This window comes from Platalea leucorodia (genome assembly GCF_965183815.1).
Source record: "Platalea leucorodia genome assembly, chromosome: 11".
NCBI lineage: Eukaryota > Metazoa > Chordata > Aves > Pelecaniformes > Threskiornithidae > Platalea > Platalea leucorodia.
The window spans coordinates 13,537,929-13,608,975 of record NC_138833.1 but is presented as its reverse complement, the minus strand read 5'-3'; the positions used below and the strand labels follow the sequence as shown (position 1 = coordinate 13,608,975).

Here is a 71,047-nt window from a genome sequence, read left to right as displayed (position 1 = left end):
CTTCTATCCTGAACTGCTCCCAGAAAGCCCTCCTACCTGCCTGGCTTTTCCAAACCCACCCTGACCTTGGTGTCTGCTCGACTTCATACCTGGCTCCTTGGGGTTGGCAATGCCAACATAAAAAAAGCATTGTCTAATTCCACCAAGCTTTTGGAGAACTTTAGAGCCTGGGGCTTGTCAAATCGCACTGACTGCATCCAGGTCTGGCACTTGTTTCTTCTCAGCAGATCCTAAAATGCCTCCGCGATGCAGTGCCTCATGCCTGGTTTTCCAGTGGCAGTGCTGGGGGAGCTGAGAGCAGCTCTCGATGGCATTTGGGCCAGCGAGCTCCTCGTGAGCCATCAGACTGAAGCCCTGTTCCTGAGGAAGGAAGAAGAAAGCAAGAACTGCTTTCAGAGCTTTCTGGAAGGCCAAGAAAAAGCTTTTCTGCCAGGAAACAGTAGCCATCGCTAACAAACAGGGAGCAACTTGTCATTAGGCTCTTGTCAATGACTGACACGTTTGTGGCTCTGCACATCTGGAAGGGATTTAGCAGAAAGGTCTGGTTCCTGTGACACTGCTAATCTCCCTGGCTGATGGATTCTAAAGCAATGAGGTAGAAGGAGAAAAGAAAACTGAAGATCGAAGGGCTGATTCTTGCCACGTGTGAAATAAATAAAGGACCTGCTCAGGAAAGAGGGTAAACAACCCAGCTCTGCAGTATCAACTGCCTTCTCTTGCTTTTCCCTTCTGCTGTTATTTATCAGAGGTGACTACAATGCACTGAAAGCAAAATGTGCTCAGCCCCGCAGGGTCCAGGTTTCTGCAGTGTAGCAGGGGCTCGGTGCTGGCTGCCCCGCCACCTTCCCCTCTTGGACTGAGCATTTGGGGCTCAGTGATGCTCGTCCTGGGGAGGTGGTGAGCAGAGCTTTAACTAAACCCCAAACCACCACCTGGTGCAAACTCTCATCCAGATTTTGAGTACATTTGAGGCTCAACCTGTGAGCCTGCCTTTGGCCCAGCAACCTTGTGCTCAATGGCATGACCCAATTAGACCCCATTGCTGATCAGAGATGAATGTGGGAGTCCTGCCACAGATGTGGGGGAGAGACATGGAAATCTGGCGGGTTTAATTGTTGTTTTTCTTTTGGTGTGACATGAACCCTAAGATTTCTGGAAAAAACTGAGCAGAGAAAGAGACACATTTTCCGAAGCCAAGTCTGGTGCTTGGTGGTTGGGGCTCACCTGGACTGTGGGAGACCCGAGCTCCGCTCTCTGGAAGTGCTTGGCTGCAGGTAAACAGGCTGCTCTGAGTTAGTCACACTCAGAAATTACTCAATCTTACATGAAATTGCAGAGCCAAAGGCTGGTTCAAAATAAGAGACACGACCTGACTTTCCAACCTCCTTGATTACTTGGCTGTCAGGTTTTTCTGGGAGTGACCCAAATTTCATCTTGTCCAAGGTTTGGGAAACCTTCCAGCCGTAAATGCAACACAGAATACATTGGTTGTGCTCTTTCCATTGGTTCAGTCCTGCTCAAGATAATCTCGTCCCTAGACACAGTGCTGCTATACATTGCGTACTGATGAGTGACATATTTTGAGTTGTTTTACTTATCACACAATATTTGAATTATTATCATATGCATGGCACGCCTCTCTTAATGTGAGGAGAAAATTGAAGGAATATAGCTGGTCTGTGTGTTTAACTTGCAGTCCTAAAACATGCTGTTGGATGTCTCGTGTTTTTGAGATGGGCTTTTTTTAGTACCATCTGGGCTAAAATAATAAGGGTCTGTCCGGGAGTCATGAGCCAGTCTGTTAGCTCTGCAGGATTCAGATACAATTCCTAATTTGGATAATTCCTGATCCAAACAGTCCCTGTAGGAAAATGGTCAGGGAATTCCCTGGTTCTTCAGTTTAAAGTGTAAATCACCAAAGTCCAGTGAAAGGCTAAAGAGCAAACCAAAGATGCAAACCACCTAAAAAAGTATTCCCAGCAGTAGTCAGCTGGGAGAATCTTCTGATGACCTTTAAAAAAATGTTTTATCTTATTCTTTTTTTCACTTTTGAGAATGTCTTTTGTTTAAAGGAGCTTTCGGGGAGCCTGATAATTGGATTTTGACAAGTTCTGAAAACTCAGAGCAATGGGTAGGCAGTGCTGGTGCTGGAAATTTAATGTTGCACCCTGGCAGCCCCGTTGTGCTCTGAAGCAAGTCTTTGTGCGTGTTTGTGGGTGTGTATTTGCACATCACTGTGTCCCTCGAACCCTGGGGTTTGCTCTCAGAGAGCCCCAGGCAGGGAAAAGAGTGCTCCATCTCCTACCTACCTGATCTGGCCTCTAGAAAAAAAGTACAGTTTGGGTTTAAACAACCATGACCTCATCCTGGGAGTTTCACATTGCTGCGAGGATTAGGACCATATGACTGGAAAGCCTGTCTGATAAATATTTGTTCCTGCTCATGGATGAAATGTCTCCCCTGCAGCAGCTGGAGCGAGGGAGTGTTGCCTTCCCGCTTCTCCCAGGGCTCCACAGGAGCTTCGCAGGCACGCCGGACTCCTGGTGTAAATTAGCCCATCCCTCCGCTATAATAAAAGAAGAAAGTAAATGGGTCCACTTGCCAGCTTCAGAGTCTGAGAGTGATGAGGGTGGACGGTGCCAAACCATTGTGAAAAGCAGACTTAGAAGAATGAAAAACTAGTAATGAAGAAATTAGTCTGTCTTGATTGTGCTACAACTGCCAGACTAATCCTACTGGAATCCTCCCAGGCCAGAGCATCACTTACTCACTTTCTCAGTAGCTGGCAACTCTGCTTTTTAAAAGTAGTGGTGGAAACAACTTTTGTTTTAAGGCCCTCTTTATTTGTAGTGAGGTTTTGCTTCATTTGAATTCCAGATTTCCAGGCACTTGGGGCTAATGCTATACAAAGTCCTGTTGTACAACACTTCTCTGATTCTTCCCATAAATGCCCAAAGCTGACTTTCTGCTTACCTTGCCTGAGTGAGAAGCACCACTGAAATCAAGAAGTCAGTTTGCCTGAACAAGAGGAACGGGATTTGGCCCAAGATATCTTGCTTTACAATGTGCTATGTCTCCTATAAAAATGCATGTCTCCACTTTCTCTCTGCTTTGGATATACCGAAGTCCTGGTGCATGTTCAAACATCCTCTGTGAGACCTGTTCCCACACCTGCATCTCTTGTAAAAAGCAATAAACCTACGTGCATGTGAACCTCAGAAATGTGCGTATGCTTTGCTGCATAAACCAGCGCATGCCTGTTTCAGATACTTGACTGAAACCTGTAGAAAATGCTGCTCCTTATATTTTATGGAAAATAAGCTACGTGGACCTGGCTAGTTGTAGAAGTGGTTTATCCAGGAACATATGTCTGTACATTGAACTTACATAATGAAGGCAATAATTTTCCATTCAACCCTCCTAACACATATTGCAACATTGGTTCTCAGCAGCGGTGAGGAAATGGATCCAAACTGTTCCAGCTCTGCCTGGCCCTTTATCAAGGAGCCTTTACAAGCGCTGTAGATTATATTACTAAATCATTCCCTCTTAGAAACGATTACTAGCCTTGTCATGTTATCTACTCAGCTGTAACTACAAAACCACTGCAACTAAATTAAGCCATATGTCCCCTATAATTCCTCCTAGTGAACTTGCAATACCTAATAGAGAAGTATGTGTCCGTATGGTTTTTGTGTTTGTATGTGTGCATGTGTGCAGACAGAAATGGTCCAGAATCACAGGCTTGGGTGAAGCTCTGCTTGGCATACAGCCCCCCAAAGCAGACAGTGGTGAATGGGAAGCCTCTGTCTGAGTTTTCTAGCCATGAGGAAGCAGAAGGAAAAGGTAAAATCCAGACATGAAGGAGCTGATGAGGTATATAATCACCTTCAGTCCGCAGTCTCAAAGCTGAAGGAAAGCCTGAGAAGGTCTTTTGCCGCTGCCAGAGTGATGCTAGGCAGGAGGACATGTCAAGTGGGATTGCTTTGCTCTTGTACCTACCACGGTCCAGCCCCATGGGGATGGGTGTGGAGGTGGCCAGCCCGGGAAAGCTGGGACAGGCAGAGCCCGTGCACGAGTCCCTGCTATGGCTGGTATCGCTCACTTCCCAGTGCCTGCTCCTGCCCATCCTGCCTGCTGCCTCCAGAAACGGTCTTACTGCTGGGGAGCCGGTTCAGTCCACAAATCCAGCAGGAAGCTGGACATGCAAAGTGGGTCCCACTGTGCTGAGGGAAAGGAGCTGCCTGTGACCGCTGTGCTGGGCTGATGGGGGCAGGAGAAGAGCTGGTGTGTGGGAGAGGGAGAAACATCCTTTTTGGAGCAAGTCAGCCGTAATATCGAACTTTACCCAGGAGAAACTGGTCCAGGAGTGTTTAAATAGATCTAATCCACACTGACAGCTCAGGTCATCTAGTCCATCTCCCCATCCCAAGGCTGGCTTGGCGCTAGCTTTCCCCTCCCAGTAGATGTCTGTCTGAGCTGTTACTGGAAGCAAGAGGGCAGGTTGCTCAGCTTCCTCCTACCCAGCTGTACAGGCCCTCTCTGATGTCAGGTCTGTGATCACGCAGAAGGAGGGAGGTTGCTGGCTCTGAGCGCTTGGTCTGATGCCCGGTGGGAGAGGGCTGTGCCTCCTTGGTGGTGGCCTGGCGTGAGATGACTGGGTGTGTTGTGAGATGTCCCTCTAGCGTCAATGAAGTTTGTTCTTTCTTCATTAAAAAGGGAGACTTTTCTTCATTAGGACCTAGTTTTCATAAAGTTTATTACTGATCGCTTGGTTTTCTGTCCTGTGTTTTGTTATGTACCTGCTTCACCTTGGCGCTTGAGGAGGCTGTTCTCTGAAGAACGGAGTAACCAGAAAAAAACACGCAGCACTTGTATAACTTTGCAGAACTGGGATATCAGTGATGTGCAAATGCTACGTGAAACAGCTACTGATTAGGTATTATTATTATTATTATTATTATTATTATTATTATTATTATTATTATTATTATTATTATTATTATTATTATTATTATATCTCTCTCTTTCTTCTCTTAGATGCAGCATCTTCCCGCTGATGAGGGTGTGAATCAAACAAGGCATTGCAGCCTTGAGAAATACTCTGCTGTTCTCCAAAGTTTCTTGACTTCCCAGCAATTTGTGATTCTAAATATTTGTAATATGCTCCTAACAGCAAGAGCCCACAGGGTTTGTATAAACCCTTGGATCTACTTCAGAAATATGGATAGTGTGCTGGAAAATGTACGGTAGGGAACATGCTTGCACTTTCATGCTTTAATGTCTCTTTTCCTTTGCTTCATTAACACCACATGAAAAGTATTGAGAGATGATTGTGCAGAGGCCCTGTGATCAGTAGGTAATGACCACCGGCTTATGTCGGATGTAGCATATTGTTATGATAGAGAGAAGATAGAGAAGAAAATGGCTCCTTAAATCTTGCTGAAGAAATTATTGTACTGGGCTACGGAAGGATGTTTTGAGGTTGGTCTCGAAGTCAGAGTTTTGCCATGCTTTCAGTGAGCTGAATTTCATCGAAAGTCTATAGGCTAACAGGAGCAGCCTGAGATGGCCTATTGACATAATGTAGTTTGTGTATCTTTTTGGCAGGGAATGGTTTCTTCTGCCTGTTCTATTTAACTGAAGTTAATGAGTATCTTTTTTTTTTTTTTCTAGGAAGTTCCAATATATCATAATAAACTAAATGAATTCAGATTTCAAAGCTTAGCATCCCAAAATAACAGTCTGTTGTAATTTGGCTCAGTATGCTCAAACGTTTGCTCTCTTCCTGCGTTACAAAATGGCCTACAGCCAACCTCAGCAGATTACTGCACTGACATTGGGTGTCTATCAGACCTTTAAATCAGTTGAAGCAGGCCAGAAAAAACTTGCTTTTATCCATTTTAAGATCTGTAGACTCTGCTCATCAAGCGGTTTGCTCTCCAGTGATGGCACAGGCTTTTCCATGGCTTATGTAGCTATGCATGGAAATGAATACTCCCCAGAAAGATATGTTAGACTAAGATTTCTTAGGGTTTTTCTACTTCATTGCTGGCTTGCTGAAAACAAGAAGATAAATTGCAGGATAAGGAATAAAATGAGAACATGTGAGAGCTAGAAACGCCTTGTGGGAGCTGTTTTCTCTCTCTCTTTTTTTCTTTTTCATATATGGATGATATGACTAAGTGACACTGAATTATTCCCTGAAAGTTGAATTGCTACTTCTTGTGACTTCCTGCTCTATAATTTTACTGTATCGTGTATCTGCAATATGGGGCAGGGGGAAGGAGGGGAAAATAGGAAACAGATGAGGGGATATCAGCTTGGCCCCATAGCACTACTCATGAGCTTCAATGGGTTTATTTTGTGTGCGTGCCTGTCGGCGTATGAGAGAGAGACAGCAACGGAGAGGCGTTCTTAAAAAGATTTATCTCAAAGTATCTAATGTGGGAAGACAATTACAAGCTTATACGATGAGGTAAGAGAATCGTTTTGTTTATACCAGAAAAGATAAAGCACGTATTTCTTCCATCACAGTGATATATTAAAAGGAAGCAGAATATTGTGTGTAATTGCCTTTTTGGCTTGCGCTCCCTGAGGCCCCTAAGGACAGGATGATGGGGCGCCTTTTAAAGCTCGCGAGCTAACTCAGGGCAGCTACCCTGCTTAAATGCTTGTGGGGAGGCAGTTTAGCGTTGCTCAGAGTAGATTAATTTGGCCAGACCTAACAAGACATTCAGCGGTAACTTCGCCCTTAATCAGAAAGGAGAGAAAACAAACAGTAACTGTACCCGATTTCCTTCAAGCAGCTTTTTGGGGGATGCGTCAGAATTGGGCTTGCACTGCCTTTGCCACGGAGCATCGCGGCTCCTCCCAGGCAAACGCGTGGTCTGGGAACTCCTGGGTACCCAAGTTGTCTGTAGCTCGCGATGAAGGCCCCGTGTGGATGCTGTGGACTGAGGAATTGGCAGAGTTTCATGTCTTTTGATAGGGATAAGTTCGCTGTGCCACCACAGCAGCAAGCAGGAGGCTTTCACTTTCTCAGGTGCTAACAAAGCTCTGGTCCCTCGCACTAGATTTGATACCCAAAGCATGTTTCATTTTTGCTTCTTTCTGTTCTTCCCCACTCTTTCTCCCCCAAACACTACTCTGATTTTTATTTTATTCTGCATTTCCACCGTATGTCACATCTCTAAAGGGACAGACAGGCTCTTCTGAGGGTTCAAAGCCAGCTCATGCTGCCTGCCGCTATTCCAATTGCTGACCTAGATGATAGTGTACATTATAATAACACTTTACACATACAGAGGACCTTTTGGACACAGTTTTGAGCAAAGCTGGAACATAAATCCCATGAATTCCCCACCATGTACAGCGGAGGCAAGCGGGATTAGTTCTCTTCCTTTTTCAGCAGGCTCTGGACACATCAAATGGAGCTGTCTACAAAGGGAAACGAAGAGGATTATGTGATCTTTATCGGGATCTCTTTACAAGACTGATGTGTGAAAGCAAGAGTATGGTATGAAGGAGCATCTGCCACGTCGTTAACACATGGGATATGGAAAGAAGACCCAAAAGGCGAGTACAGGAGCATTTGGGGCAAAGAAGTTGTTCAAAAAAGACCTAAAAAGACAAAGAAGGGAAATATTTTCCCTCAATATTAGTATTGATAGTGAAAACATAACAAAGTGGGAGTGTGGTATGAGATGAGATATATTTTATAGCAATATATTAACAGGCTCATGGTTAAGGTCACTTCTCACCAGTTAACCAACCCCTCCACTGAACTCCCGACCCAAGCCAGGCACAAACCGCTGGCCGTCAGTGCCGCTATTGCCAGGGAATATTTTTCTGTGATATTCTGATTCCATCTCTCTGGATCATTTTGTCTTTGTTTCAGCCCCTTTTGTGCTGGATCTGCTCAGGTCCTGCCGCGTCCTGCATAGGGTGCACCTCCAGCTGCAGCAGTGATCTGTCGGCGGGGCATTTCACAAATGCCCCGAGAGTGAAATGAATGAACGATCATCTATTTATTCTTCTGAATAAATTCTGCTGAGTTTAAAACAAAAGCACAACAAACACGCTCAGAGTTCTTTCCAGTGCTTTTGCTCAGAGTCTGTGAAAACAAGAGTGGAGGCTAGTCTGGGAAAAAAAAAATCCGACCTGAAATCACCATTAACCAGGGATCAAAATGAAATGGAGACTCAGCTTGTTGCAGGGACGTGGGTTTTACCAAATGTCACTATAACTTTTTATTATGGGAATTATTGCTTATACTATTATGAGGATAGTAGAAATTTAATATGGCAGGCAAATACAAAAACCCTTTTAATTCTATGCTGTTGATAATTTCTCCTAAAACCGTTACTAGAGCGAGAGGTGGAAAGGTGGTTTTTCTTTACAAGCTCTCCTTCCGGCCTTTCTGTGCAGTTCACAGAAGAAAGTAAAAAATATTTACTGTCTTAATGATTCAGTAATTTCAGCCTTCAGATTTGTTTATACAGGAAAATCTTTTTAAATAATAGATGTTTATTATTGCTGAAGATTTCTTCATTTTGGCTTAGGGTACATCTTGCAATTCCTCCCTTTTGGTGGAGCAGCTGTTATTTCTGCTTATTGCTTACTCTGAAATGTGTATAGAAGAGTCTATTTGTGTAAGTGCTATTTTCTACATGATTGATTTTAGAGTATTTGTATGAGTGTGCAGAGAGTCCACTGCACATGGATTTCATTTCAAACTAAACATCTGTCTGAAAGCAGAGGTTAAAACAAGTGCAAACCAAAGTAATGGTCATTCACAAATAGGTTCGTCACAGTCTGATAGCCTAGTATATTTGAATACTTCTTTGCAACAGTTGAACCGCTCTCAAACAGATTCACAGAAGCTAATTGAGGGCTTAGTCAGTACAGAGAGTCCTGCTGGAGAGGAATAATGAATAAGGATGCACTGAAGAAGAACGAGGAGGCGGCAGGACCGGGAGGGAGGGATGGGGAGGGAGGAAAACAGTAGTGGTAGATAAAAACAGTGAATTTGCCAGTGGGGTTTGCGGGAGATGCTTTTCCACCTAAGCTCTCTGCTGCCCAAATGGCAAATGCACCAGCTCTGCCCACCTGCCTCCGCACCAAGTGTTTTCCCATCCTGCCTTTGCCTTGCTCTCTATACCCCGGCACAACCAATCCAGGCTTTTTGGGGCAGGAAAAGCAGCATGGCACTCAGGGGACCCAGGGCACATGCCCGTGCTGGGCACAGGAAGGCAGCGAGGCCGCTCCATCCCTCCCCACGCTCAGCCCTGACCCCTCGCAGCCGCTTGTCCCTCCTCACCCACTGTTTGCTTAGTTTCCAGGAAAACACTTCACTGGGAAAAATCTTTGCCAAATTAATTTCCAATATTCTGGGTTCAACAAACTTCTGCTGACTACAGCGTAGGCTTTGGTGTCTCAAGGACATCAACCCTCGTTTTGGAAGGTCATAAAAGGAACATGGTGATCCTGGTGAGCTCATCCCAGGACAGGCAGCCCTGTGCTCCTGGGGGAAGATGCTCTTCTGAGGATCTGGGGTTCCTGCTCCTTGGGGGTGCCCAGGAGAGGAGCTCAGGTCTATAAACCAGCTGTGAGAATGAGAGGAACCTTGCCATTCCCGAAACGGCCATCTAGCATGGGGGAGACAAGGCAGGAGCTGAAGTCCGGGTGCTTGGCCCTGCCACCACGTGGGAGCTTCGCTGTTGTTCTTCACAGAGAAATTGCAACCGGCTGCTGTTTTCCGAGGACTCAGCGGTTGGTAATGCCTTTGCTGTGATCTCCCTCCTCTTTTCATTTCACTTTTTAGGAGCTTTAAGCCTTTCCCTGGCAATGAAGTACTATAGCTGGTAGAGGAGGAGTGAATTTTAAGGCTTGTTCCCTTCTGGGGCCACGGGGTGTAACTCTGGCCTGGAAAAATGCACATCCATCAGTTGAGGCTTCGCAGCCTTAAATCTTTTCCCAGAGCCAGGGAACCAAGTCACCCCTTTCTGGGGAGAGCGTAGATCACTTCTCCGTTTTAAAGAGCGTGCTGGAGGCACTCATAAAATACCTCCATTTTACAGAGGTGCAGCTGAGAAAGGCTCAGGTTAGGCAACACCTAAGAGGGTTCAAAACTTCACCTTTTTCTCAGGAAGACCTGAAACCTTTATTTCTTGTTTTTTAGGCTGGAGTCATGAGCCTTTGCAGGTAAGACTCTATGATTTATCTACCGAGATGGAGGCAGCAGTGAGGCACTCCCCGGGGAGAGGAAACCCGACTGAGGAATGGTTTTGTGTATTTTATCCAAGAAGCGTTAATGCTGTTTACACTAATCAGATTTATTTACTGTGGGGAAAAAAATCTTTGTAAATACAAAGTGTTTATTATTACTAAAGAGTTGTTCTGTTTGGCTCAGTGGCTCCTCACTGGATACGTTTCAATTCCCCTCCTTTGCTGAGCAGCTGCCCTTCCTACCCACTGCCCAGTCTGCAAATCCATATGAGGGTTTTGCAGAAAGCTGTCCCTAAAGGCAAGTTGCCACAAAGGACCCCTTCTGCTTCCCAGGAGGATTGAGGGAGGAAAGACCCCTTCAACTTTGGTGTCAGTCCAATCAGACCGAATTCATTACAAACACTGGGATTCTGCGGTGAGTCAGGTTGGATAAGCTGGGGGCCAGGTGACTTGAGCCTTCCCCCTTTGTGCATGGCATTGCACAAGGAACCTCAGTTGTTTGTCATTTGTCCATGTTTTGGCCTCTTCAGGGCTTCTGCACAGCCTCTCTCCCGGGAATCCCGTGGTGATGAGCACAGCGACAGCCTCAGGTGCGGGTTTGACTTCTCTGCTGCCGTTACCTTTACAAGCACTGACCACTGCTCTGCCCTGGGCTGGAACGGCGGTTTCCCATGTGAGCTGTTAGGCTGCCTGTGACGGCAGGGCTGGCTGCTGGGGGCCTGTCCCGCTGGCCAGGGCGGGCCAGCACCTTTGTGTCTGTGACCCTCCAGAGCAATGGGGTGGCAAGTGGCTCGCTGCAAAACTCATCCCTGGGCTTCACCCCAGAGCCATACAAGCAACCTGGCCAAGGGGGCATGCCGATGGCAGCCTTATTGCTCCTGCATCGGTTTAAAAGAAACCAGAAACCTTTCACCGGGGGTGACCTCCGACAGCGCTGGAAGGCCCCTGGGGAGGGGGGGTGATACCAGCAGGCACTGGGAGGGGGCCGGGCGAGGCAGCTGGGGGGGCACTCAAACAGGCTGTGGGGCAGGGCAGGGCTGGCCGGGGGGCAGCCAGGAAAGCTCCCTGGGGTGGGGGGGTCGCAGAGGGGCTGAGATCGGTGGGACCCCCGGAGCGCGTCCGTTCAACCGCCCCGCTCGGAGACCCGGCTCGGTGGGGGATGGAGGAACAAAAGTCCAGAAGAAGAAAAAAGCGATTGTGGATGAAACCCTGAGCTGGAAGGGAGGATGGAGGACGCCCCTGGCCGCTTTCTGCTCCCGCGGCGGCGGGGCACGGACGGACCGGCGGACGGACAGACGGATGGACGGGTGGGTGGGCGGATGGATGGATGGATGGATGCCCTTCCCGGGGGGCGGCCCCCTCTCCCCTCCCCTCCCCTCCCCTCCCGCCGGGCCGGGCCGGGCCGGGCGGCGGCTCCGCTCCCCCCCCGCCGCCGCTCCCCGCCCCCGCCCCGCCGCCGCATTTAACGGGGTGCGCGGCCGCCGCCGGCCCGTCCCGGTCCCGGTCCCGGCCCGTCGCCTCCCGGCCATGGCGCCCCCGCCGCTGCCGCTGCTGCTGCTGCTGGCGCTGGGCCTCGCCGCCGCCGCCAAGTCCCCGTACCAGCAGGTCCTGCAGCACAGCCGGCTCCGCGGCCGGCAGCACGGGTAAGCGCGGCGCCGGGCGGATCTCGCCCCCACCCCGGGAAAAAAGAAAGAGGGGTAGGGGGGGAACTTTTTTTTTCCTCCGTTTGCACAAATCCCGGTGGGAAAGGGCGGCCCGGGGGCCGTCTCGCCGGTCGCGGTCCACCGCCGCGCTCCGGCCGGCCGGCTCTTCGTGCGGGGGCGGGAGCCGCCGGGGCCGGGGCCGCTGCGGGGCCCCCGGCGGCTCGGCCCGGCCCTGCCCTCGGGAGAGGCTCGGGATGCTTCCTTCCCCGGACAGCGACTTTTTCTTTCTTCCTCGGATAACGACTTTTTCTTTCACACTCGAGGAACTTTTTTTCTTTCTTCTTTGGATAACTTCCTTTCTTTCAGGATGCTTAATATTGCAGATGTCATTTGAGAGCCCTCAATGATTCTTTATCGGTCTATCCCCATTAAGAAAAAAGGGGGAAAAAAATCCCCAGATTTAGAACGGTTAAACATTTTGTGGAAGGTATTCTCGTTTTCATGAATTTATAGAAAAATAAAGTAAATTGGTTCAATGGTAGAGGGGTGTCTCTGTGGACTGGGCTCCATCTCACACTTTGACTGGAACCCTAGTAAGTCTTGAAACTTTTCTTGCCAAAAGTAATCACTTATTTACTCATAAACTTTCCGAGATAAGGAATATCCAAAAAATGCATGTAGACCTCTCTTGCTAGATGGACAATATGTTATGGACTGAGTAGTTTGAGTCTTCGTTGATAGGTAGAAAACTAACCCAATGTTAATAGTTGTTCCCATGTTTTTTTAAATTTATTGGGAAATAGGAAGGGTGAAAGGATGACAGACGTTTCAGCTGGCTTTTGTCTCTCAGGGTGGTGACATTGATTGAACTGTAGCTTCCATTTAAATGGATTGGTGAAGGCAGGGTCATGGAATGCTTTTAAAAAAACCCCAAGACTTAAATATTGCAATTTGATACATTATCTGGCAGGGATCCAGGTCAGTATTTATGAAAAGGGGTATGCTGTTTATGTGTTTCATCAGGTACAGAATCCAACAGAGAAATTCTGAGCTGATGTCTATTTGTAAAATCTCAATAATGAAAGAATTACAGTGATTTACTTACAAATACAGTGAGTCTGTTTTTTCATCTCTACATGATCTGAACCTAAGTAAATATCCATTTCTGCCTATAGCCCTGAGGCAGAAGTTTGCTCAGACTCAGTAAGTTAGTGCAGTCCTGGTGTAAATCAGTGCACTCATCTCTGCAGAAAGAAGCCTGTTGTTACTCCCTGTACAATCAATAGAGGCACAGGCTAAGGTGTGATTGAGGTCCATGCTGGTGCCTGAGATCTTTGGGAGATGCAAGGAATTAGTATGCCAGGGTTTCCAGCTGAAGTGAAGTTACGCTGAGATAAATCCAGCCATAGCACTTTCCTCAGTGGTCCCTTTCTGATGGAGAGAGCAATTTATACCAAGCTAATTTTTAAAAATCAGCTGAATTTTGAACATTGATTAATGATGTGCCAAAGAGATACAGCAACACAAAACCAGGCAACAAGTTTTTGGATGTGAGGCATGTTGTTTTGCTTGCAGGAGGGAGCTCAGGAGGGATGTGCAGCTAGGGCTGCCACCCTTTCTGCTGTGAGCATCCCCCCACACCATCAATGCTCCTATTGAGCTGAGAGCGAGTTGGGTGGCAGAGCTTGGCTCTGCAGCAAAACTTGTACATCTTCATTAACTTTTTTCATTAAGTGAATCAGCTTAAGTCTGGGAGAGAAGCATAAAAGGAGCATTTACATCTGAAGACGAAAATCTAGGAGCGCTCTCCCCAAACTCACCTGGCTTTGTGGGCACTACATGATGTTGGGGATCTTCGTGGGCGCCGTCACGGCAGGTAGCTGGGACCGTACGGTAGGTCCTGCTCTTCTCTGCCTCTTCCCAAAGGGCAACCCCTGCCCCAGCAGCTCCCAGCTGCTGCCTGCCAAGTGGAAGGCTTCAGCTGAAGGGGAACAATAGGCAGTTTTATTCTCAAGTCAGCGCGGCTGGCTGGGAACGGCATGGCAGAGGTGATGAACTCCAACGAGGAGAGGGGAGAGTGTTGACAAATTCATTTTAAGCCAGACTGGGCAAAGGACCAGAACATGCACCGCGGGGAGCCGCTACTACAGCCTGCCTGTGGGAATCATTGATAACACGGCCCTGGGGACGGATTTTTCTGCACTGAGGAAAAACTGGGAAGAAATTTTCCCCGATAAGTCAGGGAGGGAGCAGCAGCCCTGCTGAGCTGCGGTCCCAGGCAGGAGGAGGGAGCAAGGCAGCGCCGGGTTTGATGCTGTCCTGAAGGCACAAGGGTTTTCTTGGCAGGCTGCTCCCGGGGATACGAGGGAAGTGATCAAACAAGTCTTTCAGTAGCCAGGCTTGTCAAGACGAATATTAGAGGGATTGTCCACTGCCGTCAGCCAGACGCTGAAATCGAGGCAAGGTTTGGAATTTCGATGTAATTGGAACCATATTTCGGTGCGGCGGGGCCAGGGTAGCCGAGGTGGGCTGAGTCAGAGAGCACAGACGTCTCTCTAAGCGATGATTTGGCGTGGAAATTACTGAGCCTGGGCCAGTTTGCACCAGCTGAAGGTTTGGCTTTGTGATTTCTAACTTTTTTTCAGTAGATTGTTTCTCCTTGTCCCTTGCCCTATATATATAAAGGGAATTAAATGCTTTCATGCAGAAATAAACTACCATTACTGGGTATGGCAGTAACGAGAGAAATGGTGAGCCTAATTCCCCCAGGTCCCATGGGCCCTCACTTTCCCCTCGGGGCAGGATGAAGGTGCCAGGGCCTCGCAGGGTCAGATCCTGCCTCCGAAGGGCCCTGCAGCAGGCACATCAACAAAGGCTCATTGAAGGCAAGCCAAGCTCCCACTGAGACTGGCGCTGGAGTTAGCCAACATATAGGAGACCCTCACGTTAATTCATGCTAATGATGGGCACGCTGGCCCGTTTTGGAGAGAGTCGAATTTGGGACGCCAGTGAAAAGCAGGCACAGCCACAAGGGAGACTTGGTGGTTGGACTGCAAACTCTGCTTTTGTTAATTTTCGTAGGCAAATGGGCAGTGTCTTGGTCGAACCCAGCATGAAACAGGCTGCTGTCTTTTTTGCTAAACAGATCAACAAGACTTTTACAACAGCACCTCCAGGCCCCATCTGGAGTTTCATTTGTGCAAATGAAAACTCTGCCTTGGACGGTGCAGAGCACTTCTGATGGGCTGAAGTGATGATTTATGTATTTTGCTTAATTATTTGTTTTCCCTCCATCTGCCTGGCAGCCAATACTGCACATACTTTTGGTGCCGCTGCCGCAACTGGGGCATGGTGTTGGTGTTGGGAATCCAGTCTCAGCTGGACTGAGCATCCTCAGCTTGCTTGGGTGTTTGCTACACCTCTGGCTCAAGCCCAGAGGTAGTTGATCGCCTTGCAACCCAGATCCGTAAATTATATCTCATGCACTGACCATGTGTTGCCCACATCCGTGGCCAGGGCTGCTGGCCACAATCCATGGAGATGGTGAGCCAGGCTGAGTGGGGAAATGCTGTGCTGGCCAAACCAGCAGCAAGTGAACTCCCAACTCCTGTTTGACCACATCTTTGCTCACAGTGATACCACTTCTTAGAAAGCTGAAAGGCTGCAGTCAGCTCTCAGTGGGGTTAGTCACACATGTAACACCGACCATCTGCTTTTCTGGTTGAGAAAGAGTTCTTGGTACCTTATGGGCTGATACAGCCACTCTCAATCTGTGCCTACATACCTGGTGTGTTGAAACTGGAGTGGGCAGTGCCACTGCTCATTTTGCCCATCAGCAGCTCAGCATCCGTGTCGAGAATCGGCTGAGTTTATCATACAGCAAAAGTACCCAGTCTGGTTTTGGTGCAAGTTGGTCCATGGGCTGATAATTATATGTCCTTCTTTATGTCCTAAACAATAAAATAATGGTTTTGTTTGGAAGGATTTGAATTATTGCATAACTTTTTCAGGTTTTAGCTGGGATCCCAAATTGTAAGTAGCTGTTCACCATGGAAATACTGACCAAAGTATTATTTTTAACTTCATTTCTTTATATTTTGGGGAGAGGTGGAACATGGGAAAAAGTCAAGATTTTTGCACTCGGTGAAGAAAAAGATGCCCTGGCAGAGTGAAGATAGATCTCTCTCACTGCTTCCTCCACTTCATGATAGTCATTATACACTCAGATCGAGCAAGTTGACTTGCACCTCTCAAAGTTTCCTGCCCTGCAGCCCCAGCAGGGCTTTTCGGGTGCTGTCAGGTGGGGTCTGGCTCCACGTTGGGGGGCAGCACCGAGAGGAGGGAGGCTTACAGGACCCTCTTCTGCTTTGTCGTTACCTGTAGCCCCAACGTGTGCGCGGTGCAGAAGCTGATCGGCACGAACAGGAAATACTTCACCAACTGCAAGCAGTGGTACCAAAGGAAGATCTGCGGGAAGTCAACGTAAGTACCCGAGTGCCGGCCAGGGTCTCCCCGAAGACCCTGTTGTGGAGGTGGGTGCTGGGTGGGAGAAGCAGACGGTGTGACAGACGTGGGATGTCAGAGTCCCCAGTGTGGGCTTAATGCATATATGTGCTAAGAATTGTTTCAGCCTTTTACTCCCAAAGAAATACTTGTGCCTTGTTTTTTCTCAAATGGCAAGCATGATCCTAAAACACTCAGATGTTAAGAATGGAAAGTACCATGTAAATACAAATCCTGATGGTTTATTCTAATTGCATTTCTCTATATACTTATATGGCTCTCAATGCTGTAATGAAGTGTGTACCAGATGTTTTCTAGTACTTAGCTGTGTCTCTCTCCATGCTAGGCTCAATGCTGCCTAGCTGAAAAAAAAAAAAAAAAAAAAAAAAAAAGGCAACCCAGAGCTGATGGATATTGGAGAGAATGTAAAATTCATCTACACATGTTTGCTTTGGAAGGGAAAACAGAAATAAGGGGAAAGAGGTGTCAGTTTTAGCCAACACTCTCTGATGACTCCACCAGGAAAGTTATTTAGACTTCCAGGCCAATTCCACGTTTAAAATTGCAAACAATAATATTCAAGTAGCTGTTGCATAAAGTGTCTGTGTAAGCAGCCTCGAGGCATACTTTTGAAAGATGTAGTCAGCAGATAATTAAGGATACGCGTGTTTGACTATCTGCCAGGCAGATCAGGAGCGGGGAATCTTTTTCCTTGGTGTAGGCCAAAGTGGGCTTTCAGACACGTTTGCTGGCCCACACTTTAGCACGCACCACGTTACCCAATATCAGTGCAAAGGTGCTGGCTGTGGGAGCAAAGCTGTGGGCCAGGTCTGGTCCTGGATCTGCAAGGTCAAGAAGAACAAACAGCAGAAAATCATCTCATGTGTTTCTGATATGGTCCAATGTAAATTGTGATTAGATCTATAGGAACATGCTGTTCTTTACTGCATATTAAATAAACTCTGTTTCTGTAGTAAACAGCAGACTTTGAGATCTTTAACTGTGGTAAGCTATACTGCTTTTATTTTGATTGCCTTCATTGGTTTAGCTGTGATGGCTGGCCATCAGGATTCATTTCATGTGTCTGGTGTTGGTATCGTGAGGAGGGAGGCAAAACAGGAATCGTCACTGTGCATGGCTTTTGGCTTTTCATGGTGCTACCCAGGAATTCGTCTAAAAGAGGAAAATTCTGTACTTCACGAGGATGTCTTGCAGGATGTACCATACAGTGAGCATGTATAGTGGTTTCCCTTATGTCCAATTGTCTTTACAGGAAAAAAAAAAAAAGGAGAGGCGATATTGTAAAAACAAACAAACACCACCACCCCCAACCCCACCCCCCCACCCCACCCCCCTTAATTCTACAAAATCCCCAAATCTCGGAAGACTTTATTTGGGTGATTGGAGTTCAGGCTCTCATCTTGGCTGAATGGTGGCTTTTTTGATGTAAAATGGACAAGATTATGGCATAGCAATATGGTATCATCATTGCCTCTTCTGATAACAGAGTAGCTTAATAGGTCTCCAAAGAAAACATGACTCAGCTGTGGATGTGGGATAGCTTTGCTCTTATAGTCACTGAAAGGCAAAACAATCCGGCCACGGATTTCTTCAGCTCTGAAGCAAATGAGAAACTAACCTCAAGTAACCCAAGTGTGCAGCTGTATTTGGCAAACTCATCTGCTTATCTCCAGAACGAGGTGGAACAACTGGCATCTGGCAGTGTTTCATGATTTCATTTGAGGAGATGGGGTGATCTCTTCTAACCTCATTTTCTCTGCTTTTACCCAAGTGTCTAATCCAGTGATACATTGCTGAGAGAAAAGCATACACAGCATTAACCTGCCTGTTAACCTATGAGATAATGTTCCCATTATACATGGAATTTGCTCACTATTCTTCACTTTGCATCATCTTGACAATGGGTGTTATTGTCTTCTTCTCTCTTCCAAGTCATTCTTGAGCCTGGGCCCTACTTTGCCCTTTAGCAGTGCTTGTGCAGAACAAAAGACATGTGCCTTGACTCACATTTTCCAGAGGACCCTGGGACAGCTCTGATTACAAATGTTTGCTGGTGATGGCTCCCACTGGATGTGGTGTTCCTGGCATATGGAAGCAATCAGGAGTCATTTGGGCCATGAAGGACATGATGTGTTACGCTGCAGCAGTCAAATTCTTAAACCAGTGTCAGGGCCTGATGCTGTGCTGTGCTCAGTGCATCAGCACCCAAGAGAGTGCGTGGGCACAGTTAATGGTGCTCAGCATGAACCCTCAACGCTGGCCCATTGCGTGGGACCGAGCTGGTCCATGAGAGGTTTTGAGAATACTAGATGCCTTTAAATCCCAGAAAGAGTCAGGATTTGGCATGTTTGTCAGCATAACTGGGTGGATCCAGCCTTTGCTTGGGATCCGTAGTCAGAAGCCCTCTCCTGAAGCTGTGTGCTTGGTCCTCCCATTGGCAGGGGGATCCACTCCATCAGCCCAGGGGTGGTGGTGGAGCTGGATAAGCATGGTCATTTCTCTTCTCCTCCTAAAAAGCTTTTCCCACCTGTGAGAAGAGCAGTCCTGGGATAGGAGACACTTGATCCACCTTGCCTACTTCACATTTGACCTGGCTGTTATCCTCCTTATTTGCTTAAAGGGTCAGTGGTGCCACAAGTTGGATGTGTGTTGCAGGTGCAAATACCTGGCTCTAGGAAGACAATTTTGACTGCTTTGATTTCTTTTCTTTTCCTGCTCTGAGCACTGTTTCAAACAGGTAGTAGAGAGAGAGGTCAGTGAGAGACCAGGTACTGCAGAGAAGCAAAGCTGAGCTCCTTCAGAGCTGGCTCAGAGCAGAGAAGTTCAACTCTGAGTGAAGAAGGCAGAAAAGCTGCTGCAAGCCTGTAGCAGTAAGTCATAACTTCACTCCTTCTTGGATGATCACATCCTGCACAGGGAGACACAGAGTGACTGGAGCAGCAAGGAAAGCCAGCTCAAAAGACGTGGATGTGCCTGGTCTTTAGTCTTGTCTCCAGGTGCATCACCTTTTGGTTGCTGCTCCAGGCTCACAGCTGAGAGTGCTCACAGTCACCCTGGGCTGCAGCAGGCGCAGTGCTGCGTTGCTCCATAGCTCTTACCAGAAACAAATAGGTTATGGCTGTAAGGCAGAAGCTTGGTGGGGAGGCTTTGCAGGCTTGCTTCTTGAGCAGCATCTTTTGGTCCGTGGGGGTGGAGTGCTCTACTGGAGCTGGATGTGCACGATGGAAATTTCAACTCATGCATCAGAAGAGGACTCTTACCTCTTTATCCGCCTTTTTTTTTTTTTCTTTGTTTTTCTTCTCTTTGCTGAAGTATTGGCTCATGGAGTTAGGGAGAAATTAGATAGAGGATTTATGTACATTTTTTATCATTGCATTACTTGCTGATGAAGTGAGATAAGACAGTTGGCAAGAAGTCTGACAGTGCTTTGATTTTAACGAGCACTGAAACAAGATTGTTTTGGTAATTAGGTAATTTTCCACTGTTGGTTATTCCAAGCCAAAGAAATAGTTTATTTAGAGTATATTCGCATAGTTGTGCCTGTGCTTTTTCTATTTTTCTACCTCCCTTATGCACTGGACTCATTCTTCCAGAATTGGGTTGCAATTGAATGCGTCCCCACACACTTTTTTGTCTTGAGAATGAAAAGACAACTTACATAAATTTGGGTTTTTTTATTATTTTTTGAGGAATAACTAGTGGCAGTAAGTTGCCCCTTAATATGTTCCTTTTTTTCCTTTAAATTAACTTTCCTTTTCTTGTCTCATGTACTTTCCTCAGTTCAGGAAAAAAAATTACTCTCTGGCACTTATTTTACAAAAACAAAACATATGGGTTTTATTACAGGAAATTATTACAAATGGATCTTTATTCACTAATATATGCCTAAGCTTATTTTTATTACCTTGAAAAATGCACTTAAAATTTAATTTCAGATCCTAAGAATGCAACAGCAGTGAAACAATGACTAATAAAAGCCAGGGAGCTTGCTTCTGCAGTCAGACACAGATAGACGTTTAAGAAATACAGTGTTTCAAAACCAGAGGCTGAAAAACTACAGATTTGACTTGAAATTATTCAATGAGGAGGTCAGGAAATTGTGGTCAGAGGCGTTGCGGAGTAGATGACAAATGCTCTTTATACAAGGGCATTGCTTATTTAACCCACATTGCTGGCATCTGCCATGTCATGGTGTAGCGATCTGTAGCTGCTGAGCAGACACCAGAAACAGGGATGGACTTGGCAACTCCAAAGGCGTTTGTGCAGAACCCACCACGCGGTGCGGTAGTTGGGAGTGTTCAGTGTTTTCTCCCATGAGCTGTTTGCCCCTGGCCATGTAAGAGAAATACTCCTCTCCGGGCAGCAAACTGTGGCTTCAACCCAGCTGGAGGAGGACATGTCAAAGGAGCAGCCTTCCTCCCATATGGATGTGTAGGGTACTGTAGCATCGAGATGCAGAGTCCTGCAAGTGAGGCAGAGCAGCCTTCAGCCACTGCTGTGCTGGGAGGATGCCCTGTGCCCAAACCTGAGCAGTCCCTTGAATGGTGCCCATGTGCCTTTGGGTGGGCTGGGTGGTCTTGTGCTTCCACCAAGTCCGCCAGCCGTGGGAGGGCAAATGGCTGACGCTGAAGCTGATTTTTACAGTCCTCATCTCTGGCTCCTTGTGGGTGCAAACACTTGGCTGAGCACCTCTGTGTTCACCTGGCCCTTTGCAGAAGTTTTCTGGTACTCAACTCAAAATGCTGGCACGCAAAATGCATACCAGGTGATGCTGGTAGGTCACCTTCAGTGGGCGAGTGAGACCAAGGGCTTTGAACAAGCCCCTGCACGGGTGCAGCTGGGCCCATTACTGGCCTCAGTGCTTCTTGCCATTAGCTTCCCTTGTGGGCTGGTGCTGGAGATGCCCACGAACCCACTGAAAAGCAGGCGGCACAGTCCCTCCATCCCTTCCTGGTGCCCGCCCCTCCCGGCAGGCGCCTGGCTGCTGGGGCAGCCCCGAGTCGGTGAGCTCCCTGTGCTGCAGGCTGTGTGCATCAGCGTCCTGCCCCTTCGTCACAGCTCATTAATCTCTGATCGATCTATAAATAAGCCTTTTAAAGCTTACGTCAGCACTCAGGAATTATTTATGCTGAACTTTGGAATGATTTCTCTTTAATCAGCTCTTCGGCTTTGATTACAGGTCTGAACCAAGGGAACTGTCTAGACTGGATTTAGTTTCTAGGGTGAAAAAAAGAAAAATCGGAGGTAGGGGAGGGAAGTGGCAGGGGGCGAAAGTGTGTGTTTCTAATGAACACGAGACGGGGGGGCTGGGGAAAGTGGAGCAGCAGGGTGTTAAGATCTCCAGTAGTCAAAGGAAGGGATTGCTTTAGGCAAACTCTTTCCCACATGGAATATATAATGTCTAGACAATCAGTCTGGGTTTGCTTTGTAATTCTCTTAGGAAACCATGACACAGAATTTATTTGCTTCTGTCACAGAAAAGCAGGTATTTGTTTCACTTACTGGCTCTTAATTACCCTGAAGAATTCCCTCTTAAACCCCAGGCATTTCCACTGTTTGTTAACAGTGTTAAAATGATGACAAATATCTAAAGCTTGAGGATTTTCCTTTCTCTTTAAGTGAGTGTGCTGAGGCTCAGCGATACAGCATCCTACTTGTCTCGAATCCAACCGGGAGCACAGAGGAAATGCTTGTCTTTGGGAGGAACACCTATTCCCTCGCTGTCTTTAGCCTATCAATCAGATGGCCTTGCTCCTTTCACACCAAGCGTAAGAGCAATAGGTGAAAGAATCCCCTGTGAAAAATAAATGGGCAACTTCTGGACTGATTTTTTTCCTCCCCCCCCTCCGCCCCCCCCCCCCCTTAATATCAAAACGTTCCATTAAATGGCCAGCTTTGAGAATCAGATGACTTTTATTTCCCATTGAGCTGCAGACGATGGACACAGCATTCAGGCAGCTCTTCCTCATTTAGGGTCTGCAAATCTGCAGGACGGCTCTGAGTCCCCAGGATGGGGTCTCTGGCCCCTTTGGTTTTACTGGGGGACAGTGCTCAATCAGAGCAGCAGTTCGCTGCCAGCCAGAAGGAAATGGTGCACTGAGGGTGCTTGCACGGATGTACCCAGTGTTAGCAAAGATGAGTGTGCTGTGGTACTGCCTAGGGGTGCCCGTGGATGCACATGCCACCACTGGTAAAGTTTGTCCTTGCAGGGCTTATCCAAAGCCCTTGTGCCAGCGCATCCAAGACCAGGGATGCTCCTTCCCCTCCAGGTCTGTCTTGTGGATTTTGCCATAGGTAAGAAAATAATTTCTGGTGGTGGACAAGAATGGAGTGAAATGAAGGGGAAACGGTTGGCTGGTTTGGTAAAGCAGCCATACCAGAGTTGCAGCATGTTGCCCAAACAATGATCAGATGTGACAGCAGCAGTCAGCCGGGGAGATCCCAAAATCCTGTGGGAAACATGCCTAAATGAACCAGCATCTGCAGTGTCTTGCACAGATTATCTGTTGGGACCGTGGCATTGGTTTCCATCCACTGTTTGTACAAAGTCTCCTGGAAAGTGTGGTTTTGAAAAGAAATTGTGTCTGCTTTTGTTCTGTGGAGAAATTGGCAACATGCAGCCCTGAAGGAGATAAAAATTGTGGTTTGTCTTTTGTTCAAGTCGATATTTCTAATGAAAAGTCTGCTTAGAAAGAAACATCACCAAATATGGGTGGACACAGAACTATAGCAAATAGAGAAAAGAGCAGTGAGACGCCGTCTGTTAATCTGCCGTATCCATCTCTTCTTCCAGAGTAATCAGTTACGAGTGCTGTCCTGGATATGAAAAAGTTCCTGGAGAAAAAGGCTGCCCAGCTGGTAAAAATATGTTTGATGTTTTTTAGACTTCTTAAAATTATACAGCTGCCTAGTAAAGGGAAATGTTAGAAAATTGCTCAAAGTGGATTTGATTTTTGCAATTTGTGCACAATATTGCCATGAACAAGTAAAAAATGGACTCAACAGAGCACCAGCTGAGTGCCAGATCAGCTCCAAAGCATGCAAAATGTTCTAGACAACTTAAAACCTTGGATGTAATTAAACTTAATCAAGCATGGGAGGGCCATAGGGAACTACTTATTCCAACAAGTAATATAGCTGTATTGGAAATGCAATACAAAGGAATGATAGAGTAGCAGACAGCTCTGCCAATCTCTGCTCATTTTTATTTTGGCAAGCATGAGTTTAGCAAAATTGCATTTAAGAGAAAATACAGTTCAGCCACTGGTGAGAGTCGGGAGGGAATTAACTGGGTTTATTGAACAAAGACATATTTTGCTTTTGCTTTCTGAATGCTTCCTTCCACAAAAGTTTGATGCTACCCAGTTAATCACGTGGGCTGGTGCAGCCGGGTCAGTGGAGACTGAGACCAGCGGTGAGCTGCCAGCTCTGAGCACCAAAAGCCTGAGTACAAACAAGGATCGGGTGAAAGCAATGAATATCTTTGCTTGCCTCAATTCACATCCATATAAATCCAGTGTAACTCTATTTAAACCTGCAGAGATGCAGTAGATCCTGGATTACGCTGCTGTAATTGAGGTTGGAGCTGTCAAGCTATGAGTATTTATTATCTAATTAATGAACAGATATGAGTTCCCTGACGTGCTTCATTTCCCCAAGCATTCTCACCAGCAGCACTCCTTTAATTCAGCGCAGTGCAGGGAAGGATGAATGATGTGCTGGGAACATAACCTTCTCTTCTTTCAGCGCTGCCGCTTTCAAACATCTATGAAACCCTGGGAGTTGTTGGGTCTGCCACCACGCAGCTCTACTCCGACCGGTCTAACCTAAGGCCAGAAATTGAAGGACCTGGAAGTTTTACAATTTTTGCCCCAAGTAATGAGGCCTGGGCATCCTTGTCTGCTGTAAGATATAATTCCTCTTCTTTCTCCTCTTCCTCTGGCTTTCTCTAGTGGAGATCCAGCTCTGCAGGTGTCTGGATCCAGCCCTATCTAGTAGAACAGACACAGTCCTGATGTGGGAAGGACTATGAATTTCTAAGATGGGAATCACTGTACTGGTCCATTAGCTCCAGAGCTTTGTTTCTGAAAGACCTGACACTAGAGAGATGTGGGTGCTCTCCAGCAGGTGGATGTAAAAATCACCCTGTTCAGTTTTCCCTGCTTCTTACCATTACAGATAGATTGCAATAAGACCTGCGGCAAGAGATTTTCCATCCCTTTTGGTTCTTCTTGTTGACCCTTACTTTACCCCTCTGGTTGCTCTTGATAATTTGCACAAGTAGCCATTCCCAACCAGAGCCTCGGTAAACCTGCAGCCTTTCTCCATCAGTGTTTTCCTATGCTCAGTTACATATAAATTTCCTTTACATTGGTTTTGATTTGCTCACTCTGTGTCTTGTGAAATTTCCACTCCTGAAATTGTCACTGCTGTCCTGCTGGTGCTCCGCTCCTAGTGGAGCATCTCTGTGAACAGGGAAGAGTCCCGATTGTACAACCCCTATCCAGTTACATCCCACAGTTAAATCACTTGTCCATAAATATGTAAGAACAACTATTGGGGCAGGGAGGGGGCACCTTTTCGGCTATCCCCACTACCAAGGCTCTACCCTAAACATGCACCAGCAGAGCCTCTTGCAGGGATGATGCTGTTGGGCAAGGTCTTCTGGTGTATTTGTCCTTGGCCTTGAGTGATGCCTTTTGTTGCCTTACTGCTCATTTTGATGAAGCGATCCCACACTGGAGCTTGCTGCCATCATCCCTTCATCTGCCAAGGAAGGATGGGGGGTGCCAGAGCTGCTAGTGGCTGTTGTAAGGCAAAAGATAAAGAATTACAAAAGTTAGAGCTCTTAATTTACACAGATGGCTTAAGGCTGAATACATCACTTAATATACATGCGCACACACGCACCTTGGAAGCACCCTGGATGCAGCCAGACCTCCTGGCTCTCTCTAACAACTGGCTTAATTGCACTCAGCACTGAAAAATGAATTTTTCTGATTTTCAGGAAACTCTGGATTCCTTAGTCAGTAACGTTAACATTGAGCTGCTCAACGCCCTCCGCTACCACATGGTGAACAAACGGGTCCTCACGGACGATCTGAAACATGGGATCACACTTAACTCAATGTACCAAGACCTGCCTATCCAGATTCACCATTATCCCAATGGGGTAAGACATTTGTATTAAACCTACCCACAGGAGGCTTGTTTTTCTGCTGCCTTGCACCTCCTTGCACTGTCCTTGGACTTCCAGGACTATGTAATGCTTGGGTTGACAACTATTGATTTAGGATACATATTTAGGAGGAGCTTGAAAAGAATATTTGTAAGCAGATAGCTTCATTGATGCTATTGAAGGGAAGTTGCCCACATTGCTGTGTAACCGTATGCTTGCCTAAGTATTGGTTCTTGCATATTTTCTTAGTCTTGATGATTCAGGGTAGACAAAACCACTGATTATTTTCAAAGGTCTTTAAACATGAAAGGTTTCAAACATTCTTGATACAGCATTCTCATTCTTTGTGTGTTTTTTTAAGAAACCACATTTCTGCTCCTGCTGCTTCAATATTATAGTGCTTGCTGCGTTTGAAATAGAAAAACAGCAGAGGCTGCTTTACCTTCTTGTTTTAGTGCACATAACGCCCCGTGGCTCTTTCCCTCTGCAGATTGTGACTGTGAACTGTGCCAGGCTGTTGAAAGCTGACCACCATGCCACTAACGGAGTGGTTCATGTCATTGACAAAGTCATTGCCACCACTACAAACAGCATTCAGCAGATCATTGAGACTGAGGAAAGCCTGGAAACTCTTCGGGTGAGTCCACCCCACGTGCGCTCCAGGAATCCTGGATGTTCAGTCATCCCACTCCCAATGAATTGTCATGAAGAGCTTGCTAGTGCCTAGGTGCTGTGACTCTAAAACTGCTGATAAAATCCTTGTACCAATATAGCTTATTTTGCTTTAGGAAGAGAAGTGTTTGATATCAGCACAAGTAGGGTTTTATGAGAATAATTGTCACCCTGCTATTGCTGTCAGTAAAGAGATGTAAACTGAGTCTGGCTCCTCACTCTTCTATGCGAGTCTCAGCCTTAGGAGATATTAACTGTTCAGATTTGATGAGCACCATTTATTTGCCTTGGTATTTGCCAAGTTAAGGAATAACTTAAAAAGCACAGGGGGTTTGCAGTTAGCCAGCTGTGGGTTCTGATCTGAATTATTCACTGGAACTACTGTGACCCTTTCCAGGCATATTAGGGTATTTGAAGTAGCTCTCAGTCTTGCCAAAAAAAGGGCTCTTGTACTCAAATTTCTGGAGCACATGGGGCCGGGTCAAATTTATAAAGGGTCCGAAGTGCTGAAAGAAGCTATTCAGGATTTTTTGTAAGTCCTCTGAAATTATAAAAGCCTTAATATATGGCCTTTAGTGTGTGCCTGGACAAAGCTGCTGAACTTTGTATTCTGGCTGAATGTGTTTTACCCTTTCTCCTCATGTCTCTGAAGGCTGCTGTGGCTGCTTCTGACCTCAACAGCTTGCTGGAAAGTGAAGGCCAGTACACGCTCTTGGCTCCAACCAACGAAGCCTTTGAGAAGATCCCGCAAGAAACACTGAACAGGATCCTGGGGGACCCAGAAGCCCTGAGGGGTAAGCGCTTGTTTACTGAGCCCATGGAGGGACTGAAGAGTATTTTTCAGTTCTTCTAAATTCCTTCTCAAGGATATCTGAACGGCTTCTTGATACACTCTGACAACAGCTGCAGTAAACACATTTGACAGACTCCAGCTTTTTAAACTGGACAGCCCAGACTTCTTTGGATGTAGGCATGGTAGATGTGTAGACATGGCAAACAGAGTGGTATCCAGATATGGAGGAGGGAGCTGAAGCAGTTCATTTTCCGAGTTCTCCTTTAGCACTCCTGTATGTGATGGTGATTTCTATCAATCCAGCAAGATGCAAAAAAACTAGTACCTAGTCAATGTATCTCCCCCTGACAAATGAGTCAAATAACCACACAAAATCTTTTGAAGTTGACAAAGGTGTATAAAAATTACTCTTTTTAGGCACCTCATTTCACACACTGCTGAATTAAAATCAGCACAATTTAAATTGGACTTGATGATCTTAAAGGTCTTTTCCAACCTAAACGATTGTATGATTCTATGAAAATGACTGTGCATCTTTTGGAGTGGCGCCCCGTACAGTACAGGAGGCCCTTGCCATTGAACAGGATCCCTAAAAGCTGCAATAATTTCATAGTTGATTTTTGCAGCTCACTAAGGCACTTGCTTCTCTTATAGACCTGCTGAACCATCACATCCTGAAGTCAGCCATGTGTGCTGAGGCCATCATCGCTGGCCTGACAATGGAGACTCTGGAAGGAACCACCTTGGATGTGGGCTGCAGTGGGGAAGAGCTGACCCTCAATGGGAAGCCCATCATTGCCAACAAGGATGTCCTGGCAACCAACGGCGTCGTACATTTTGTTAATGAGCTGCTGATCCCAGACTCAGGTACTGGTGCCTCTCTGCATCCTTCTTTCTGTTGCCTTTCTTTTGTCTATTTTGCCAAGGAAATACTGGATTTAGAGGGTGTGGGTATTTTGTAGTGATGGGTGGATTTCCTGTAATGTAAGGTTACTATGTGTTACTTTTCTTTTCAGCTAAGACCCTGTTTGAGTTGGCACAAGAATCTGAAGTTTCCAAGTCTACAGACCTTTTCAGACAAGCTGGTCTGAGTTCTCATCTAACTGGCAGTGAGCGAGTGACCCTCCTTGCCCCAGTGAATGACGTGTTCAAAGGTAAACTGGGGAGTAAATCCCTTTCTTCCATCAGTTTGGGCCACAGATCTGCTTCAAACAGTCTTCAGCCAAGTTTCAGTGCAGAAGCATGCAAGCCCTCTCTCAAATGCCTCAGCTATAGGCAATGGCATCTAGCTTTAAAATTAAAACCTGGTGCACATAATACTCTGTATTTGCACATTTTTAGTGTCTCAATGGTCATTTTAAGTGAATCACTGGTTCTTTCCATACTTTTTGCTGCAGATGGACTCCCCGTTGTTGACAGCAACATGAAAAACTTGCTTCTGAACCACATTGTTAGAGACCAGCTCTCCTCTAAACATCTTTACCATGGACAGAAACTACAGACTCTGGGTGACAAGGAACTGAGAGTTTTTGTGTACCGCAATGTAAGTTCCTGCAGTGCTGTATATGGCTGAATGATGCTTGATGTCTGTAATGTTATGGCTAGCATGTAAAAAGTGTATTTGAGCACTGTGGAAAGTATAAAAATCTCTCTTTCGAAGCATATGTTAATGTCTCTTTTTCTGCAATTTTGTTTGCAGAACCTTTGCATTGAAAATGCCTGCATTGCTGCCCATGACAAGAGAGGAAGGTTTGGGACCCTGTTCAGCATGGACAAAATGTTGACTCCACCGTCTGGCTCAGTGATGGATGTTCTCAAGGCAGACCATCGCTTCAGGTGACCTTTCTGCTCTTCCTAAGTGCTAGTTAGGAGCAGAAGAGCTGCCAAAGCAGTTTCTATTTATTATGGGTTGTAGTCATGACTATATTTATTTTTTTAACATAGGAAAAGCATCCAAAACCATGGTCTCATCCCTAAATTATAGGGAGTGAGACTTCAAATAACCCTTCAATGAATTGTGAGCCAAGAGCCTGTGGTCCCCCTTAATACAGTAAGAAGCTGGCTCCAAAGCCATCTCTGCCCGTCAGAGCTACTGTGGACAGGCCTCTCTGTCTCCTCACTACCATTTGGTCCCCAAGGAGTCAGCATTCCCAAGTTGCTTTGCCATTTCTTAGATGTTCTGGTTGGACCTCACAGGCTTATTTCCTACCTAATGAACTTTTTGGTCAATTGATTTGCTGGACCCCAGCAGGATTTTGCAATTGTAACTTCACAGCTCTCTTTCAAACACAACATGCAATTGCTCAAAGACCAACAAAAGTAGTTTATAGTGAAGCATTTTGTGTGTGTTTGTCTTACAGTACGCTGGTGGCTGCAATCCAGTCTGCAGGTCTAACGGAGAACTTGAACAGGCCAGGTACCTTCACGGTGTTTGCTCCAACAAACGAAGCTTTCCGAGCCATGCCCCAAGGGGAACTGAACAAACTAATGGGTGAGCATTTTTAGAGCATTTAGATGAAGAGCTGCTGTGTGTTATTGACATGATATGGGAAGGAATGGCTAAGTTTCTCTGCCATATTTCATTCTTTGACCCTGTCTGTTGGAAGCATGGGCTTCCTACACAACTGATTTGGATAAGCCCTATCCAGCAGAAAGCTGAGGATGCTGAGTGGCACTGAACTCTCACACAAAGCGTAGGCATGGGTTTATACTTTCCTTGGGCTTGGAGACACGTTTGTAGTGTGTGCTACAAACTTACTATGACTTTAATTTGGCTGTGCTGGCTTGTGTGAGCAAGATAACTCTAAGGTGTTTCTAGAGGAACCGATGAGGTCTCTGCCTGTCTCAGGGATGAAAGAAGTGAGAATGTGGCTGTCAACCACATGGGATCAGGGTGTCTAAAGTAAGTTTTGCAAATAGAAAACATGGTCCACATTCAGCCTCAAGTTACACTGTATGAAATTTAAGTAGTAAAAGGATGGAGCTGTTGCTCCATCTATGTGTACAAGGACAAAGCAGGAAGCCCAGTCTGATCCTGAGAAGACAACAAATATTCCAGTCTAGCACAGATGAAGACCAATATCCTGAAAAGCACAGGCTGTAGGCCGGGTGTGGAAAAAAGCATGGGAATGTTTAATAATGCTCTTCTGGATAAGCAGCACGATCTTTTGCTTTGTTCATGTTAAAAACCGGCTGTGGTTGGAAACAATGTCAGGTATTTGAGTGTAATGTCTTCTCGTCATTAAAGCCCAACCAAACATTGACATCATAATTTGGGAAGCATCTGCCCATGGTAGCTGGTTATCCTTTTAAGTGCAGGGATGAGGAACTGGTAATATCAGACTGCACATCCAGTCAACTGCTTAATATATAAATATTTCAGAACTGTTTTGCAGCTATTGTAAACGGCTGCAGGAATGAAGTATCCCAGATGCGGACATTTCAGATGTTCTTCTTTTTTCACGCAAATATTTAGCTTATGCTCCTGATGAAGAAGTGAATCATGCTCGTGAGAATGTGCAGTGTGAACTGTAGCCACCCTAGAAAAACTGTAATGGAAAAACAACCTCACGGTGTATTCAGATACGAGCATTAAAAGAAAAAGTCCTCCTTGCTGAAGGAGCTGCTTGGGTTTTGTAGATGGAGGCCATCTTTTGCACTAGCTGCTCCCCATCACCTGTCTGTGGGTTTTATCAATGACACTGCATCCTCTAAAGGAGAAGATGGAGGAGGGCTGCTGGCCTGTGCTGTGCATGTCACTGCCTTTTCTGGAAAACAGACGGCAAAGGGGAAGCATCTTATCTTCCTAAGATCTGTTTCAAAGCATAGCTAGATGAATAGACTCAGTGGACTGGGGATCAGGTCAGCAATCTGCAAGCCATTAGTGACATTTCTCCTGCACTTTTCTGCTTCCTACCCAGGAATCCTGCAGTTTCAGCCATGAAGATTATTGCTAAGTGACACTGGCACTGGTGAAAGTATTGACATTTGCAAGTACCCAAGTGCTGTACCTGCTTCCTTATTTCACATAGGTCTTCCCCCCCCCCCGACTTCCTTGGGAAATGAAAGCACTAACAAGGGACTGAAAAACCAAGAGATAGGGATTTCATGTATAGGGCAGGATTGGTACATAGCAAGGTGGGACATTGGGAGAGTGTCCTTCTGGACTTGCTGGGAACCTGACCTGTCCAGGCAGGAATGGCCTCAATGTCCTAACCAGCTCCAACCAAGGTCCTTCTGCCCAGTTTTTTCAATTGTATGTTTTTTCCTTGCACTTTCATGAAATGATGCTATTTTCCATGTAATGTCATTCCAGCACATGAAATATGGGAAGCAAGTGCTGATGCTGTTTTGCAAATGTAAATGTTTTCTTCCCCCAGGTAATGCCAAGGAGCTTGCCAACATCCTCAAGTTCCATGTGGCTGATGAGATCCTGGTGAGCGGTGCAGTCAGTGCCCTTGTGAGGCTGAAGTCCATGCAGGGAGATAAACTGGAAGTCAGCATGGTGAGTCACCTCAGACGTGGTTTTGCGGTCAGCAGGTCTGTGGTCTGTGTTTAGCTGTCCATGTCAAGGACCAAAGTATGTCTGCGTGCATTTGGATAGTGTGGGAACCCCTTCTAAATGTGCGTGCAGTCCCACGAAACAGTGTTTTCTGGGCTGTAGCAGAGGGACTGTTGCCATGTGTTCAGTTCAACAAGCTGGCAGTCTTGAAATGTGGTTTTCTTCATCTTTCTCCCCAGAAGACCAACTGTAAATGATTTCCAGGAGCTGTTATAAATTTAACCCTGAGTCATGGGGGAAAAAGCATAAATAAACTAAACAAATAGCTTGTTCAGCTAACACATCTTCTTTAGTGTAACGAAAATGATCTCTGCATGGGCTCCCTTAATGCAGCAGGATTTATTTAGAATCATAGAACGGTTTGGGTTGGAAGGGACCTTAAAGATCATCTGGTTCCACCCACCCCTGCCATGGGCAGGACACCTTCCACTAGACCGGGTTGCTCAAAGCCCCATCTAACCTGGCCTTGAACACTGCCAGGGATGGAGCATCCACAGCTTCTCTGGGAAACCTGTGCCAGTGCCTCACCACCCTCGTAGTGAAGAATTTCTTCCTTAGATCTAATCTAAGTCTACCCTCTTTCAGTTTAAAGCCATTACCCCTTGTCCTGTCACTACATGCCCTTGTAAAAAGTCCCTCTCCAGCTTTCCTGTAGGCCCCCTTCAGGTACTGGAAGGCTGCTATAAGGTCTCCTCGGAGCCTTCTCTTCTCCAGGCTGAACAACCCCAACTCTCTCAGCCTGTCCTCACAGGAGAGGTGCTCCAGCCCTCTGATCATCTTCACGGCCCTCCTCTGGACTCACTCCAACAGGTCCATGTCCTTCTTATGTTGGGGGCCCCAGAGCTGAATGCAGTAGATGTATAATTTCATTTCACAAATTCTGCGCTACATTAAGAGAATGTAGGATCCTCTATTGAGGGAAAAAATATATTTCAGAAAATAAATAATCATGACCCACTCGATGCAGAAGGAAGAAGATGCAGGACAAAAATGGAAAGACCAGTGTTTCCCCGTGCATTGAGATGGCCAACTTGCATGCTAGACTCTTCCTGTGTTCAGTCCTGATCTGCCCTCTCCTGATGCCATCTCCGCAGCCATCCCTCTTGGCACGAGCAGCCGTGCCTGCTGCCACCAGGGAGCTGGTGGATGTGTTCTCCTGCCGTGGGACAGCATTCCCAGCCAGCGCACCGAGAAAGTCCGTGCTCCAAAGCCTGCCAGCCACTCTAGGACAAAGAGCTCAGGCTATGAGTTGTTTTTATATTCTCCTTAATTGACAAGAGGAATGAAAATGCCTACAGCCAACCAGTAAATGATAAATGCAAAGTGAGGGCTTTTTAATAAAATCGGAAACCACTGATGACAAAAGTTTCTCATTTTCTACTTACTTTATTTTTTCTTTTCCTGAACAGAAAAACAACGTAATACATGTCAACAAGGAGCCTGTTGCTGAAAGCGATATCATGGCCACGAATGGTGTGATTTATGCCGTGAACTCTGTCTTACAGCCTCAGGGTAGGTCCATGTTTAGCAATATCTAGAACCAAACCATTACAGCACAGCTGCTTTGGGAGGGAGAGGTGACACATTGCAATTGCTTCAGTTTATTGAGGGGGATTAGTCTGTTACGGGATTTTCAACACATGCTCCAGAACACTGAAAGGAAGCAGCCTGTGTGCTTTGAAGAGTATTTCAATGCTATCTGTGTCCCACCCTCAGCTTCAAGGCCGCAAGAAAGAGGTGACGAGCCTGCAGATCCCGCGTTAGAAATCTTCAAACAGGCATCTGCGTTATCCAAGGTAAAAGACAAAAAAATCTCTCACTGCAGAACTACTGAAATTACATTTTGGTAATAATGATTGGAAGATGATGTCACATTCAGACTTTGACTTCCAAAGAGAGTGAGTGTATGTCTTTCATGGAATGGCCAATTCTCTCTTCTTGCATGATTTAATTATATAAGAAATAATACATTTTGCAACATGAAGACTACAGTTTGCAGCACACTGTGAATGTAACCTTGGCATGGTATTATGTGTGTCAGCTTCCAATAGTAGTCATTCATCCATAGTTTTTGGAGACTATGGATAAATATATTGACATGCTTCTTATAGCTGTTGGAGGTTTGTTGTATTTATGCAAACCTTATACTTTCTTTCCATGCAGGTTTCTCAGAGGAATCCTCGACTAGGTAAAACAACTTCTCTAGCTTGTTTCTAATTTCCATCGTATGTCTGTGTCCCTTAAAGAGAGGTTTATACTGTTGTCTTGCTCCAAGCAAGATGTAGCATAACTAGGAGGGGAGGGGACAGGGAGGTGCTGTGTGTCTGTCCCACCCAATTTGGTTTTCTCCTTGCAGCACCCGTCTACTCCCGGTTACTAGCGAGGATGAAAAACTAGGGTGGATTCTGAGCCGCATCGTGAGCAACCGCAGTCAGCGCCTCCATCCCATCTGCTCCAGCTGACAGCTAAAGAGAAGGACAGAATTGTTTTTAAAAACCAAATATCACCCTTAAATTTATTTTTGTTTCCAGTGAAATGGATAGGAAAAATGAAAAGCCATATATATATGTATATATTTTAAGACAGTTTTTATTTGGTTTTGACCTTAAAGTTCCCACACTGAGGACAGGTTTTGGTTTGGTGGGGTTTTGTGGCTTTTTTTTTGTTTTTTTGTTTTTTTTTTTTTTACAAAGTAGTCGCTAATTTGCAATTTTGAAGATACCCAGTTTGGGGCTTGATACGTACATACAAGGGCAGATGCTTAATTCCACCCTGGTTCACAAGCTCAGAGAGATGCTTAGAGCTTGCCTTGGTGCTGCCTCACCGGGGGAGACTGACGGGAGCTGAATTAAAGCCTCTTTTCCAGGCTCCCAGTGGTATCTACTGGCACTGCAAACCCCAGGCTCCCGAAGCGGGAAGCCAGGTATGATCTCACTGAACTCCCCCCAAAACAGTGCCAGAATTGGGAAATTTTGGCCAGAATGACTTGGCAGGAATTGTGTATGTTCAGCTTTCTGAGCAAATACATCACCCAGGGCCAGCTGCTTTGGAGGAAGTAAATTTGTTGAATTCATTAACCATTACCCAAGCAAATTTTTCTCCTGCTTTGTTGTTTTTTGGGGTTTGTTTTTTTGTTTAAACAAGCATGTGTTTCCTTCTTCCCCTGTGTTTTAAAAGTCTTCCATGAAATTCAGAATTGAAGGCTTTTAACAAAAGCCTCTCTATTGACATTGAGGAAACTGCATAATTATAAGCTATGGTTTGAACTGTTCTTTTTTTTTTTTTTTATTGGGTTTTGTTTATGCCTATGGGTTTTAACTGTGCTGCGTTTTGTTCACGAGATTGAAATGAGAGTTCTCCCTGGCAGAAGCCTTCCAGTAAATGATTCATTTTTAATAATGGTTGTTTTTTTAATAAAAATTAAAAATAAAATCAAAAATATAAATATGACAAGTGATGATAATCCTTGTTCGGTTTTTTGTTTGTTTTGAATTGCCTGATGGCACAGTTTGACCACCTGAGCACTGGGAAGGAGGGCGGTCAGATTTGTTCGGATCAATATTTACAAGTCTAATAGTTACTAGAGTGGAATGGCAAAGCATTTCTCCTCTCTGATCCTGGCCTGTCATCATTTTTTGGCAGCACTTTCATGAGCAGTCGCTGTCACACACTTCAAGGAGTACAGGGCAGCTGTGTGCATCCCTCCCGCGGGATGCTCAGCTACCTTCACCAACAGCTGGAGCTCAGCACTGCGTGCCATGATGCCAACAGCACTGATTCACCCCATCAGGGCTTTATATTCACTCCCTGGCCAGTTATTACTTTGGTGAAACCCAGGATTACGAGGCACAAAAAAGAAAAAGGGTATCAAGTGCAGAATACAAAAAATCCAGATTGTTTTGGTTGCCCTGGCTGAGAAACAAGCTGGTTGTTTTTCTTCTATTAAAAGCCCAAATTGAAATCCCATATGCTGTGAGCCATCTGCATAACTCAAATGTGTGAAAAATAATCAAGCACTTCTTTTATTTCCCTTCCCCAACCTCCCATCTCATCTTTTTATTTTTCTGGCATGATGCAGTCCTGTTGTTTAAGGCTGAAGTGGTAATGGGGAACCCTTTGAGCCACCTATTCCCAGCAGCCCAAGGAAGAGTAGTAGTATCAGGGGATTGGCTCCTGGGGGAGGCTCAGCTTTTTGTAATAAGAATAATTAATTACTAACTCCTACAAAACCCTTGCATCTTGCTCAGTAGTAGTGCATGCAATTGCAAGGGCAGAGTCTTGCCTTTTTTTGTTTCACTTTGCTTTTTTTCTTCTCCTTGATGCTTCATGACTAAGTGGTATAAAGTCCTTCACAACTTGGGAAGCTGGGAAGTAGATCTGATCCTCATTTAGGTGAGTGCTGCTCACTGGTACCTTCTTGGTGTCTGACCTGGTGACCAATTAAGCGTTTCTTTGTGAAATGAAACTACTTGAGTAGATGGGAGTAGAGGAAACTTTGCTTAGATGTGTTTAGTAACTACAAGAAGTCCCATCTTCTGAGAGAGCAGTTTTCATCTCCTCCTGGGAATACAGCCCTGGTTTTCCACTGCCTGGTTTATGGGCAGGTGTTGGGGCTGGTGGTGATGCAGCAATAGTCTCCTTCATGTTTTGCATATGGCCTGACTTTGCTAGGCTTGCTTTGAGGGGGACACCAGGTTTACAAGTCCCGGGAGTGTTTACAGTAGACAGAGGTATGTTATCCTTTCAATCCAACTCCCTTTTTGCTCTCTCCCATTGCTTATCCTTCCTGGCCCTCTGGCAGCGCTCCCTTCCTTGTTCCTCCTGCTGCCTGCTCTATCCCCATAGCTGCTGTGGGGTGTCAGCAGCAGCTCCCCATGGTCTTGTGGGTGTAGGGCTGGTGTCCCAGTTGTGTTGCCTCTATAATTTCCCTGGGATCCCACATCCTGGGAAGCCATGCCTGAGTGCCTTCCCACGGGCTCTGTGCTTGGAATCCCCCCAGGGCTTTGGTGGCTCCAGATGACAGTTCACGTTGGTGGAAACTCTTGAGATTACTTAAATTCCCTCCCTTTCCCTAATCCAATTTGATTTCTCACCCCACTGTGCTCAGGGTTACCCAGATGGCTTAGATTAATGGCAATGGTTGAGCTGCTTTAGTTGATCAGCAGGGACTGCATCTCTCACTTTGATTCAGTAACACTTTGGGGATGTTTTCCCCCATGGATATTCATCCCTATACCTTACCCCCCAGGGAGCGAGGGTGGGTGCTGGCAGTCATCCTACCAAGGGGAGTGAGATGTTATTGCTTCAGCCTTTGAGGGGTGCAAAGGGAGGAAGTGAGAGGAGAGCAGCTGGAAGATGGGGAAATGAGGAGTGCTGAGATGATGGGAATATAAAACTTATCTGTCATTTTCTAAAGATTTTTTTTTTGATGTGACAAAAGGTGGAAGTGAAAGGAAGAAGGAAGTTTCTGGTGCTAAGGAGAAACATAACTCTCCTGGGGAAGTGCTGGCCGAGGGGCAGAGAGGTCCCACGAGCCTGGTTGGGTGTGGGAACCTGAGGGATGTCCCAGCCAAGGGCTGTGGTGGGATGGAGGAGGTAGGGTTCCCCTGTGTACCCACCTTATGGCTCCAGGAGTCTCCAGACAGCAACACTCTAGGGAGGGGAAGAAGCAAAGCCTGATGGAGGCACTGCTGGGTGAGGGTCTGGGCTGCTGCCGTTGCAGAGTCCCTGGGGCAGCATTGGGACGAGCAGCATTTAGGATTAGCCTTCTTGTGGCAAATACCGCCGGGGTGTTCAGCACATAACCATATTGCACCAGTGGTTTTTGGTTTCTCTTGTTGTCAGAGTATTTCCACCTGAAATCCAGAGTGTGTGGGTGCGTGCCACCGCAAGCTTGAACCAGGGCTATCCTTTGCAGGAGCTCCCTTCAGGGCTGGGGCAAAAAGAGCCAAACTGAGAGCAAATAAGAGCCTTTTGGAGGACAATCTTGCTTTTTTCCCTCCTTTGGAGTCAAGAGTGTTTTTCTATTGAAAAATTTGCAGGAATGTGCAGCCACCCTTGTTTACTTTTTTAGAATAATGATTCCTTCACTTGCAGTGGCTCCAGTTCAACAAAATAATTAAATGTATGCAGAAATTGATTTAGGAAAAATACAGCTTTCAAGTGTGTGCTTTAAGTCCTGAAATCCTGCTGATGCCTATAGCCTTCATGGCTGGGCTGACGCTGGTGGGTAGCTCCTGTGCTGGCTAAGTACCAGTGCTCTTCTGGGTTGGAAGAAGAAATGAAAAGAAAGCAGTGCCTCTGAAGGGCTGGAAAAACAAAGGTTGAATGTGAAATGCTGTGTTTCAGGAAGGTTAATGTCGTGGTTTTGCTCATTTACATCTTGAGACAAGAGCCAGGGATGCTTTTCTTCTAGACAATTCTTTTACTTTCTGGTGGCCTTCTGCAAATGTATTTAAAGGAAGAGAAAAAGCAGTGCTGTGCTTTGTCCCAGCAGAGACCTCACATGCAGTGCTGTAGTGGAAAACATGTGCTCTTCCAGCATCATGGAAATCTCGGAGCACTGTTTGCTTAGCTTACGAAAGAGGTTTAGAGTTGACCTGCCCCAAGTGCTGGGGCTTGGGGGGAGTCAGACTGTGAGGTGGGCGATGGCAGCTCCATGCACCTTTTTACGTGAAAGATGGAAAGGCAAAAGCCTTCGTGTGTGTCAAAGGCCAGCCAGAGGCTCGAATGAAGCCAAGGCATCGCAGCCAGATGTGCTGCAGAAGGATGATCCCTGAAAGTCAAACCTAAAGGCAGGGGTGAAGCCACCCACATGCCATCGCTGGAAGAAATTGTACTCCCTGCTTTTCTGCTGTACACAAATTCTTGTTTCTACATGTGATTTATTGGAAAGTCATTGCACCTGTCAGCTGTTGTCTCAGGAGGAGCAAAAGGGAAAACTAAGGGTAATACTAGCACTGGTGAAAGACAGGCTTGAAGGAGCAATTGGCATCAGAGGCATCCAGCTGTTGCTCAGGCAACTCTTGCATTTTTTTTTTCTTCCGATTCCTTTTTGGTCACATTTGAGAGATTTTGCAGAAATCTGTAAATTCCCCAAAGAAAAATATTTAGGGAGACTTTCTTCTTCCAACAATGCATGACGCCTTACTGTTTTGTAATATTTTTATGAGTAAATACTTTGCAAAAGCTCAGCACTTTTCCTAGAATTCATTTGGTGCAAGAGCAGAGGGGTATCAAGTGTGCAGTGAGTCATGCAGCACACTGTGCTGCAGGAAGGCATCCTTCTGCTAAGCTAGAATAACTTTCCTAAGGACCAGTTATCACCTCCTGGAAAGGAAGGTGACAGGGAGGGTTTGTTGGATGCTGCCATTCATCATATGCTGAAAAATTCCTTACAGAATTGTCATGAGTTGGCCCGGGCATGTCTCTTTCCTGGTACACTTACCCTTGACTTTTCTGCAGCTTTTCAGAGAGCTTGGCTGCCTCTTAGGCTTTTATCTTGCCACCTGTCTCCTCTCTCTCTGTTCAGTTGGTCTTGCCAATGGGACTTCATCTGACTTCTGAAGTCACACCTTCATTTTTTTTTTCATGTGCAGCTTGTGCATCAAGCCCTATTATCTGACAAATGCAAAACTGGTTATATTAACTATTACTTTGGGGAGAAGAATTGAGAGCTCCTCCTGTTTGGAAAATAGTTGTGCAAAACCTGCAGGCCTTCTGAGGGCATTTGTTGAATTTGTGGTTTTGTGGAGGCAGGAGGATGAATTCATAGATTTCAGGATTTCCATCAGTGCTTCTGTGTAGGTCTTCTAGCTCTCTACCTTTGTTTCAAAGTTTACAGGTGGGATAAGTCACCTTTTTCAGTGACCGTTAGGTGGAAATCCCATATAACCCCCAAGTATTACAACACTATCTTTGTACATGCAGAACTTGTGGAGTTACCAACCTCCATGAAGAGCCAGAGGATGGCTCTGAAGAAAGGAGAAGTATCATGATGACAGTGACAGTAGTTGTGACTTTATAATTAAGGCTGATTTTGTAACACTAGTCTGAAGACACATCCATTTGCCGCAAGCTGTAGGCATCTTAATCCCCATACCCAGCGTGATGTGTGTTCTCCTAGCAATGCTGCCGGTGGTGTTTGTGGCTTTGGACACCGGACAAGCTCATGTGGTGATGTGGCTTCCAGCTTCAAACTGGCTTATGGTCGGCATCTCAGAGTTCAGGCTGTGGGTCTGGCTGGACAGGGTGCTCTACCAAGTCTGTCTCTGTCTGGTCCTGCTCCTAGATGGATAACAGATCCTCATCCTCCCTATCATGTAGACACCAAAGTGTCCAGATAGAAATATTTACAGACTTGTCCCTGACAACAGTACATCCATCCCTGCACTCAAGCTAAAGGGACCTGATTTTGCAATCTTTGCTCACATGAATGGTAGTGACACACCCCGTTAATCACCCCCGCGGACGTGCACTGGCACCAGCAAGTGATTAAACTAGCAAAAGTGGCTGGTTCCTTTCCTTAGCTTGTAACTAAAGTGCAGGAAAAAGTGGAATAAACAAACCAAAGCTGCAGAGTAGTCACGCAAGGCAAAGGGAACCGAGGAACATCAGCAGAAAGTGGTCCAGGACAACACCATCTGTGAGCAGTTCAGGTTCAGGAAATGCTGCTCTTTAAGAAGTTCGTGGTGCTGTTGCGTACGGCCGGAAACAGACTGGGGGTGAGGCTGTGCAATTATGCCTTTTATTTGCTCAGCATATTTTGCCTCTTTTTACGTAAAACCAGCAAATGAGGAACTTAAAGTAATTTCTCCCATAAAAGCTTTTGACTGCAGAATTGTTTATGGGCTTTCTTCTTTTGCTTCTGCCTTACATTCTTGCTGCTGTTACCCTGAAATGTAGGGAAACAATAATAAAATGACCTGTGCTCCAAGCTTTTCTGAAATGCCTGTGAAGCTACAGAGGCCTTCGAGTTGAGGTCCCAAAAGATGGGACACTGTGAGCTGGATCAGCACTCAACTGTGAGCCACAGTAGGACTGGTTGAGCTGTGCAGGCTCAGACGTGGTCCTGTGCTGTGCCCAAAAAGCTTCTGGTGCAGATTTGGGAGATATTTTCCATTAGGTGTGCAGACAGGGCAAGAATGATGCTAATCTATGCCTGACTGCTCAGGCTTGGGCACAGGAACCGTGCTTGCCATGAGGTCCCAGCTGTGTGGCTGGTGTCACTGGGTACAGTATAGAGGCTCTGGGGCTGCCCTGGCTTTACACAGTGAGAGGGTAAGAGGTAGTGTTAAGGAGGTAAAAACCAGACAGTCTGGGGGAAAGCACCTCACTGGCACACGTGTCCTCTCCACCTGCCATTCCTCTGAGTAATCTCTCCCCAGCAAAGTACCTTTACAGTAAAAACGGCAGCTGCTGTTTCAGGTTAGTGGTTTCTGAGGCAATACCATTGCCTCATTGTTTATTGGGTTTCCTGACTCCTCAGAGTGGTCTGGCTCGTTGGGAAGCCACGTTCTCCTGTTCCTTCTCTGCCTGTCACTGGGTGATGGCACCAAGGGTTGAAAGCACATCCACGCAGGATGCTGTGCCTCAACTGTGCAAAAGTCTTGCTGAGTCCAAGGAGATGCTGTGATGTTTGGAGCCTTTTTTTTTTTTTTAGGACCACAGTAGTCCAGATCATATTGGAGGCTATTTAAGAAAGATGGGAAGAAATTTGCCCTGGGAAGCCCTGAAAAGAGGTGGTGGCTGCCTGGGGAGAAACAACCTGCCTTTGGTTCAGCAGAGGTGAATGCTTCAGAAAGCTGTGGGCAGATGTGCCTGGGAAATCAAAGGGTTGTCTTCATCTGGGCTCTTCCTGCTGCCCTTCACTCTAACTTGCTCAGCTTTAGGTCAGATTAACAAGAATTGGGGAAAACTAAGGCTGGGCATACCAGGGAGAGCACAAAATACTTAGGTGTATGGGGCTGATGGGCAGAGAGGGTTGCTCAGCACAGAGAGGCATGTTTCTGCACCGCGCAACCTGGGGATGCTCAAGGGCTTTGGGGAGTGAGGGAAGCACAATGAGTAATGCTCAGAGTAGGTGGTCCCAGGCCTGCTGACCAAATGTTCCTCCTGAGCTACTATATTTGGATACCACAAGCAAGAGATTTCACTTTCCTGTTTAAAAGCAGGCCCCCTAAAGCTACGCTGCTGGCTGCTAATGCTTGCCTTGCAGCACGTGCTGCTCACCGAGCAGCAACCCCTCTTCTCCCGCGGGTAACCTCGGGCAGCACGAATTCTGCCTGGGAGTGAGGGACTGCAGAGCAGCATTGCTCACCATTTAATTGTAACCAGATTCCCCTAGAAATGTCTGCTGAAATATTTATAAATATCATAGCCAGCAGCTGCTAATGCCAAACAGGAAATTTTAAGCTGAACAAACTTTTCCGCGTTTCTAAGTGGGAAAAGTAAACTGTAGCTAAGACCAGTATTTAAAAAAAAAAAAGTCTAAATAGCAACAGTTCCATACACTGAGAGAAGTTCATGATTTCTTGAAGTCTTAGTCCTTTCCAGATAGCACATTTTCTATGAGCAGTATGTCTGCACAGTGATATAGAAGGTGGCTCTAAAAAAGGCAATTGGGTTATACCTCAACACAGGCAGTTGTGCTGTATGACGTGACAGCCCTGTGTAACAGTACAGCCTTTACATTAGGGCTGTCTCACAGCAGGAAAGGGCCATTGGGAAGCTTGCAGTAAAGGTACATATGTTGTACCTGCTCTCATGGCAGCTATCCATCTTGGGGGATTGGCATTTTAAGCTGTTAGTTAATGTAATTTCAAGAAAAAAAAAATACAGAACTTGAATGGAAAGCAATAAGCCAGGGATGAAGCTGACAGGAGCAGTGGCCACCTGAGGGGAAAGGAGCCCTGTTTTGTCTTGCACTTCATGTTTTGGCCTTTTTTCCCCTCAAAGTTGTTTTTTTTTGGTTTTTTGGGGTTTTTTTCCTAGGATTTTTTTTTTCTGCTCATTCATTACTTGGTATTGAGACAGTATTTTGGAGCACTGAGAAATGAAAAAATTCTAACACTAAATCTTAGTGGAATTATCTGTTTTAAACAACTTCTGCTACTTATGAATTCACTAAATTCATCTTCAGGCAAAAGGCATTATTAGGCTTTTAAAAATTGATTCATGTCATTTCATAGTCAATGGTATTGAAATAGGGATGAAATGAAGCAAGTGCCCTCAGTGTGCATATTAATTCTGAAATTGCATTCTTCAGTTCAAGCATCCTCAAAATGAAGTGGAAAAGTACAGATCTAAAACCTTGAGTTGTTTGAAGAATGAATTATCAAAACTCAGTCTCTACCATCCCCACAATTACTTTCATATACAGATATTTTCATGAGCTCCTTTTTTGATAAACTCTGTTTACTATGGTACCTTAACAGAAAGAGAAGAGAATTTTTTTGTTTGTCTTTAACTTCTGGCTGTTGGTAGCAAATCCTTATCCACTTCTTTTATGCGAGTTAATTTTCTTTGAAATGAGTGAGTGGTGCGCACTGAGCTTGGCTATAGGAGTGCATAGCCTGAATTGCACTTCACTGTCTGGGTGGGTTTTGGTGAGCAGCATGCATTTTAAGAGGCAAAAAGATCATATATGGAAATGAAGTTTTAAGGATTCTTGTAAATTTTAGCAACTAACAGGAGTAGGATCTCAGGAAGGCTTTATTATGGTATAAAATGTGGAGTTCAGCAGCAAATTTATTCATAGCTTTTCTACTTGAGTGGGCTCTATCTGCTTTAATTCTGTGTGGGAAATAAAGCACCCAGCTGGGCAGCCCTGTGAGCACTTGATTTTATTATGAGACTGTAATGAAGGAAGGTCTCAGCCCGGTGTGGGATGAAGGGGAGCACTGCTGGCTGGATGGTCAGAGACATCCATGGTGCTCAGAGGTCCCTGCCAGCTTCCTTGGGAATGTGGTGCGCTACATTGCCAGCTCACTATCCAGAAATTCATTGCATGAGAAAACTGCAGGAGTTTTATCCAGAAAAATCCCGCTTTCCATTCTGCTGATCACCTCTGTAGGTTGCTGCTGAACTTTTGGCTTTTAGGTTTGGTCTTTCTCAGTTGTTACCCAGGCACCCTGGAAGGATGCACATGGGACAAAAGAAAGGGTTGGGTCTCCTTCCTCCACAGGCAGGTGGTAACCAGCAGTAATCCTGCCTGTGATTTCCCCATGTGTAAGAGAAAACATCCCTTTGCAATTACTTTTTTTTTATGCTGTCATTGCAGACACTATACAGAAAACCAAGTTGAATTTTTCAGCAGTTGGAAAGACAATATAGCAGTCAAAAAGAAAGGTGGGGACCTTTGGGCAGCATCGACATAAATGTTCTTGATCACAAGAGTTTTAAACAAGGTATCTCGCTAGTTGTTTGTCACCATGTAATCAAACCTCCAGCTCCCTCTAATACAGAATCTCCCTTGATGCACAGGTTTGCCAAGGTAGTCTGCCATGCTTGAGCGACTTTTCCCTTGGGAATTGCTCAGGAGTGTGTTTGTCCTGTTGTGGAAAGTGATTATCTACCCTAGACCTTAAATCACCTGCATCAGAGGCTTGACTTCTGCTTGGAAGTCCTGGCTGAGCATATGTATGATGTGCAGACTCCTTGGCAGCTCCCTGTTGCTGCAGCACCATCCTGCCATACCCTTTAAAGCATCACTGGGTTTTCCTTTCCTGGCTTGATAGGAGGCACCAGGCTGCCCTGGGCCAGAATAGGCATGACGGAGCATGAGTCACGAGTTCTCCATGTTCTGGTATCTGGAACAAGCTTCTGAGTCTAATTTAAACCAGACACTTAGTGGGAAAGAAATGTGCCTCTGAGCCGCTGCAGATATGTAGACAGTCAGGAGGGGCACATCTTAGCAGAGAGAAATGTTTTGTCTCACTCCTAGTTAATGCTTAAGAGCCCCAGGTGTCACCAAGTGAGGCTTGAAAAAGCAGTTAAGGCATTTCACTGCCACAGGGTAAGTCTCTGAGCTCTTTGATGCACTCTTAGATACAGATCTAATAGTGTGAGGCTGGGGTACTCAGTTGGTTGCTCTTCCACACATACCCTACATACAGAGGTATGGCTTTTCAAAATCCTTAGTGATGGCTTTACCCAATGGTTGGTCAAAGCCTTGATGTGTATCTTGCATGCATAGGCAAGGAGACGACCTAAGGTCTGTGTGCCCCTGCCTTTGTGCATCAGCACCATTGGAACAGCCTCAGCTCTTTACTGTCTGCTGTCCCATGACTCTTGTTTAGACTCAGATGTCTCCATGGTCAACATCTTCCTCTGACCACAGCGATTCGGCAACATCTCAAACATGCAGATGCAAGACAAAGCAATTGAGCTGTGGTCAGACGTCACTGCTGTGACAAGGAGGTCCATTCACAAGTCTAGTTTTGAAAGGCCAGCAATTAAATCCATTTTCTGCGTAATTGATGAGAAAATTCTGTCTGCCTACCACTAAGCTCTAAATAAGAACATGGTTTAGAAGGAATTTTACTCTTCCCAGAATGTGGTGCTGTATGCCTTTGGGCTGCAGATTACATCAGCTTGGATGGGCATTGCCTGACTCATACCCAGTTTTTTTTTCATGTTATTTATCTTAACATAAATAAATACTAAGGTGCTATTCTGGTATTTTTCTTCCAACCTCCATCTGATTAATAGGGAATGATAGGAACAGAGTGATGCCGAGAGCCTCTTTTGCAGGGTTTGGGGGAGAACACCACATGGGAGTAGATAACCTTGTCCTGAAAGGCAAAGTTGACTCACTTCTGACCAAGACAAACATTGAATCATGAACGCGTTGGCCTGCACCATCCACTGCCAAACACAAGATTACAGATAGTTCAGAGCGAGAGATCACCACAACAGCTTGAATAGCAAGACATGAAAAAAGGAGCAAGCTATAGGTCTAATATTACAGCTTTCCACTGAAGATTGGGTTGTTTTAGGTAAAGGCAAACTGGAATGTCCATAAAGAGCAAGAGGAAGGTAGCTGGCCAAAGTGCTGTGTGCCAGGTCCCCACTGAGGTGGCATTACTCCACCTTGCCTCGGGTGCTAGAGCTGCAGTGCTTGAAGATCTGGTCTGGAGTTATTACATTCAGGAGCAAATTAGATCTGGTTTAGGAATTTTCCAGTAAAATCCTTCTTTGCTGGGAAATGTCGATTTGCTGAACCCAAAATGTACTATAATGAGAAAGCTTTCTCATTATATCCTGGGTGGGCTTTTTGGTAAGAGAGATGGAGACCATCACAGCATAGCTCACACTGGCTTAAACTGAGGTTTGTATTTCAGGCTGGATTTAGGGTAGAGAGGAGCTCACTCGTATCTCAGGTGCAGCTTGGTGGTTCCCCCCCGCCTCCCCTCCAAGAGATGCAGGAGGTCTCCCAGCTCCTTCTATGGACTCCGGCAGTGCTGTGAACTGAACGTCAGGGAGTATCAGAGCTGGCTGGCTCCTTACAAAGCCCAAGGTGGTTCTTGGAGACCAGAGGACAGGATTTGCCCTGACTAGCCACGCAGTGCTCAATGGGCTGGTCTTGAGGCATCCCTTGAGCACAGAGAACTTGCTGGAGATTTACAACAGGTGGAGGTTAATGGGTTCACACTGGTTCTTGGCTCCACAATGCAGGAATTAACTTGTCAAGTTTAAACATTTGACATCTCTTACAGTTCCACAGACTCTTCCCAGTTGCAATAGTGGAAGAGGAAATTAAACTTGCTTAAAGCCCCACATGCCTTAAAATGTACCATGCCTGTTTATACCCTACTGCTAATAATTCATCCCCAGAGCAATGACTCTTACCTCAAAATTTTCTTCCCTGACTTCTGGGACTGTATCAGCTCTTCACTAGGGATGGCAGCTGACTAGAGAGGGATGGGAAAGAGGAAGAAATACTAACTCCTGTTTTCTGGGCTGCTCTGCAAAAAATGGCTTTTCTGCTCCATGCTGGGGGCTTAGCTGAGTGAGGGTGCCCTGCTGAAAGTGGGACAACCCTTGAAATAGTTTATCCTGTTGATTAATCAAAGTTCCCATTAGATGGACTCCTAGAACTGGAACTGTCAGAAGGAACAGGGCAGCTGGAGGCTGCAATTGAACCTACTCCCATCCATGCAACAACGTGCAGCTCGGGCTGTAGCACAGGATGGCAGGCTCGGATACAAGAGTATAGGGGCCATCAGCCCAAGCCAGCACCCTGAGCACCCATGTCCTAGAAATTCTGGGCTTGTTTTTAATTGTACGGATCACGCCATATATGACTTACTGGGCTGACTTAGCCCTAACAGTAATGCCTTTTGGTGCCTTGTGTGTGCCACGCATTGGTCCAAAAGGAAAGACGTGTTAGTGCTGCTGTTCCAGAGGAGCTCCACCCACCAGGGATCTATTTATAGATGTACCCTTGAGTTATTGACTTCCAGCCCACTCCTTTGTGGAAAGATGTCTTTACCTTCTGTTTCCCTTGTTATTTTTAACCAGGGCCAGAATTCAAACAAGGATTTGCACATGTGAGATAGCAAGCAGTGCACCTGATGGCACTGGCCCTACCTGCCTAGAGCAGGTGTGAGACAGCTTCTGGTTTGATCCCTCCCTACCCCATCTCAACTTCATTGAGCTTGGCCATAGACCTTGGCATTGTGCTTGGGACAAAGCTGAAGCTCAGCTGCAAGTTCTTTGGATAGTATTGTCAGCCATGCAAATTTGCCTCTCCATTTAACTAAACTGCCTAAATAAATACATGTACTTAAATAAGTATATAATACAGTACTGTAACACCACTGTTACGTCTATAGCAGCAGCAGCTCCATCCAGATAGAAAGTGTATGTTCAGGTTAGCGTGGCCTTTCAAACCATGGCACAAGGTCTGTTTGCGAACCTCTCCTTTTGCAACTATGTGCCGATGGGATGCAGATGTCTGTAAAGTTTTGGTCTCCAGTGGCTGTAATTGCTGCTAGCTTAATACTGGCAAAGACTCTGGAATTTGTTCTGTGTTTCATCTGTGGGATTTTAATGAGGATTTTTTTCTCAATCACTCTACATTTTGCACATACAGATGCCTTGCATTTTATGAGCCTTATGTAGAAAACGTACCACCACTGTAAGGTAGTAGAACAATTACGTTTACTATAAAGTCCATCCACATTTTTCTGGTTCTAGTAATCTGTTTCTGGAGACCAGATAGCCACATCTCTGGCAGTCGAATATATCATAACACTGTCACACAATTACTGGAGGAGCAGAATTGCTGTCACTTGCAGCAAGCCTGTGTTTTTGCTTGTAAGAGGGTGACTATAATTGGAACCACCTGCAGTCGCTGAAGCCAGGAGCCTTTTGGCTTCAACACAGTTTTGCTGAGAATGCTAATGCAATTACTTATGTGAACTAATCTGTAAAGGATGTTTTTCTGTTGTCTCTGCATTAATTGTTTCCAACTTATGGCATGGAAATGTTATTGGCCCTGGGAGGCCATGGAGAGAAGGGAAAGAAGGAATGTCAGAAGCAAATGGAAGACTTGGATGAATGTAGGAGGTACTTGAGTTTTTTCCTCCTACTCCTACATTCATTAAATCATGGGAACAAAGGTAAAACTATTTGATTAAGTCACACTCAGTAGAGCAGGCCTTAGTCTACCACAGAGCAGCTGTGAACTATTCTGTAGTTGCAAAACTTTCTTAAAATGGGTCATCCTGGTTTCCGGGGGTCTCTTGCTGCTTGGGAGCAGGTCCTCAGCCTTCCTTCTGTCACCCACGGCTCAGTATTGGGGCCAGTCCTGTTCAATATCTTTATCAATAATCTGGATGAGGGGATTGAGTGCACCCTCAGTAAGTTTGCAGATGACACCAAGTTGGGTGGAAGTGTCAATCTGCTGGAGGGTAGGGAAGGCTCTACAGAGGGACCTGGACAGGCTGGATCGATGGGCCGAGGCCAACTGTATGAGATTCAACACGGCTCAGTGTTGCGTCCTGCACTTGGGTCACAACAACCCCGTGCAATGCTACAGGCTTGGGGAAGAGTGGCTGGAGAGCTGCCTGGCAGAAAAGGACCTAGGGCTGTTGGTTGACAGCTGCCTGAACATGAGCCAGCAGTGTGCTCAGGTGGCCAAGAGGGCCAATGGCATCCTGGCTTATATCAGGAATAGTGTGGCCAGCAGGACCAGAGAGGCGATAGTGCCCCTGTACTGGGCACTGGTGAGGCCGCACCTCGAGTACTGTGTTCAGTTTTGGGCCGCTCACTACAAGAAGGACATCGAGGTGCTGGAGCATGGCAAGAGAAGGGCAACAAAGCTGATGAAGGGTCTGGAGCCCAAGTCTTATGAGGAGCAGCTGAGGGAGCTGGGGTTGTTCAGTTTGGAGAAAAGGAGGCTGAGGGGGAGACCTTACTTCAGAGGAGCATGTACCTAATGTATCTCTTCCCTCGTTCCACTTTTTTGTAAGATCCATTCCTTTCCTGTTGTGTTCACCTCAGAAATGTCTACTTTTTTTCTCTTGGCACAACTTGTTGTCCATCCCTGTCATATTTTTCATATTTTTCTCTTCTCTGTTCCAATCCCTCCCTCTTTCACTTGCTGTGATCATGCCAATATCCTTCATGCTGCATATCAGTTCTGGAAAAGAAGGTCTCTGGAGGCATCCAGAACCATTCAGTCATTTGGAGTATGAGCAAAGCCAGAAAGCAGAGATTTCAGACTGAAGGTGGCTTTCCAGTTTGTAGGTGGTCACCTTCCTCAGGTGGTGTTGAACATCTCCAGCTGAGGGGAAGCTCTGATGCAGTCAGCTATCTGAGCATTGCTTGCCCAACACAGCCAGGTGCTGTCAGGGAAGAGTTTGCACTGTAGCTGAGCACCTCTCCTCTGACTGTGGATAGATGGATAAGTCCTCAGTTTCGCAGAGCCAAGTATCTAAGACACTGAATAGTCACACTCACTTTTTTCCTGCAACTTCTGTGTGGGAAACATCTGTGGATGCAGGTATCCTTGAGGAGAAAAAACTTGTAGAGAAGATGTGGCCACTTCCAGCACTCCTGCCACCTGAGTAAGAAGGCTCCATATGTGGAGCCTGATGCTTGGAGCACTTGAACTCCCTGTTCCTGAAGAGGGTGTTGGAAACAGTGTCTGACTCTCCTGTCTCTGAAGACTTCAACTGTGCATGTCAACACTCGGATCTGAAGGCAGCTGTACTTAAGAAATGTTCCCAGATCAAAATGACTCATTAACAGAGGCTGGGCTGAGGCCATATTATTTTGAGTCAAGCTCCACTTGTCCCATCTCCAGCAGTCAGTCTGTTCCAGAGAGGCTGCATGGGCTAGACGACCTTTGCTCATTAACTAATACTTGAACATCCCTTTCCAGCAGTAGCTTCCACATGCTGAAATTACTCAGTTGACATCCAAATATTAACGGAAAATGTCTTTTTAATACTGAAAGCTATTCCCTTCTTGCATTCATGTCCAAACTGTAGCCTTTTGGATAAGCTTCTGGCATACTGCTGGTTTCTCCAAAGCAACCATCTCCTGCAAATGGTAAGCAGCTAATGGAAAAAGAATATCCATTTGAAGCATTTGGAAAGAGAGATCATGAAGGTGCTTCACACAAAACTGCACATTTTAATCCCAGATAAAGAAACCAGAATTCTTCTTTGGAAATGCCTGTTGCTTTGCACTGGCTTTTCTTTCCAGGCATCAAAGTTTCTGCTACAGAAGCAGAGCAGGGAAGGTAGGTGTTGCAGAATGTTGCTTGTCAGGGTACTTTGCACATTTTTGTGTGGTTTTCCTGGGAGGGTCTCTCCTGCTACCTGTTCTTCTTTTCTGTTCCATTTTGAAAATGAAAATGACTTGCTGTGCCAACGCTAACAGCACAGTGCCACAACAAGTGGAAGTTTTGCTAGATAAAATTTATTTGCCTATTTACATAAGGTTTCTTCAGGCATGTCAAGTATTTTAGCTGTGGAAAGAGCACAGGCATTTAAATATGGTCAGACTGTATGCAGACAGTCTAGGGATTTCAGAAATCATTTCCTCAAATTTATTGCTGTTTCAAGCTTTCGTTTTGTCTATAATATTAAGTATCTTGGGCTTTCCTTTGCAGCCTACTCACCATCTGCAAAGTTGTTTTAAATGTGCTACTGTATCTTGATCCATTTCCTCAATAACCAACGTTATGTACTAAGTAGGAAAAGTGCCTTCACTCTGCCCTGCAGAATCAGGACTGATTTTCACTGGGCCTTGACCCAAGACCTGTCAGCCCCAAGCCACCTTGTCCTTTCCGCAGAGGTGTTGGTGATCCTTTCAGAAGGGAAGAGACCAGCCTGGGCTGTGATGTGACTTCCAGAGCGTCTCACCTGGCTTTGCAGAGATGATGGCTGCAGGGCTGGCTCGAAGGCCAGGCAACGGCTGGAGGTTCCCTTTCCCATGCACTCTTGGGAAGGTCCTGAACGGAGCACTGCCTTGTGAGCATAGGTCTGTCAGCATCATCTTTCTTTCCACTCCTGTTCCCTTTGCTCCCTGTGGATCTCCACACTGGGGCAGCTCTCCCCAAACTCCTGGAAAGAGTCCTAGACTCCCTTCTTCTTGCAAAAGCCCCTCTATTTCTTGCTGGCTGTTGGAAGCTGGAGGGATTGAAGTCTAGTGCATCTGGATGCTGAACAGAAATGGATGGTGAAACAGTGAGGTCATTGGAGTGATGTCAGACAAAAGCTTTTGAATACGCTGTTAGTGGAAAAAAAGATGTGGCTGATGGTTTGCATATTAACTGGAGAGTTTTCCAGCTAATTCTGAATTAAAAAAAATAAATTGATGGAGAACTTTGTTGTGATGAGGAACAGTAATTCATGGTCAAAAACAAAAGCAGTGTAGTACCGTCATTAGAATTCTTCAGTGTTGCTCTATCATGTGCCATTTTTTTTTTTTTCCTTAGTTGTAGTGAACATGTTAAATTCGAAGCGTGACCCTAAGGTCTTGAAGAAAGCATTTGCCTCTGATATTACTCAGAAAATATTCTGTTTCTATTGCAACCAAAAAGCCCAGGCTTTTGGCTGGATCCCATGGTTTTCAATGGCTGTGGCCCTCTATGTGGCTTTGTTATTCCATCATCAGTTGTGCAACCTGGAATGCTAACGCAGACCAAGAGCCAGGCATGGGCCATGCACGCACCAGTTAGCTCCTAATTTAACATTTCTAGCAATCCCTGGTAGTGATCTAAGGCACACTGCAGCCTTAGTCTCTCTGGGACTGAACCTCCTCCAGCGTCAGTACTAATGGTATAGTCATGAATTCCTTCAAAAACCAACTATGAATCTCAAGTTTCAATTACTTCTTCATCAGCTGTTAAACGTCAACATAAATATGCGTCTGTTACCATGTAATTAAGATGATTTTCATTTATATAATAGTGCCAGGACTTCGTAGACTTCCTATTACTCTGTTGAAAAGTGGAAGAATGTGGGTGTGGGCTGGTAAATGGAAAAACATTCTCCTAAGTCCTTCTGCCACTGGTTCAGCAGCACCATATGTACATTAACCGTGGGGAACAAATTCAGTTCCGGTGTGGACAGATGTAGGTCTCTGGGCATCTCTGGCTGTTCTTGCAGGAAAACAGCCCAAAGGTGTGAAGCCCCTCAAGTTTTTTTTAGGGGCTGGCTGCCTGCCTTTCCTCTGGGCCTTGGGGCAAGAAGCCCTTCCATCTTTTAACAATGGGCTCTTGGCTTATGGGAATCTTCTTGAATTTGCCTGTCCACATTAGTGATTGCAGATTGAAAGTGCCTCTATTCTTGTGTGAGGGTAAAAAGATGTATTTCTGTATTCCCCTCTGTGTGCTGGGTTTCTCCTATATTTTCTTGGGTTTTGTTTGTTTTGTTTTTTGTTTTTTTTTTTCCTCTGTGGTTCCTCCAAATAACAATGTATTTCAAAGTCAAAGAAAGGACTCTTGCCATCTGCTATTCCTGTGCTGTAATCTTCCATGCAGACTGAGAAACTGTTGGTTGGCAGGACCCGTTTTTCTTGTCCAAACATTCAAACAAGAGTTTATAGGAGGTGAAAATGAGGAGAGAGAGAAAGGAGACTTGCTTAAAAATTAACTTAAAAAAAATAAAATGAATGGGGTGCTGATAAGATAGGATTTGATTTAAAGATAAATGCCTGATGCCCCAGAGCTCTTCGATGAATTCCTGGGGGCTGCACGAGGTGACTAGAGAATTAATGAGACATTTAGATGGTGGCCTCCAGGTCAGATTTCTCTTTTGAAGGTCTATTAGCTTCTTCCTCGGTTTGGCAAACCTCCTTGCAGACCTGTCTTATGCAGGAATAGTCTGCTTCAGCTAAAAGTGATGTCAAAATCTTCTGTAAGATCTGAAGGAGATGCAAAACAAGCTTATTTCTGCATACCTGTGCTGGTCCAAATTCTGTTGAAATTAAGAGAAAGCTTTTCAGTATTTTGTTTCTAGATTTCTGCAGCTCAGTCCTCTGCCTTGTAGGAGGAATTATAGCTGCTAAAATACCAACGGGACTGAGATCCTCCAGCCCTCTCTCCTAGTAAAATGATCCCACCTTTTATGTGACGTTTGAATTGTCCAACCTTTTCCTCTGATGTGAAAAACATGCTGACAGTAATGAAATCTGCTTAGTTTCTGCAGGAATTATTGCTTTAGCTTGGTGCCACTGTAAATTCTGGCATGCTTTTACAGGGAAGATGTCTGGAGTTTAGTTTATAGAAGAAAATTAACAATAAGAATGGAAGACTGATAAGAAAAGCTCTGCTTGCTTCTGAGCCAAGCAATTAAAAAGGTGGAAAAAACTGTAAATGAAGGGAAATTTCCCTAGTTATCTAGATTCTAATTTTGCTGCTATAAATGAATTTAAATGGAATTTTGAAAAGTTGAAAATTACACTTAGGAGGGGGAAAAAAAGCAGCTGTTGCTCAACCACACTTTTAGAGGTAATATTACATTGATGTTTATATTTTAATATGTTTTCCTCTCAACTGCAGAGACCATAAAATCCGCTCTCTCATCTTTCAGAGTGAGGACAATTTAATTTGTAATACCAAGAAATGAAATGTAGAGCAAAAGCATTGGGATGTGTGGGGAAGATGATCCTGGAAGTTGACAGTGAGCCGTTATACACCCAGTTTCCGTAGTGTGAAGTAATGACTTTATGACCATCTCTGACATTAACACTGAGCCTCTGGCTGTAGCCTATGAAAATAGGACAGTTAAACACCTTCTAGGATTACACTTGGCCAATCATGCCAAGGAATGTGGGAGTGTAATGAAGTCAATGAAGTCAGAACAGGTCTTAATGGACAGTGTATGTGTTTCAAGCATGGGAGACAGCCAACCGAACGCAATTCTCCTGTCTCCTAAAGGAAAAACATCCACTAAGCAGACGAAGATTTTTTTCTTTCATTTTCCGAATGTAGTCCTGTTACACTGTCTAGAGGTATCACTGGTCATGACCTGGTAGCATCCCACTTGGCATTGGATCTGTGAGCCTTTAAGGTCATGGGTCTTTTTGGAGCCCTGGAGAGGGGAGGGATGTGGCTGGTAGAAACCTTGGCTTTGGTGTGATGCGCTTGAGGTGGAGGTGGGCAGTCCACAGGTAGGCAAATGAGATGATGTTATTTTCAGGGCACCGAATGACAATAACAAACACAAACTGTCTGCCCAGAAGAATCCCTCAAAGCGGGGACTGGCTGTGAGACAAGAGAAAGCCTGGTTTCTGCCAGAAAGTGTTGTTTATAGAGGGCCAGTTTGGGGACATGGACTTGCTACTTGTCCTCAGGTCTGCCCTGTATTATATCTGTTTTTATTTTAATTAGATAATTGTTGGCTCTGGAAATGTTTCTTTCTAGTAACTACAGCTTTTGTTTGTTCCTCTGTCTCAAACATGTGGTGTGATGGAGTCTTCATTGCTTCTTAAGGGCTTCCCTCTCATTACTGCATTTCTTCTCTCTGCCAGTGTCTTCAGCAATCCCCTCTTAAAACACATCAGGTGCTCCTAAATCCCCTTAAATTGACTTGAGTGGTAGTTTGATGAAGCAGATGAGTGGATCTGGATCTGGAAGACTTACTTCCCATGTCTGCTTATTTTTCTAGGTGTTCTTGAAGAGCTATCTTGGCCTCAATTTGCTTAAACCCTTTTAACAGATAAGGCTGCTTATTTCTTTGAAACACTTTGAAGATCTCCAGCTACAGAATTTACTGGTTAATGACATTCTGATGGCTGGATCTACAAAGGTGGTGGTGTAGCTCCTTCTCTGTTGCTGCTCATTCAGGTGTCATGTAGCAGCCAAGTGCTGTGTTATGGCTTTGAAAGCCCTTTTCCAGTACGATTTCCAGACATCTTTTTTTTCCAGACTCCATGCTCTTTTGTTGCTGGTTAGACAACGTTATCAGTGAGGTAGGATGGCAAGACCTAGCTGACAGCTACTGCATAGAGCATTGCTGGAGATCCCAGGGGAGCAGCATTCCTCCTGGGTGTGCTCCCTGGGAAGTGAGTCTGGGCAGGCATTTATTTTAATGCCATCTAAAAAAATGCCCTTACAAACTGATGTAGTCTTCTGAAGCCCTGCTTTTTTTTCATGGTGATGTGCTATTTCAAAATGGAGGGAACAGATTTTTATTGTGGAAGGTGATGCTCATAAGCAAATGATGACATGAACGAACAAAGGAATTCACATTCAAACAGAAAGTTGGGAGGTGATGCCTCGTGCTCTGTAGCCTGTGGTAACCACCCTGTGCGTGATGCCAGCTGTCTGGCCATTGAAGTATTGAGGTGACAGAAGGACAGAGTTCCTCACATAAACAGCACTGACAAGACAAAAGACACGCTAGAGAAAGGAGCTAAATTTGGGTGTATATCTATAGATGACTCAGAAATCTCATCCATTTATAGGTTGTCTCCTGGATAGTGACTGGTCCAATTCCCCCTGGAGCCAATGGAAACACTTATGGGGATTTCAGTGGGAGTTCAGCTTGGCCATAGGGAATATTTTTCCCTTTATAGCTCTTTGGGTTTTGTTGAATTGTTTCTTCCAAGACTGTGAAGCGTTAATCAGCAGCAGCGCAATGAGAGGCACGTAATTCTTAGAGCATCGTTGCTTCTGCTAACGATTGAACGCTGCTTTGTGGTGAAATCATGTCTGGGGCACTGGGAAAACAGGGTTTGAAGCAGACACTGGTGTGGTGCTGCCTGGAGATCACTGCAGGGAGATGTTGCTTAATCACCCGTCAAAACAGCATCTGCACATGTGTGCCGCTGAGTGAAAGCAGTGGGGCTGGAGAGGGACTTGGATGGTGCTGGGGAGGAAAGGTAAAAGGCTAGAACAGGCAACAAGTGGTAGTTCAGGAAAGGCTGGGGTGTTTTGAGGACTCTCAGCAAGGCCAGGGGAGGAGTTGCCCTTTGCCTGAAAGGAGAAAACTACAACTAAATAGCACAAGTTTCCTAATGGAAGGGCAGGGAGTTGACATGGGGCTGTCACACTCATGGAGCAGCAGCCTCCCCGGTGACTCCCTGCATGAGCAGCAAAACCAAGGGAGATCTCGGGGGCTTTCTTCCTCTGCCAGGCAGCAGAGTGTGGCCAGGGCAGCTCACTGCTGCCACTTGCAGAATGACTCCCTGTGCCACACTACGAAACCTGGGGGCATGGCGGCTCCTTCAGAGCAGGAGAGCTGGGAGCAGCACATGCAGCCCTCCCAAAAACACCTGCCCCACGGCCAGCACGGCACAGCCCTGCACAATGGCACGGGGGACGGCTCCCTTCCAAGTTCAGCAGTTAAAGGAAATGATCCTATCAAGAAAGGAAACCCCCTTAACATCAATAGGAGAATTAATCTGCACATAATTCAGAGTGCTTGTGATTCTTAGCTTGCAGCCATTGTTTCTTACTCGTGGAAAGGCTGCTCGCTTTGGGCCTTACCACTTATGCAAGGAAGCACAAGCTGTCTGCAAAGGCTGTGGAACAATTTTGAGTTTGGAATTTTACTGTATAATTACTAAGCATTTCAGTTGTCAGCACAAAGTTTATTAATAACTAGGTGGAGTTGTGCATGTGGGTGACTACCACTTTTTTTGAGGTACCATTTAGAACTACCATTTTTATCACTGAAAATTGCTCCACAGCAGAATTATTTATATATTAAAAAAAAAAAATCAGTAGCTGATTCACGGTGAATTCAGAGCATGGTTGAAATGTGGTACGATCAGGTGTGGGCAAAAAACCCAACAACTGATGGAATCTAGCTAAAAACAAATGGGGATAATTTTCCCAAGTACAAGAAAGCCACCTAAACCCGAGGCTTAGGAGAGAAGCAGGCCCTGAAGACACTGCAAGGTGCGGGAGAGGACAATGTGATGCAAGAACAGAGTAGCTCAGTGTGTTATCAGGTCTGTATGATGACAGGACAAAGTATTTGTGGTGGCTTTGATGGCTTGGGTTTTTTCTCAGTAATACCTTTCCCATCAAAGTAAACAACAATATATGGACATGTATGGTGAGTTGTAAGCTAAAGTTGGTTGGATTCTCCAGCTGAGCTGCCAGGGCAGGACAGTGTCTGTGCAGTGCTGGGCTCTGCTCATGCAATGAAGGCTGAGAAGGAAAATGCAGCCATCGGGAATGGCTGGGGTGGAGGGGGCAGTCGGTGTTTTCAGGCAGTTCTGCTCAGCAGCAGCCTGTGCTACAGCACATGGCAAGGCAAGCAGAGGAAAGGACTGGCAGGGGGTGGCAGGAGGCACCTCTGGAAACACAGAGATCAGACTCCACATTAGGGAGAAGAATGAAAAGCTAAAACGCCCCTCCAGGGCTTTCCCAGAGGTGGAAAACTCCCCTGGCTCCCCTGCCTCCACCAGTGCTCTTGGAGGATGACCTGAGAAAATCCTCGGACTTTTTTTTTTTTTTTTTAGTTCCCTCCCAGAAGAGAAGAGGTTTGTAGAAAGAGGAAGAAGCAACCCTTGGCTCCCTGCCTGCAGCTGGTCTCAGTGGGAGTAGGAAAAAGGATGCTCCCCGGGATGACAATAAAACATCTGATGCTGCCATAGCAAATCGGCATAAAAGCTCAAGGCCTCTTTTATAAGGGTAGTTACACCGAATTATTCTATTATTATACCAAAATATACTTTATAGGGGTAATTCGTCTGAATCGGTGCAGAGGCAGGCGCCTAAATGCTAGATCATGGAGTACCCCTCTTGCTCTGGCCCGGAGTTCAGCGTCCCCTGAGCTGCAGCAGAGGCACTCCTGCCAGACTGCAGGCAGAGCGCAGGCAGAGGGCCGGCAGCACCGCCGCCTTCAGGCAGCGCGCCGGCGGCGTGGCCGAGCGCAGCGCCCAGCGATGCTCCGCTGACAGCTCAACACTGCTTTTGCAACGATGTGAGGGAGGAGGGAGCTTTTTAAACTGAATTCTGTAAAAATCGGCGGTGCGGGTTGGAGCTCCAGCCTGGATGGAGGCACCGGGGTGGTGCTGGGGCTGGAAGGAAACCTCTGCACTTCAACCAGCTCCAGAGAACGGGTTTTAAGGTGTTATTCAATTCTGGTACTGCCTGACAGCACCATAGATGCTGCGATAGAGCAGCGATTCCAGTGCATCTCCAGAGAAGCCATCTGGAAAGCAGGGTTAACAGCAGGCTTCTGCTCATAAATGTTTGTGTGTGTTTACTTGCCCCTAAATCTCTTTTTCAAATAACATCAGCAATTAAACTCTATCACAGCATTTCTGCTCCGAGTCTGCTCTTGCAAATGCAGGCTAACATGAAAAAGCAATGCACTATTAACGGAAGGCAGGGGCTGCTGCCGGGCCACTCGTCCTCCCCGCGTTACGTGACCCGCTGGGTGGTGTTTGTGAGGCTGGTTGGGGTTCGCTGCAGGTGTGTGCTGGCACAGACTGCCTCTCAGGCAGCTCTGTATCCTCTCCTTGTTGTTTTTGCTGTTCTCCTGGGGATTTTGGGAGACAATCTAACCTCTAATCCAATTGTTGTCAGAGCTTATTTATACTCGGTGTCATGCTAGAGAGAAATAAAAATCTCCCAGCAGAGTGGCCATGGCTCAGAACTGCTTCCTTGGCAGGTTCCTCCTGCCCCCGGGCCCCGCGCCAGCTGAGGATCCTATCAGAGAGGGAGGAGGAAATTGTTCAGCCTTAAATAGCCACTCTGATAAAGTCCACTTGGTCTGTACAGTCTCAGATCTACCTACAGAAGGGTTAATTGTGCGTGGCTCCTCAGCTTTGGGCATGATGGGTGCTCTGTCTCTCCTCTGAGGTGTGGATGGGGAGATCCCACAATAAAATGGTTTTTACTGGGAGACGGGCAATCCAGTTTCTCAAACACTTTTGTGAAAACGTACTGATTCAATTTCACTCTGGTTGGAAAATCCCCAAATCAGAAGGAATTGAATTTAATTCAATTCCTCCACAAATGTTAGTGTGGGGGATGAAAGGTGACCCCCCCCACCCATGGATTTAAGCTGCAAATTCAAGTGCCTACTCTAAATCAGCTGGAAAAGGAATGTGATTCCCAGTGAATCGTTATCAGGTCTCGGGCCGTCTGATGGCATGGCACAAGGACCATGCACGTCCACTTTCCCTTGTTTGACAAGGCTTGATTTGGGATGAATGGAGAAGGGCAGCAGTTTTCAACATGCTGAAGTCCCCACCCTCTGTCTGTGGGGACATGGTGGCTCCTCAGCAGCTTTGCTGAGAAGTGAGGCCAAAAGCACCTTGTATTCCTGCACCTCCTTCCTCACATGCACCGGTGGCAGCTGCGGCCAGAACAAGGAGGATGTGTTGTTTCCTTGAAAATGAGAACAGGGCTTTGCTCTCCTGGGAGCTTGGTAGCTGTATCCTGAGAGATTCATCCGAGCCGGGGCTCAGAGCGAGGGCAGCTGCACCTCGCCATCACTGTGCAGGAATTTGACTTCAGTGAACAGTCTAATTTCACGGTAGCTGTGCTGGCCACGTACCAAGGGGGCACAGCCGAGCGTGGGGCTGCCCTCCTTCCTCCCCCTGTGCCTGTGGGTAGACGGGGACTGCCTGCATTAGCCTCCCACCCCCTCCCCAGCAAATCCAGGCCACTTCTCCGAAAGAGCTGAATGCAGGTGTTGACCCAGGGAGACCTAAGTGTTGACCCAGGAAGAAACAGATGGGCAACGCAGCCGGAGAGCTGCCTCTGCCCAGCCCGTGGCTCACCCTGGGGCAGGAGCCAGCCCAGAAGAATGGCTGGAGCCTGGTTTCCTCAGCTCTGAGCAAGAGGTCCCTCTGGTGGGGATCTCTGCTCAAAAGCAAGCCCAAAGCAGCACTTGGACCTCTGGTGGGTCTGACCAGCAGCTCCCTCCACCCCTGGACCTGCTCCCCACAGGCAGTGTTGGAAACCAACAGGTCCGTCCATCTGACCCCACAGCAAGCAGGGGAAGCCCCTGCTTTGGGGCTGATTTCTGACACTTCTCTTTGCTCGCTGCCCCTCCTCACTACCTCTTCCTTGCTGGGCACCTTGGCTGCACGCTGGCCAGCGGCCTTGGCTTTTATCGCACCGTGCCGCCCTGCTCTTGCAAACGCGCCAGGGGCTTTGCCCAGCGTGCAGCCGAGGAGCTCTGCCAGGGCTGCCTGGGCAGGGCTGGCAGATAAGCACCGAGCGAGGGGATCCAGGCTTTGTTCGTGTGTACGAGGGCGGTGGGGGCTGGCAGCAACTCCCTCCCTTGCAGCACAGCAGGGCTCCCCAAGGACCCTGCTCGCAGCCAGGGCTCTGCAAGGCTGCAGGGTCAAGGCAGAGGTGCATGCCCTACTCCTCTCTAATTGCAGTTTCCTTACTGCAAAAATAACCCAGGAGGAAAACAAGGACACCTGGCTTATTTTCCAGGAAGAAAGGAAGAAAACCGCCAGGGAGAAGAGTTCGCTTTACACTTCAAAGAAGCAATTACTGATAGCACAGCAAACTATCTCATTACAGAGGTCAGCGAGGAAGTTTTTCTGTGCTTGCTGAGGGAGGGAAAAATCACCTCTCCCCGGCTTCGGACGCGTTGTGGGTTGAGCCTTGAGTGCCGTGGCTTGCCTCGCTTTGTTTATGATTTCTGTGATGTCCCCACCCTGCGTCCAAGGGCTTGGCAGCCTTGGGGAGGGGAGGCAGCCGCAGGCAGCGGGGTGGGAATGCTGCGGGACAATGCAGGCGCAGGGTATCCAAGTGCTCGCGCTGGGCCAAGGTCAGCTATTGTTCCAGGGATTATAAATAGCTGTGCTGGTAATAACGCAAAACTGAGCCTTGAAATAAAAGCTTCATTTCTTCTTTAGCTCTGAGGTGAGGAAAGTGGAACAAGTTACAAGGCAGCGGCAGGGCGAGAAAGGAGCGTCTCCAGGAACGCCCCACCCGCAGATCAGATCTATAAAACGTGGTTATAAAGTTATGCCTGAATTTCCTGCTTGTGCCAATAATGAGCACTTTTTTTTTTTTTCCTGCAAACAACAACAGGTAAACTTGCTCTGAGGAGAGATGTAAAATAACAAGCGTGATTTCCCCTTTTGTAAATAAATGTGACATTTGTACCTGAGTATATGTGGCAAAGCTGAAAGAGACTTTAAATTCTAGAAGTGGGAGACAAAAAACTACTTATTATATAATGCTCCTGCAAAATCAGGTTTAGAATAATAGAACTGAAGTTTCTGCTTGACAAATTTTCAGATGCAAGAACTGGGTAGTGAATTTGTTTTGTTTTGTTTTTTAATAGTATGGTCAAAACCTAGCAAAACCCAAATCCTCATCGTATTCCTCCTTTGGGTGAAAGTATTGGTTTTGTCATGTTGGAGAGAGGCTGGCTGTGTCAGGGCCGGAGCGCTCTGCAAGGCAACTGTCTTCTGCAGCGCAAGTTCTAGGACAGCCTGGGTTCTTGTAAGTGAAAACGGTTCTTGTTCAGCAGCTCCTGATGCTGACTTGCAGCCTGTTTGGTGTGGTCTGTGGCTGCAACCTCATTCTGACTGACCCTGGCTAAAAGGGTTAATCCCTCCCTAAATCTTTAGGTGATACTGTCTGACTCTGGACATTCCACATTGCTGCCCAATGTGATGGGGTGGCTTTGGGACAGTGAAGGAGCAGGATACCCACTTTTTATTAGTAGGGTTCTCCTGTGAAAGGAGAGGCAGATAGCAAACTAATACCAAGAGACTTTCAATCTGTGTTGTGTCTGCTCTGCAGCCAGAGACATCAGCCTCTTAGGAGTACTATAGAGAGAAGGCACAATCGAACAGTTAGGATGCTGTCTGGACCGTGGGAAACCTGGGTTCAATTGCAGGTTCACCATGGGACTTACGGCAAGGTACTCGGTCTCTCTGGCACACGCATCCTGAAATTAATTTCATTGAAACAGCAAAAGTTGTGAATCTAGTCCCCCCACTCCAACCCTCATTTCTCCATCTGGGAATTTCACTTGAAAATAATTATCACCCTAAAACCCCTCCATGCTTTATAACTATGTTTTGAAGCAAAAAGGCACCACAGCTTAATTTTCATTTAGGTAAAGGGGGGAGTGTGTGCGCAGATCCTAAACTGGCTGAGAACAGGTAGTTTCAAAGAAGCTGCGTAAAACCAATGTCTATTGTGACAGCGTGAAGTAGTTTCAGACCTTCTCAGAGCCTTTATCCACATTCATCGTGCAGTTGTTTTTCTTCTGTTAAAGCATTTATTATTTCTAGAAATTGACTGAAAACCTGGACTTGCATCTTGGGTCCTTTTTGTGAACCAGAAGCTGTCACAAGTATTTAATTGCTTGCGCTCGTTTAACTGGATTGCAGAGAGATGAGATGAGGTGGTCTGTGCCATTCAGCAACAACACGACTGTGATCATGTGTGTGACCAAATGGAAAGCTGTGCACTTAGGCTTCAAAACTCTGACTGCAAGAAAAGTGCTCTGAAAGCTTTGATTGTATTAATTACAGCATTACTGAACATTATAGCTTCGGTGCTTGTGTTAGTTTATATCTTGTCTTCCTCCGTCTTGCAAGCCCAGAAGAGATATAATTACAGCACATCTTTCCTTTTTAAGTTTCCTGCTGGGATATTTTCTGCTTGAAATCAATGCCTGCCAGTGTGCCTGTGAAATTTCCTGAGGAAGTAGTTTAAATGGTGCTGTAAAAACCAGGACTGATTTAGTAAGCAGGAGCAATCCAACATTGTTTCCAGAAACCCATAGCACTGGAGGAAATGGAGGGCAGAGGGGCTGGGGAGCTCGTGCTCATCGGCTGCTGGTTGCACTGCTCTGCAAATACCTGCATGCCAATGAAGATAAGTGGCGAAAAAGGGACACGGATACTAAGCAATGCAGATCCAGGACATCAGGAAGGATTGCCTTCTTCAGTGTCAAACAGGAAGGTCTAATGAAACAAGGGAAATGGCATTATTGCTTCAAACTGCTCTACTTACAGAAGGTGTCCTCGTCTCTCGTTAGCACAATCTAGAGTGCTAAGAGAAACAGAATAACCCCCTTTTTCTCTCTTCCAACTGCCTCTGTCATCTTATGTTAGGATGCACCCAGCCCAAGTGAGGCTCTGTTTGCAATCCTGACCTTTGCTGCCACGCGCTTGGCACCAGCAGCAAGTGCGGGAGTGAGCACTGGCCAGCTGGGAGAGCTCCCCGATCCCGCTTTCCATAGGGAGCGCGAAGCCAAGCAATACAGATCTGTTTCTTACTCTCCTGTCATCCTTCCCTTGCTGTTATTTGCCCAGAATCATTTCCGCAGAGGATGTCCCTTTGGCAAAGCCTGGGAATGATACTGGTTTTTGCAGGCTCACCAACAGCATTTCTGGTAGGAGGACAGACTGCATCTGGGAGCAGTGCCAGGCTCAGGGAGGAGGGGACAGGGATCACCCCACTTTAAATGTCTTGCGCAGGTCCTGCGATACTGCCCTGGGGATATCGGACTGGAGTTGGTGGTCTGGAAGGCCCCTTCCAGATGCAGCTGCGATGGGCAGTTTTATGCAATCCCTTTCCCAAGCACTCAGGCTCCTGTGATAAGAGCATCTTGGTGTTTTTGCAGTCTGCAGGCAGGCTTTCCACAGCCTCCTAAACATTGAAACAATTTTCTATGTTCCAGTGAAAAATATATTGATACGTGACTTGTAGCTATTCCTTTTTCACTGGGAGAGAGAAAAGCAATTTCTCTGCTCCATTTCTGTCCAAGATGATGCCTTTAGAGAGAAGAATATGGCAGGGATGTGCTGTCCACGATGTCAGAAATGTTCGACTATAGAGAAGCAGTGTTGGCACAGAGATGCTGGGAGCTAAAGGTAGAGGGGTTTACTTAGGTGAATCCCTGCCGTTGCTGAAGGTGTTATCGTTGCTGGGTGTGAGCATTTGCACCCTGCTGCAATGCTACAGAAGGAGCTGATGCTCGAGGTGGAAGCTGAGAGCAAAGGGCCAGCTTCTCAGCCAGACCTGAGCTCTCACTTCTACAGTTATGGACATGTTTTACATCAATTCGCCATCAGATGGAGCAGTTTTGGAAGCAAAGGCCAGAATTGTTCCCCTTCCACCCTGCCTGAGCCCAGGACCTGGGCAGCGTGCTATAGCATCCTGCTCTCAGCATCAGTGAAACTTCAATTATTTGTCTGTGCACCTTTATCTGCAGGGTAGAGTAAGGCATTCACAAATAACTGCCAATAGTTTGGTAGCCCTGGCACTCTCCTGGAAAGTGGAAGATGTGGCTTTCAGTTTCTTCATGCAAAAAAATGGAATTCAGCCTGGACCTCTGGCTGCTGTGTGAATGTGGGGAAACTGGGGAGATGCTGTGCTGGGGCCATGGCACCTGGAACAATTCGAGGCACGTCCAGAAGTTTAATTAAGTGCTTGGTGATATTTCACGTGAGGTGTTAAAGCACTTCCCTGGGTGAGCAAGCAGGGCAGTAAGGGTTTTCAGGGTCACAGCCTGGGTCTGAAGTGCACAAAATGGGAGTGGAGCAGAGTACAGGTCAGATGGACTCAGGGATGTCCCTGCCATGTTGGGAGACTCAGCCAAGTCTCCTGCCCCATGCTTCAAACACAGACCTGTCCTGTCTCACTAGCGGCATCGCCCTGGTTTTGTTTCTGTGGACGTTTGTTCAATTGAGCCACTCTGCGCTGCTTTGCTACAAGAGGCTACAACAGCAATAATCAGCTCTTTAGGGCAGATATTTGAGCTGTGCTCCAGGAACTCATTTATTAGTATTTACTTTGACACTGCACGAGTAGTACATAAATAAGTGCCTCTGTATTTAGGCATCGGTGCATAAAGGGAAGTTTGCTGGAATGGGGCATCTGAACTGCGGTGAAGCACACAGCAAGCAGGAGATAAATGCTGGTCGAAGCAGTGGAAAAGAATAAAAATGCTGGATCTTTAAAGAGAGACTGAAAAACTGTCTTTGCCTCTGGAGGGCTCTGGGGAGAGGGGAAAGAGTATTTTTCTTTCTGATTGTTTTTCTTCGGTTCTAGAAAGGCACAGGCGGAATGACTGCATGCTGTCTCCATTAGCATCTCGTGTGCTTCAGAGAAATACACCTGCTGATTCCTCTGAATAATAGGAGTTAAATGAGGTACATTAAACACACATTTCCTTGTCATGAATTTCCAGGAGCTCAATAATGCTGTTTTGGCAGGTTAATTTGGCAGTCCTTGCAGTGATGTCTTTAAAGGTTCATTAAACCCCTCAATGAACTCTTGTTTTTTTCTAAGCAAAAGACTAAACCAAAGATTCTTGTGAATAATAACCTGTGTAAAAAGACTTGATTAAACCTCTGTTACATCATGTGGTACCTCATCATCCTTACGATGATGGTACGATCATCCTTACGACATCTTTATGTGGGACAGCATCTAATTGCCTGGAGCTTCCCCATGAATACGCTGCCTTCAGCAGTTCTCCTGCCCAAGGTGTGCCCCCTCCACCTTAGGCAATTCAGATTTGGTATCACTTCTTGGTGACAGACAGCTATAGGTGTTAGAGGTGAAATCCTGCCCAGCCCTGGGCACCCATCAGGGGCGATGGGCTCTTCAAAGTGAGTAGGATTCATCTCCCTCCTCCTTGCACGGGGATGCAAAGGCAGCTACAGCTGGGATGCAGACAGGGAAACATAAACCAGCCCAGACAACCCAAGGAGATGACAGCCTCCCTTGCATCGCCCAGCCCTGCCCCCACCATGAATCCATTCTGCTGTTTTTGGCCAGTAAATGAAAGCCAAGCTGAGGCCTCGATCCAAAACTTAGTCCCAGGCTGTGTGGGAGAGTTTGTACATGAACCTACAAAAGACAAACTGTTTTGTTTGGGAGGTTTTTTGGTGGTTGGTTGGTTCCCCCCTCCCCCCCAACCAATTCACTTCAGGTTTCACAAACAATATTAAGCCAATAACGTCTGTGCCAAAAAATTGTGATTCTAATCCTGCTTCCTGATATTTGCAGTCCTGGTTGTTTGGCTGGGTGAGCAGTTTGTGTCAGTTGGCTTCTTCTCTGCCTACCAAATAACTCTTCTTTCCCACTCTTGGGAAGCTCTCTGCCTGGGCCAAGCTGGGAATGGCTCTCCTGCCCCAGCAGCCCATGCCAGCAGGGCTCCCAGCTCCTCTGCTGAATTAGCAATCATCCAACAGTGATACCAACCTCCGGCCTGTGCAGAAACATTGCCACGATCTGCTGTGGGATAGGGGCTAATGAAGTACCAACACAGATGCTGGGATAAAAGTCTGGGTTTAGGATGAGAGGAAAAGAGAGGAACATCGCTGCACACGACAACTGGTTAATTTTTGAGCGGCCTGTAGCTATTTTAGTTACCGTCTCTTTTAAGGAGATCAACACTGAGGGCACATTCCTTCCCAGATAAATCATGCTCATTCCACATGCACAAGAAAGTGGGGAATTTTGTTTTTCAAGTGGCTGCTTTGCATGTTTCCCTGGCTGGCAGCTTGCACACCAGTGCCAGAGCCGCATTAATTGTGCAAGTGATGTTTGTCGCTCCTGATGAGGAGGGGCGTTTTAGCCTTGCGTGGTGCCTATGGGATAACTCTCCCTGCGATAACACTCTGAAAAGGCACAGGAGTTTTGAAAAATCCTTTTAGAGAAGGTGTCAGCCCCATGCTCTTAATAATCTTTTGGGGTTTAGGGTAAGTTGGGTTTTTTTTTAGAAAGGAAGGGGAAGAACAGCCTCAGGGCACAAGCTACTTTTCCTTCACCCTGACAGGCTCCTTTACATTCTAAACACGGGGCAGCTGCATCCCGCTCCATTCTGCAGATCTGCTGTAGCCTCTGCGCTCCCTACCCAGCCCTGCGGCCGCCCCGGGGCAGGGCAGGCAGCCAACAGCAATACCAGCGCTGCAGCCTTTTTGCAGGACCCAGCTGCTTCCGATGTCACTTTTGGCCTGAGCTTTGCCGTTCACCTGACCCTGTTCGCATGGCACTGCAGTATCTCCACAAGATCCCATAGGAGATCCATGGAGGCCGGGAGCGATGCAGTGGTGAGGACCATGGATACAGCACGCCTGTACCTCCTTGCTGGGACTCTGAGCATCACCTTCTTGTGCTTGGTAATGACAGATGAGGAAAAGCTTTGGTCTTTGCTGCTTTTTTAGCGCTTCATGATTTGATTGCAAGTACCCTCGTGCAGAAAGAGTATGGAGGACCTGAAATGTGGTGAGCAGACCTTTCCTATTGGTGTAGGCAGCTGTAGCTGAGTGTGGAGGTTTCTTTCTCTCCTGTCTGTAAGCTGTGTGTGTGGAAAACAGTGAACGCCCAACTGGACGCACACAGGAAGCCCCACACCTTCCTCCAGGACCACTCAAGGAGAGCATTCCTCTGGAGAGACTCGGTCCACATGACCACCACCAGTATTTGTCCATTTTATCTAACAAGATTTATCTGCCACTTTTTCATGGTTGAGCCATAAATTGAGTCTTAGTTCTAAATCAGCCATAAACACAGTGTACATCTTCCATGTCTGTTACTGTGCATGGGGAATAACTAAAGGAATTGAGATGTGTTAGTCCTTCGAAACAACGCTGGTAGCTTCCATGCGATCTGCACAGGTTTGTACTGCACAAGGAGGCCAGCATTGCCTTTGGATGGTTTTAAAACTCTCTGCATGTTGTAATTGGTTTATAAAATTATGGCAAGCACTGTGAAAGGGACTTCAGTAAATCACCTAGTCTGTTCCACTGGCCCGAAGTGAATTTGACTCTCTAGCCAAAACAATGGATTTGGCACCTATTAAAAGCTAGAGGTGGTTTTCTTACATTTGCAGAAACAGCTCTAGAATTGAGGGTTAAACTGACTGCATCTTTGAAGGAGTAAAAAACATGTGGCGGGGGGGGGGATTACCCCCCCTCCTGCTGTGTCTCAGAGATCCTCATGCTTTGTGTGAGTTTTTAATTTCCCATGAATGAGCACCAGCTGAAATTTTCTGCTCCTTGCTGTGGATAATAGCGTCTCCTAAGAGGAAATGCTGCAGAACTGTTCCTATGTTTTTCAGTAGCTCTTGACCTTAAGCCAGGCTTCGTTTCTGTAGCTGGCCCCTGTTGCCACGAGAAGCTGAACACCAGGGCCAACTCAACCAGACAGAGTGAACTTACGGATCCTGGTCTGAATTCTGCCTCTTGAGTCTCTGTCATTTGGGTCATTGATGCTAGCTGGAAATAAGTTTGCAATGAGCTCTTCTCTGCTCACATGAAAGTGCTCTGATTTCCTGATATGTGTTGCGCGTGTTAAACTTCTTGAGCAGATTCTGCATTGGGCAGCATCTGCTTTTCCCAGTTTCAGCCCTGCTGCAGCCCTGGTATTGTTTTACACGGATCTGAAGGCCATGTGTGTTTGTCCCTTCTGTGGATAATGTAGTTTCTGTTAAGAACCATCACGTGCTTTTTGTTTTGATCCTTTTCCCATGTGCTTGGGGTCATCTTTGCTGCAAGCTGCAGATCACGTACAGGGCAGTGAATATGTACTTGCTAGATTTACAAGAAAGGTGTTGATTGTAGCTGTGATGAGTAGTTATTACTCTGTGTCAGTGGATTTGACAATAAACTTTTCTTTGTTAACTCTTACTGCTGTAGATTTGCTTTGTCCACAGCAACAGGATATTCAGAAATAAATATAGGGCTTCTGTTTCATCTAGTCAATTCTGAAAATTGTATTTCCACATGTTCATAGACTGGCCTTTTGGTTTGGTTTGGTTGGTTTGTTTTGTTGTTTTTTTTTTTTTTTTCCTTGAGTTTCAATGTCTGAAGGTTTCTCTTCACTCATGTTTCAAATACCAGCATGGATTTGATACCCTGTATGGGACTGCCAATAATGCTCCTTTCCCATACAAATTTTCTCAAAGATAAGATTTTAGTATATATTCTTTTTCACTGTGCGTAGATGGGGAGGCAGAGGCTAAATCTACCGAGAACATTGAAGTGGGCTGGTTACAGGTAGCTGCTTTTGGGGAAATGATGCATCTCCCTTCCCACCCACGCGCACGATCTCTGTCTCTGTCAGTGAAGCTGCGTGAAAAAATCCCCAGTGACAGGTCACAGATGACCAGAGATTTAACTGGTGTCAGCTGATCTCTTTCAACAGAAGCCAGAAATGCTATCGGTCTATCAGAAATACTGAGATACTCAACTAAAATCTTCTTTGTCAGAGTTTGATAGGAATCACTGTGGTGACTTTCTCTGAACAAATCGCTGCATGGGGCAGGTGGGAGGCAACCCCAGGGGTGACACTTTCAATACGTGTTTCTGAAAATCTTCTCAGGCCCCATCGATTGCTATCAATTCCTTTAAAACTCTTAAAAATCAAATTCTAGAAATCCACCTCTCATTGTTGTCTGACCTCTTCTGTACTTTTGAAAACCTTCCTGTGTATTTTGGAGCCAAATGCTCCGGCGGAGTGTGAGTCTGTTCAGGATTTAGTTCAAAGGGGCTGGAAGGAATTCCTGGTATTGCAAAACAGGCCGTGCTGGAGGCCAATCGCTGCCCCGCTGGCCCCTACGCATGCTGCACGGGACTGGCCGGAGCCCAGGGATGGCAAGTTGGTGACTCAAAGCATTGGGTTAGTCACCACTTGACAGGGAATCCAGTGAGACGTCTTGGAGGACTGCACTAGATAGGATGTTCTCCAAACATGGCAAGGAAAGAGTAGCTAAAACAACTGAGAATTCAACGCATGCCTTAATTTAAGCATGCCTTAATCTTCCTAGCAATGTATTACCATGACAACTCCATCTATATTTCGAGAACAATCACTTCCAGCCATTAAACTATCAACTATGTACTCAAGTGTAACAAAATAATTCATAAACCAACGGACTAAGTGCCAGGAAAAGATGTGATCAAGCAGTCTTATGATACTCAAGAGAAATACTGTACTGCTCCAATGTGCGTTTGAGTTTATTTTTTGTTAAAAATAGATGGAGATGGATGTAAACTGAACACAGTGAATGTTTGAGATGACTTACAATAAATGCTGGGGGTGTTGAAATTGCAGCACCAAAGGAAAAACATTGTAAGATCTTACAGGGTTTGATAATAAGATACTCCTTTTCTTGTGGGCTGCTGAGCTCTTGAAGGTTAAACTCAAGCATTATTCTAGGCTTTAGGAAAATGCAGATCCCCTTACTCTATATATCTCAATGACTTGTGGCCAAGTGAGAGCTGACTACGTGAGCTCTCCATCCCAGTGTTCTCACAGGAAGACACTGCATGGTTTTGATACTCCCAGTTTCAACACACTTGCAATGGTTTTGCCATACTAGAGCGGAATAAAGCAGTAATGTCTGTGGCCCCTTATAGAAGGATCTACAAGTGGCAAGGTGGTTTGCAGCTGGATTCTCACAACACACACTTTTTTATGAATATCTGACAGTCCATGCCCATAAAGTTTGGGACCACTCAGTGAGGGCACGCAGGTCTCTGTGATTCCTGTTTGTTGGGATTTTTCATGATTGACAAGGATGGATACAACATGATTTCTGATGGATTTCCTAAATATTTCCTTGGTAGTCTTTACCCCAGCTTAATCTCCAAAATTTTTTCAGGGTACACTTTTCTCCTTCTGGAGAGGGAGTTGCACAACTCCTGGGAGTTTGGTTGTGCAGAATGAGCCCGCTCTGTGCTCTGCACCCCCGAACAAAAGAGGTCTTGTGCAAATGGGGGGCACACCAGGGCACCCCAAAGTCACGTCGGCCACGAGCGCCTTTGCCACGGTGGCCGGCCGAGCCCCACCTCCATGGCCGTGCATTCCTGCCTGTAATCCCAGGCGAGACTAACCACCAGATGTCTGACCTCCTCGCCCTTCTGGCAACACTAAATGTCCTTTCCTGTAAAGTTCTGCAGGGTTTTATTTTCCCTTCTTTTCCCAGTCTCCGACTGCTGGTTATTATCATTATTAAGCATAAATGGCCTCTTTCACACTCTGCAAGACGAGTGCTCCTATGAATAAAGCCTAACTA

At 46.2% G+C, this 71,047-nt stretch overlaps 1 protein-coding gene across 1 annotated transcript; it reads left to right on the top strand.

Moving 5' to 3' along the window:
* The first annotated feature begins 11,741 nt into the window (after window positions 1-11,741).
* TGFBI (transforming growth factor beta induced) lies at window positions 11,742-34,930 on the top strand. Its single transcript, XM_082323945.1, has 17 exons — window positions 11,742-11,873; window positions 16,257-16,355; window positions 23,191-23,255; window positions 24,144-24,301; window positions 25,405-25,569; window positions 26,066-26,212; window positions 26,900-27,041; window positions 27,695-27,907; window positions 28,057-28,194; window positions 28,438-28,583; window positions 28,740-28,876; window positions 29,401-29,531; window positions 31,420-31,544; window positions 33,011-33,113; window positions 33,318-33,397; window positions 33,765-33,789; window positions 33,958-34,930. Exons 1-17 carry the CDS (start codon window positions 11,758-11,760, stop codon window positions 33,996-33,998), a joined length of 2,031 nt encoding a protein of 676 aa, XP_082180071.1. The 5' UTR covers window positions 11,742-11,757; the 3' UTR covers window positions 33,999-34,930.
* The last annotated feature ends 36,117 nt before the right edge of the window (window positions 34,931-71,047 follow it).

What these genes read in the sequence shown, in the direction of transcription:
- TGFBI (XM_082323945.1), top strand. Translation starts at nt 11,758, where the DNA reads ATGGCGCCCCCGCCGCTGCCGCTGCTGCTGCTGCTGGCGCTGGGCCTC. An exon ending in CTCCGCGGCCGGCAGCACGG is followed by an intron (nt 11,874 to 16,256) that starts GTAAGCGCGGCG and finishes CGTTACCTGTAG; the next exon opens with CCCCAACGTGTGCGCGGTGC. An exon ending in CCTGGGCATCCTTGTCTGCT is followed by an intron (nt 24,302 to 25,404) that starts GTAAGATATAAT and finishes TCTGATTTTCAG; the next exon opens with GAAACTCTGGATTCCTTAGT.